This window comes from Sciurus carolinensis, chromosome 12, assembly GCF_902686445.1.
Source record: "Sciurus carolinensis chromosome 12, mSciCar1.2, whole genome shotgun sequence".
Lineage (NCBI taxonomy): Eukaryota > Metazoa > Chordata > Mammalia > Rodentia > Sciuridae > Sciurus > Sciurus carolinensis.
Genome location: NC_062224.1, coordinates 93,706,866 through 93,778,954, shown reverse-complemented (window position 1 = coordinate 93,778,954; position 72,089 = coordinate 93,706,866). Strand labels below are relative to the sequence as shown.

The following is a 72,089-nucleotide window of genomic DNA, read 5'->3' as shown; positions in this document are numbered from 1 at the left end:
ACGACTAATATTTGAGATAAGCATATATTAATTAGCTTGATTTAGCCATTGCACAATATATGCATATGTTAATATGTACACTATAAATATTTAAATTTTTATTTTTCTTCTAAAATTAATTACAAAACAATAAAAGAACATTACTTCTATCTTTAATCCCTCAAATTTAAACTCAGATGTAATTCATAATTTTGAACTTATTGTACAGAAAGTGTAAGCCATAGATCCCTCAAGGATCCCAAGTGGGTATATTACAGATGAAACATGGTTGCAATTTCCTCCATATGTTCAGAAGATCTTCAGCAAATTCCTACAATGTGCTATTGCCTTAGGTACAGAAGATTCATCAGTGATCAAGGCTGATGGAGTCCCTGATATCAGTGAGATCAAACTATAAGGAGAAAGGCAAGACAATGAAAAGGTAAGCAAAAAAATACAGGGAGGTAATTATAGACTATAATAAAGGTTTAGAAAAAAATAAAAAGACCAAGGAGATAGACAGTAGCTGTGGGAAGTCATTCCACAGGGAGGTTAGTGAAGAATCCTCTAAGGAGGTGACATTTAGGCCAAACATTAAGAATGATACTGAGAGGAAATAAACAAACAAATAAATAAATAAGTGGAAGGAATGGAACTAAGTCAGACAGGTGGAATGGAGGATGATGTGGAGAGGCATCACTGCATGAAGAAAGACCAACAAAGGCTTAGAGGTAGGAAGACCCTGTTCTTGGACTGGTGAGATGAGGGAGAACTGTGCAGAGCAAGATTGAGGAGTGGAACAAAGCGGTGATTAGGAATGTGAATTTATTCTGATAACAAGGGGCAATATTGAAGGGTTTGAGCAGAGGACACTAAAATCTAACTTATGCTTAAAAACACCTGGCTATGGAACATGGGCAGTTAGTATTGTGGGAGTGATATAAACAGAAAACCCATTTGCTGACTCTCGAGTAGTCTGGGAGAGATGGTGGTGCATGGGCACGTGGCAATACAGATACAGAGCAGTGAACTGACCTGAGATGTATTTCGGAGCTAGAAACAACAGGACTTAATGAAATATTAGAAAGTACGGGGAGAGGAAAGATTCATTGATTTTTAAGTTGAATGAGTAAAGGGTGGATCTGTTTCCCGAGTTGGGAAATACTTGGTGGGAGAGCCATGTTATTGTTTTTTGAGATTATTATTACACATTCAAGAGGAGATTTCAAGTAGGTAGTGATGAGGTCGGACTTGGATCTAGATATAAATTTGGAAGTTGTTATAGTAGATGGTTTTTAAAGTGTGAGACGAAATGTGACCATCAAAGGATTCTGTTGAACAAATACATTTAAGATCAAAAAAGAGCATGGATTTTGCAAAAAGATTTCAATTGACAAATGCATGAAGAGTGACTTGAAAATAAGAAAGTAGAGCTAGTAGATACAGACAACTCAAAGAACTTTGCTGAGGAAAAGAAGGAAAATATTTCCTGGTTGGGTGGGGTGTGCGTTTAAGAGATTTTGTTTTTAAAAGTTGGATTGTAGTAAATACATTTGCAGACTGATGGAAATGATCTAATAGAGATAGTGGATAAACAGCTGGACATGAGGAGATTATTGAAGCTGTGAAATCCTTGGGAAGGTGACAGGGTTGTAGCTGAGGCACGTGTGGAAACAATTGCTTTTGATAGGTGTAAAGACACTTTTAAAATTGCAAACAGGAAACATTTGGAGAGTTGATGGTAGAACTATGACAGAATTCTAATTTAGTAGTGTTTTTTTTCAATGACTTTGAGACAAGATCCTCATCTGGGAGGATAGAGAGGAGGTTTGAGGATAGAGGAAGGTCATCTGGAAGGTGGGAAAATAAACTTATTTGTAAACAGTTGTAGGGTTGCTGGGGAAAGTGACCAGACATTTTAGGTTTGTTCTCATGAATTTAAGGTGAACTCATTGAGCCACTGTGTGATATTTGTTAGCAATATCCAGCTGCTGAGTGACAGGCAAAGAAAAGAAAGAATAAAAAGAAAAGAGATCTATTTTTTTTCTTTCAATTAACTATAATGGAGCAAGATAGGGCAAGGAAATTGAGGATGTTTCTGAGAGTTTGATTATAGTCACAGACTCTAGAATCTAGCTTGAATTTGGTGTGAAAAAGTAGGGAGGCCATAGGTGGAGATCAGAACAAAACAGAATTAAAGAAGTGGACCTTCTAGAGTGATCTGGGAGACAGACAGTAATGAGCTATTTCAAATGAAGGTTTTGGTGGTGATGTGTGCTTTGGTTTGAATGTTCCCACCAAATCTCATGCTGAAATTTAAATCTCATTGTGAGGTATTAGGAGGTGGAACCAGGTGGAACCTTTAAGAGGTGATTAATGGATTCAGCCCTTCATGGATTAATGGGGTTACCTCTAGTGTAGGTCGGTTATAAAAGCCAATTTGATCCGTCTCTTGAATGCAGCCCTCTTGCCACTCTGCAGAATAGCCACCAGCAAAAAGGTCCTTGCCAGATGAAGCCCTTTGACCTCCCAACCTCTAGAATCATGAGCAGAATAAGCCTTTATTCTTTATAAATCACCCAGTTGTTGGCATTCAGTTATAGCAACAAACAATGAACTAAGAAAATGTATTCACTACAATAACAATGTCTTGGTGGTAACTACAGAAATGGGTGACTAAAGCGTTTAAGAAGCGTATAAAAATGAAATGAAAGGGTCTGTAGCTCAATGGCAGAGTGTTTATGTAGCATGCATGATGCAAAAGGTCCTGGGTTTCTGGGTTTGATCCTTAGAACTGCAGAGTGAGGGGGAGAGAGAGAGAGAGAGAGAGAGAGAGAGAGAGAGAGAGAGAGAGAGAGAGAGAGAGAGAGAGAGAGAGAGAAATTAGAGAATTGGAAGACCTTGGTTTCTGGTAAGTTATCTATGTGGTTGCTGAATTGCTGAGGAATGAGGAATGGTATAGGAGTGGAGGGAATGCAGGAATTAATGGAAAGTGCATAGAAATTAGGTCCATAGAGGAGAGTAACAGGAGGATGGGTGGCATAGCAAGAACTTCCGAGGAGCTGTAGATTTTGAAAGCTTTTGGAGAATCAAATGATTTAGAAGAAGCAGTATGGATCAAAAAGAACACTAGGCTCCTTTTCTGTCCCTGAGACAGCTGCAGAGAACATTTTTAGATAACTGTAGGAGCAAAGGGACATTCAAGGAAAAGGTGAGAGTATGAGTGGGTTTGTTGGTCACAGATCTGCAGTTCCAAAAGGCACCCTGAGTGGGTGAGGGAGGGAGAGGAAAGGGTTAGTTAGGAAATGGAGCATATCAGTGCCACCAGAGCTGAATCCTTGAAAATTTTCAATTTTAGGTAGTGCCTGACTGTTCTCTTCTAAGAGTTGATGTGATGGAGAACACAAATTTGGCTTCCTCAGCTATTAGATACAGACATGCCCCAAGAAACCACATAGTAAAACCGTGCTGTGCCACAGAATTGCATACGTGTTTGAAATATTGGAACTGTCACTTGTGTGTATCATACTTAAATGATCAGCTCTTAGGTTGTGGCACCTAAGGAGTGTCATGGGAGTCCTGCTTCTGTTTTGAGGCTCATCATCTCTTAGGTTGGACTAGACTTGGAAACTTCTCTCTTCACAAAGAGGATTTGGGTAAAACCTTAGTGAAAATTTCAGGTGAGAATAGAAAACAATTCTAGTAACTGGGTTTAGACATTCTTTCATATTGCAATGTAGGGGGCAAAGCTTGTCCTTGAGAAGCAGTGGAAGAGGACTCTGTTAATTTTGAATCTGCATTCTGAGGGATTGTGTACATAGAGCCTGTGTTAGTGTTCTCATTCAAACAATTGACCATAAAAAGACATAGTAGCATGGGAAGCAAACATCATGGAGCAGGAAAAACATGGACAGTAAAAGAAAGAATAGCAAGAGGCTAGGGCCTCATTAATTCTTAGCTAGGGAATTTAATATTAGAACCTCACTGTCACAATCTTTTTTGGTGTGTATAATTATGCTAATGCATATATAGTGATCTTTTGAATTTTAATTCTATAATGTTGATCAGTTGTTTTTAACCATTCTTTTTTTCTTCCTAAAGTCCCAAGACAAAGAATATCTTCAGATTCTATTAAATATAGCTATCTGGACTGAATTTAACTTAGATAACAATTGCAGTCAAGATTCTGGAACTCAGAATGGGCAAGCCAGGTAAGCCATTCCATTTTTAGAATGTTGTTTTAATAAGGTTTATTCCTGTCTGGGTCTGCTGCATTTTACATATGCAATCACCAGCCTGGGAGTAGGAAGAGTTATTACCATGACAACCAGGACTGACTGACTTGCCTTTCAGGAATGGTAAGGATTCAGCATGTTTGTAGATGATACCTGTGGTTCTCAGTGACTTTCTAGAAGGTCATATGGTTTTGGCAAATGGCTCTAGTCATGTAGGAAGATGGAAGAGAAAGAATGTGAACTAACTTCTAGCCATGCCTCTCCCTAAGACAGGCATGTATCCTCAGACAAGCCTCAATCTACTGGGACCTCAGTTTCTTCATGCATTAATAGGAAGCTGTAGCTGGACTATACAGTCTTCAAGTTTGCTTCTAGTTGTCTTTCTCTGATTTAATATTTATGGGCATATTGAGCAAGATAGTCTTATCTACTCATAACATAATCCTGTCATCGCTTTTAGGTATTTTGTGAATTTTCTGTTTGTCTTACTTTCAAAACTTCTTTGTTTAAATCACAAAGGAAACCAACTTCTTAATTTTATAATTTTTTATTCAGCTCATTCTCCACATTTTATTAAAAACAAACAGTTCAAAACTCTTGCAGATTAAAAGTTCTCTAAAGAAAGATGACTCTAGACAAGTTTTGAACAATTGTAACTTTATTGGGTCACAAGTTTAATTTTCCAAGGGAACAGATTTGAATGCCTCAATTCATTTGATACATGTGTACACTGGTTTTTCTAAAAACATCAAAGCAAACACTTCAACCAGCAGTTGATTATTTTGATTATTGTGCACAACAGAAATATAAACTAAATCTGCATCATGAAATTTGTTCTTTATTCTTCCTGTCTGTGTAGAGTAGCTGCCAATCCATTTTGGCTATCATTTAAATAATAGCTAGCTAACTCCTGGTTTTTCTGTAACATAAAGCAATGTTTCATAATGAATCATTTTGTCTGTTCGTGTTCAAGTACCCTAGCTCTCCTATCACCTGAAAAGCTAGTTATGATAGTATGGTTTCAATTGTCAAAAGCCCTCTTTATCCTTAAAAAAAAAAAAAAAAAAAAAAGATTGACCCACATTTAGATGTTTTCCTATTCAGAGGACTTTGAGAGCACTTTTATGTAACAGGGTCATTGTTCTCTTGCAGTTTCTCCTCCCCACTTCTAATTAGGGTCCTAGGGTAACTGGAATCATCATTTCCTTGATATAAAGGCACACAGGACCAACCTGTTGGTTACTTATTGGAAAGCTCAAGTATGGGTTAGCTTCTTTTGGTTCATTTTTCTATTGTGCCTTTGTCAGATGGAGTTGTCTTAGATTCATCTTTTCACTTCGTCTTTCTTGTCTTTTCATTTTTTCATCTTTATTTCCTGCTCTTCTTTCTATTCCCTGCCATTCCCTTAATCTAACCCCTTCTCTCAGGTCTTCGAACATTTCCCTTTCTTTCTCTTAAATGTATCCAGACTTTCATCTGAATTCATGTGTTTCTCTTTCCTCATTTTACTTATCAGCTCATGTACTCATGGTCATGGTACATCAGGCACAGGTGCAGGAACCTGGGTTCCTGTGTTTAAAAGGGTTCCCTGCTTGATTTAATACCTGCTGTTGCCATCTTGAAATAAATTTTGAACAAGAATTTCTGTTCTCTGTGTTTTCATTTTGCACTGCCCCGCCCCCAAATTCTGTAGATGGTCCCCAATGTAGTTATTTCTCTCCCCTTCAAGTTGGACAAGTAGTTTATATTTTAATTTCTAATTTTTTTCATTCATATTTTTTCATTTATTACCTTTTGGAGGAACATCATTCTGATTGTTATTTTAATGGAACCAGAGTTAGGTCTGTTTATTTCTCACATCCTTCAGGAACATTTAGCTTTATAGAGAAATCGTGTATGGTTGACCTTTTTGTAGCCAGTCTATGGGAAAGGGAGTGTGAGAATCAATGAAGATTAGAATTCACATAGGGAATGATCGTTTTGGAGAGCACTGTAGAGTTTTTCACCTCATGAGGTTAACTTTTTTTCCTTGTTTCTTTAGGTTAATTGGTTTGCACTTTCTGAATACACAATAATTGGTGGTTGGGGAGGCTGCTGGGTAGCCGAGGTAAGTTAACAGAGGTTAAATATCTCTGCTAATACAGGAGATGGATTGTTGTTGTATTTTCTGGTCTTAGATATAAAAATCAATTACTTTTTGATTTTCACAGTTTTACTTGAGGGAATTAGTAGGATATAAAGACTTTTCTAAAAATATTCAGATATCTTTTGGGTTTTCACAAACCAAATGGCCTATTTGGCTGGTGGCAGTCTGAGTCACTTTACCCTGTGATACTGTCTGCCAGGAAGCATTTAAATAGTAACAAAGTCAATGTGCCCCACGGTTAACCTAGGTGTAAGCAACCCTTTTTCAAAAAATTTCTTTTTTATTTAAACAAAACTTTGTATATCCCTTATTTGGAGACAGGCACTGTCCTAGGCACTTTAAAAATACAATCTCATTTAATTCTGTAAGAACCATTAATTATTTCCATCCTATAGCTGAAGCTCAAATAAATTATGTAATTTCCCCAAAGACACTGCTGTTCAGTGTTAAAACAAAGATTTGAACCCAGGCTTTCAAATGCGTGAACCAGCATCTTATAACTTGCTGCCGTTGCTGCTGACATCTGTTCAATTTTATCTGTGCAGTCCTTTACAGAGTTGGAAGCCTAGTTGGTGACTGATGGAATAAAGCATTAGGATAGTAAAGGACTTTCCAAGTCTCTAGTTCTGTAACTTTTCTTCAGTGACAATACATAAGAACAACGTAAATGAATATGGAAACAGACAAACCCAGATACGAGAACTGCATGTGACTCTAAAGCAGAAATATCTGAGATTCCATCTTGAGTCTGGCTGAGACAAATACCTGACAGTATGTTCCTGGGAACTAGCGTTCAAGAGATGCTTCACCAACTGTCACAGTCCCTTTTGGAAACTTGTGATCACTGCTGATGACATTGCTGACGTCTTTTATCTGCTGCCACGCTCTTTCTTTTGGCTAGACATTCCAGAGAGCGGAGCTAGATGGCCAATCAATGTGCTGCATCAGAATCAATAGATCTCAGTAAGCATTCCATTAGGCCCCAGAGCCTTTCCATTTCTCAGTTCTGTCTGGGCTCTGCACATTCTCTCATGAAAAAAGAGAGTTTGGGGATTATTTTCTCTACCTGTAGCTTCTCATGGACAAATGAATTCCCTATTATTGTAGAAATCTAGTCAATAAAGCTGTCAGAATTCTTAAAACATTGACAGTAAGAGTCAAGTTCAGTATACTTAACCTCTGTAGTAAGTTCTGAGTGTGAAATATAAGAGGAAGAAATAATGTTTATAAGAAAGTGCCTTAAAGTTAAAAAAAAGAAAAAAGTTTAAAATGTTAGATGATAGAAGAGAATCCTAAACTTGAGGTTGTGATAACTGAATTCTTGGCTTAGTTCTGTTACTAAGAATCCTGGGCAGTTAATTAAATGTCTGCAAGATAAATGAATTTAACCTGGTAATCGTTAGTATCCATAATAGTCAAGAATGTTAATTTTCTTTAAAGAATTTTTTTCCCCAGCTTCATTTCTATCCTGGGTGGATAGATACTCATGGAATTCACATGCTTCAAACTGGTATGAGAAGTAGTATAAGGTTCTTATTATTATAACCTCTGCCCTTTTCTTTTTCTTTTTTTTTGGAGCAGGTTGTGGGAGAACTGGGTATTGAACTCAGGGGCACTTGACCACTGAGCCACATCCCCAGCCCTATTTTGTACTTTATTTAGAGACAGGGTTGCTTAGCACCTCACTTTTGCTGAGACTGTCTTTGAACTTGCCATCCTCCTGCCTCAGCCTCCCGAGCTGAGGGATTGCAGGCATGCACCACTGTGCCTGGCTGCCCTTTTCTTTTACTGACACCTAAGTGTCTTTCTCACTTGGCTTCTGTTTCCCTCTCCCCCTATTCAATAACAAGTCAGAACCCATATGTCAGCTTTGCTCCTATTCTAGAACCTCAGATTTTTTTCTCTGATCTCCTTCTTCAGGAAACAGGCAAATAGGGCTGGAGTGGGTAGCTTTACCTCCTACATATCTTAATTTCTTTCTTAGAATCCTTGAAATGATGCCACTCAAAATAACAGTTTCATACAAGAGTTAGGGTAGTGCTAACAGTTATAATGGTAAATGTCAAACCTCAAGTGGGTTACACAAATTGGCTATTCTTGATTGGTGGCTTTCCTTCAAGTAGCACTTCAGGAACCAGGCTCCTGGTGTCCTGGGGCCCTGCTATCTTCTCTGTGTACCTTTCAGGGCCACCATGTTTGTCTGTAGCACGCAATGGAAGGGGATCATCATGAAGTGTCATACATGGAAGCTTTCTGTGAGCCAGACTTGGAAAGAGTGTACATTGGTTTGGTTTCTAGTCCATTGATTACATCCATGGTAGCAGGGAAATGTAATCTAGTTCTTAACCTATAAAGAAGAGGAAACTGGTTTGATGTGTAGCCTGGTGGTTCTCAAAATCTCTGACTGCTTCAGAATCTCTTGGAAAGACTGTGAAGCTCCAGACCGCTGGGTTCCTGTTCCAGGGTTTCTAATTCTACCTATATTTCTAATCAGTGCCCAGGAAATGCTGATGCTGCTGATCTGGGGACAACACTTGGAAAACCACAGAGCTAATCAGTCTTCACTCTGCTTCTACATCACATCACCCATGTCCTGTATTTCCTGAGGAATTCCAACCTTGAGGGAGAGAAGAGAAGAACAATTGATGGACAGGAGAGTTTTAGCTGGTGGGGAGGTGAGGACTATGGGGCAAAGGCGACTTGAATGTGGTCTTGACTCTGCTAAGCTGTGTGGTGCTGCAAGTGACTCATCTCTCTGTACCTTGTTTTTCTGTCTGTGAAATGGGAATGATAACAGTATCAGTTCCACCAAAAGCAAGGGGTTGTTGAGATCAAATGAGATACCTGTGGGCTGAAACACTTGTCTTAAAAGCAGACACCTGGATTCCTCTTTAGGCAAGAACACTCTTTTTAAAGTAAAGTTTCTTGACAATTTACTTTAGGGAAGGAAGAGAGCCTGAAAGGAGAAAAAAGGAGGTAAAACCACTCTGCAGAAGAAATGAATGGGGATTTAGAAGGAGAGAGCACACATGAGAGAAGGAAAGAAACTAAGTTGTCAGAGGGCTGCTGTTTGTTAAAGCGTTACTTATTAACAATAGCGAATGTTTTCATTTCTTTGTGCTTCTGAATGTAAAACTTCTCTGTTGCCCCAAATGGCAGTAAAATTAGTGGTTTTGCCTGTGAGAATTGGTGAACAGGAAATGAGTTCTATGTCTGGTTCAGTTCAGAGCTGAGACAGGAGGATGCCTGGGGTGGGAGAGCAAGAGTGGAAGTGAAGACCACAGGAAGCAGGTGCTCAGAGCCACCTTTACATGGAAACTTAATCCCTGAAAGTGTGGTTAATGCTCAGTCCAGAACGTTTATGAACTCTGAGTCTCAAAAGTTTACGTAGCTGGCTGGGGATGTAGAGAGATGCAGAGTGCTTGCCTAGCATATGTGAGGCCCTGAATCTGATTCCAGGACACACACACACACACACACACACACACACACACACACACAAATTGTGTGGGAAGCACCTGACATGAATGCTGCAAATATTGGATCGATAATTTCTATATATACTAAGGGCCATCTAAAATTATAAATTTCACAGTGGTATCACTTAAATTACATTTTTTTCAAGATCTTCCTTTTTCATCCATGTGTTATTTATATTCTTATACTCCTAATTACACCCTTATTGAGCTTTTAAGTTTTATTCTTTTAAGTTTAGGTGTGGCTGCATTCTTAAAGCTACAAAATTATCCAAACAGAACAGATTGAATTTCAAGGGTAGGAAGTTTTTCTAATAATAATTTATGATCCAAGTATAATGTGATGAAGTAAGTTAGTGTACACACAGGTTCCCAGTCTGAGACTACCAAATGGATCAAAAATGGGAGGAAAAATTTCTGGCCCTAATTAGAAATGTTCTAAATTATTTCTAAAGAATGCTGCATTGCATGTGTATTTTTCAATAACAGGGTTTAATGTGTAGGGATTTCACCCTGGGTAAGATTCTATTTCATATGCATCTTCTTCTGAAATTATAAAAAGACAGGCCTCTTCCTTAATTTCTAAGAAGAATATTATAACACCTTTATTATCATGGTACAGTTTCTGAAAGAGTGTAAATTTTATATTTTCACCTTTGTTATTTCCCCCCAAGCCCTTGCCTTTTTGAATATTTGCAAGGTTCTCCAAATGACAGGCGCATCCACAATGCAAAGAATAATCTTTCTTTTGGGCTGTTCCTGGGGTAGTGATTAGTAGCATCTTCACTGAATATTTAACTTCCTCAAAATTGCTTATCTGTGCTGTGGATCAGTGAAAAATCTGGGTGAGCTGTCACTACTTTACATAATTAAGTTTTTCTTGCCAGAAAAAGAAAGTAACAAAACATGGAGTCAAAGAAGTCTAAGGTTGGGCTTTTAAAATATTTTCTGTTCATTTTTTTCCTACTTAAAGTAACCTGAAACAAAATCAAAATAGATGAGATTGAGGAGGGAATTTATGCAAATCAGTCAGGTTGACAGCTCACATTTTCCTGCAAATCTTTTAGGAATTTTCTTCCTGCAGACCCCTCTGCAATCAGTGATAAACAGTAAATGCCATAAAGAAAACTATTTCCTATTGTTCAAAAGCTGACTGGTTTGGTATGTGGGTGAGGTAAAGACATTAGAAAGAGGGAAGTCCTATTGTAGAGAACAACTCAGAGGCACCAAAAGAATAGATAATCCATTATCACTCTGCATAAGTACAAAATCACAGCACAGGACTTGGGCTAACCTCTTTATTTTTTACTTAGAAAATAGATTCCCAAATTAGTGCTTAGATGGAATGGCCACTCACTTTGTAGGCATGTGTGGATAAAACACACTTTGTGAGTGGAAGTTGTGGTTCAGTGGTAGAGCACTTGCCTAGCACGTATGAGACAGTGGGTTTGATCCTCAGCACCACAAAAAGATAAATAAAATAAAATAAAGGTATTGTGTCCATCTACAACTAAAAAATATTAAAAAAAAGAAAACTCACATTGTTTGCTTAACTGCACTTAATCCTTTATTTCCCTTTCTTTTGAGTGGGCTGGTGCACCCAATGGAATCCCCTCCCCTGTATTTATTAAGCCTTTTAATGTATGCTGGTGTCTTTCTCTGGTTAGTGTAATAGGGAAAATTGTATTTGCTTATCTATTGCAAACGAAAATCACCTGGGGAATATAAAGAGCATTTTCAATTCTGCTACCATTATTTCAGAAGCAATCAAATGCAGAGGAATGAAAGTCAAACACAGAGAAAAATGCTGATAGATTGGGCAATCTGCATGGCTCTCTGGGACCATCATTATTTCAGTGTTCAAGAGGAAAATGCACATTTGAAAGATGATAAATTCCATCACGTATAATCAATCATTCATCTCTGATAGCAGCAATAATTGTGGAGGAGGTAGTGTTCAGATATTAACTATCTAGTCATCCTATTATTTGTTTGCTTATTTGTTTCAAGCATACTAACTCTTGTAAGAATATGTGACTACCACTATCCCGTTAGAATATGGCTCAGGGATGATTTTCAGATATTGGTTTTCAATATCAATCACCTGTGAATAATGAGGTCAAAGTAAGTAATGTGGTCATGAAGAGTAAGATGCTTGGCCTTGTCTTTCTTCTAGAACATTTTATCCCTTTGTTCCAGATTTTAAAAATAGACTGTCTGCATTTTATGCATGTGTTTCACCTTTATAATCTGAAGGTGATTTTATTAATACAGTAAATCTTGGTTGTCTGATACTTTAGGAAGATGCTTTTTCTGGGTAAACTAAAAGCCTGATATGGCTCTTCCTGATGTTCTTAAATATTTTATTAGCAATGTCTCTTCCCCTCCCCCTTCTTATTCATAGTCTCCTTCAGTTTAATTATATAAAGCAGTTGGTAGGGTTGTCAAAACTGGGTTCCCATTAGAAACAACCTATGAAAATGTGGTGCGTTTTCTTCCTTATTTTTCCCATTATTAGATGTCTCAGGTTCCAAAGGCTCTCATGGCAGTTTGGAGAAGTATCCTGTTTAAAGCCAATGTTCTGAGAATTTTAGAGCCATCAAGTCAGGTACTGTGGTTTTTATCCTTCTCTTAAAGTTTGCAGTTGGAGAGTCCGGGCTTCTCTTTTTCTTCCAAACTCTGGAAAGAGCTCAGGCTTCACATCACCTTCCCTCCCACTTTCTTCAGGTGCTGGAGGTTGCATTGTAGGAAGGAAGGGGTTTGTCTTGCAGGGAGATGGAGCAGACTTGATGTTTGGGAAAAGGTAACTTAGTCACTGACAACCTCTTTTATTAATTAGAAGATGGTTCAGAAAATTTATCATTCTTATATTTCTTTAGTAACCCTTTCCACCAAATATAATGAGGCTGATTATTCAAATTACTATTTAGTGCAGGAAACTAGGCTTACCCTCTTTTTATTTATTTTTGATAGGAGAGAAAGAACAAAGAGAAAGGAGAGATACTGTAGGGGTTATGACACTTGAAGATCCCCTGCTTTAGGTTGGGACAGGAGAATGTTAATAAGAATTAGAATAGAAGAGGGCCATTCCCTGCTCTATTTGAGAAGGCCTAAAAGCTCCTATTGTCTCCACTCCCCTTAAAAACCTTTTATTGAAATATGATATACACACAGAAAAGGGTGCATATCACAATTACATAGCTTGATGCAGTTCCACAAATTACCATGTAATCACCACTCAGGGCAGAAAACAAACCAAGCAGCACCCCAGAAATGCTCCATGTATTTCCTTCCATTTATCCGTTCCTCACTCCCAAGTGACACCATTCTACTTTCTAGCAGCACAGATTTGCTTTGCCTGTTTTTTTGTCATTTAATATGATATAAACACAAAAATACTATATGTATATATTACCTAGTATATATGTACTATATCATGTAAAGAGTATATAGTAATATATTAATAGGTACTGGTTTCTATCATATATCTTATATAACATAATCATGCATTTTTGTTAACTATAAATGGGATAACATAGAATGCAGTCTGATGTATAGGCTCTTTCCAGCCATGTGCCTATGGGATTCATCCAGGTTGTTGCATGTAGTTTAGATCACTCATTCATCCACCACATTTTAACTATCTTAATTGAATATTATACTTGTGAGCTGCCATTTTCTTAACAGCTGAGAGTGGTTAAGAGCACATCAGGAAGTAGGATATTCATGTGGAAAGCCCCGTACATCTATTTATTATTAGATCACCTTGGGCAAGTTACTCAAGCTTTCATTGCTTCAATATCCTAACCTATAAAGTGGGGGCAATAATATCTTCCTTCTGGGGTGAATCCTTAATGAGCTAGATATTAACTTGCATCGATGCATGAAAAGCTTTGAAAAGTGCCTGGCATATGGACAGCGTCAGGAACATGTAAATTATTACTGGGAACTCACCTAAAGTAGGGAAGAGATGACTTGCAGAACTAGAAGAGTGGTTTTTTTTTTTTTTTTTTACATCATTTGCCCTTTGTCCCCTCTTATTTAGAGCTAAGTATTTACATTTAATTTTCAATAGTTTATTTTTAATTAAAAGCCCTACTTCCTAAAAATCTAATAAATAATATCATATATAGTAAAGACAATTTAATTTGCTACAATAGCTATATTTTGTCACAAAATGAGACAGGGAAGTATTAGCTATAACAAACTACATAATTTTGCTTTAATCCACTTTCCTGGTGCCTTATATACTGTCAGTGCTGACAGCATTTTATTTATTTATGATCAGAAGCATTTTATGGGAATGGCAGTGTGGAGGATCAAAGGTGACCAAAGCCTTTTCCACCTTCCCTTTCCCTCCTCATCTCTGCTCACTTTCCCTTCGCTCTCCTCTTGCATCCCATCTCCCACTTCCTTACACCCAAATCCAGGAAGACCAGAAGCAATGGTGCAATATTGATTACCTATGAAAAATAATACACTAATAAATGCTAAATGATTTTTTCTCTTTCCTTCCCATCTCAATATTTCTCCAGCCAGCATCAGACTTAGGATAGAGAGTCTCATAGACTTGAAAAATGTTTTATGGAAAATACAATTATTTTAATAAGAAAAACATTAGAATGTCTTTATGAATGTCTAATAAAATATATAGATATTTTATTATTTAAATTGAACTTTGCATTTCCTCAGTATATAGCTTGTGTTTTGTTATTTCCAGCAATGTCAGTCTATAAAAACCTCAAGTCCTAAATACCATCAGGTGCTGTGATTTTCTGAGAAAGTGGTTTGAGAAAGTTCAACAAAAATTGCACTGCTATTGCCTATTGCCTTAGTCCAAAAAGAAAAAGAAAAAGAAAAAGAAAGAAATCCAATTTCTCATTTTCATTGGTATATAATGTGTGAAAATAGAATTTCTAGAAGATGACACAGATATTATAAAGTCTTAAGGGAAGCTATCTTATGGAGAGATTCTTGACTGGCTTCTCACATATAAAATTACAAACAACGTTTGATAGTTTATCTTGAAATACAAATGACTGTACATTTCTGTCAAAGTAAATAGCTCCTTTGGCCTCATTAGCTACCATGCTGTGAGGAAGAAAGTATGTATATAGAAGTGATGCTAGTAAACTCAGTTTGGAATGTTTATCTATAAAATACAAATTTTAAATAGTAGAATAAGTCAAGTTCCATAGATTTCGACACTGGTGGTATGCGTAGAGGAGAGAAAGTAACCTCATTGCATAGTAATCTAATTGTATAGAAGAAGAATTGTATTGTAGCCAGGGTCCTCTTGATTATTATGAAATTTTATCAGTGATATTAAAACAATTTTTGGGTTATAAACTTTTGTTTTACATACTTACATTATCATCCATCCTTTTCAGTTTCCCTCCAACCTATGTTTATGAATATGAGCCAGGACATATAAAGCAATGCATAACCTTTCTGTACTAGTATATCAATGCTGAGGGAATTATTGCTGGAACTGTTTCAGAGTGTTAGTAGGGTAAATGTCTTGGTCCATTCTGTACTACTCTAAGAGGAGTTGGATAATTTATTAAGAATAGATTTGTTTCTTACAATTATGGAGGTGGAGGAGTCTAAGATCCATGGGTGGGCAGTTTTGCCATCTGGGCAGCGTCTGGACTCTACCTTGAAGATGGTTCCATCCTACTTCTGAAAGCTCATTTCCAAAAGCATTAAACCTACCCATTTGTGAGGGTGGATCCCTCATGACTTAATTACGTTTTAAAGGCCTCACCTCTCAAGACTATTGTATTTATTAACAGTTAAATTTCAGGTTGAATTTTGGAGCGGACAAGCATTGAAACCATAGCATTGATCTTAGTCCACTTGGAATAGTCTGGTTTTAGCATTAAGAGCCCTGTGTCTTAGAAAGCTCTTTAGTCAGGCAAACTGCAATGTTGGTCACCCTGTGAAGAGCTTCTTACCCCCAGATATCTCTACCACTAGCCTGTCACAGAATCTTACATGAACCCTTTGGACTGTTTTCAGGAGTTCCATGTTAAAATGCACCAAGATAACACATTAATATCAGTCTTCACCCATTTTTTTTTTAGTGGGAGTCTGTTTATGAGACATATAACATCCATTTTAGTAAGGGACTGAGCATAACTGAAGAGCAATTACTGATGGTGGGAGAGAAAGGACAGAAGCAACCATTTGCTAAGCACCTACTATATCTAAGGAATCTGTGGGACTTTTAACAGAGACAGTTCAGACAGAAGACACCAGGCCTCCGGAGATGTGAGATTGGGTTAGGAGGTGAGAGATGGGGAGCAGTCCTAGAAGAAAGTTGTTACAGGTTGAACCCCTGATCTGAAATGTTTGGGACCAGAAGTGTTTCAGAGTTCAGAATTTAAAAAAAAGTTGCATATACATAGTAAGATATATTATGGATGAAACCCAAGTCTAAACATGAAATTTATTTATGTCTCATATCCAACTTATACATATAGCATGAAGGTAATTTAAAAAAAAATTTGAGAGGAAGATGACACAATACCTTTATTCTATTTATTTATTTTTATATGGTGCTGAAGATCAAACCCAGTTCCTCAACACATGCAAGACAAATGCTTTATCCCTGAGCTACAACCCCAGCACACATGAAGGCAATTTAACATAATATTTTAAATTAATTTTGTGCATGAAACAAAGTTGCATGGTTCCACTCTTGTTCTTAGATCAGTGCTCAGAAAGTTTCAGATTTGGGGCATTTTGGATTTTGGAGTTTGGGATTAGTGATGTTCAATCTGTGTCTACTTGGGTGGTGAAAACAGACTTGAGGACAAACCATAGATTGGCTCTTGAATCCTGATTTTGCATTTTTCTAACAATGTTATACAAAACTTTCCTCATAGGGGTTGTGTGTTTGTGAAAATTACATGAAATAGCATGTGAAAAATACTTAGGATACTGCCTACTCCTTGGTAAGCCCTACATAAATTTTATGCTACTACTCTTGTCATTGTTGTTATTGTACTTTTTTTAAAGGGACACCCTACTTGGAAAGTGACTTTCTCTTATTTATCCTCACTTTAAAGGGTTTATTATTCCTTTCTTTCTGGATCTGTAGGTAGGCTATTTGATGCATTTCCTGGAAATTATGGGTTTCTTGTTGCATCTGTGCATATGGATGCACAAATAGGAAAAAAAAAAAAACACAAAGCAAAAAGATGGTTGTAGTGGTCAGTTCTTCATTGTTGTGATGGAGATACCTGACAAGCACAAGTCAGAGGAGGAAAAGTTGAATTTGGCCAAGATTTCAGAGGTCTCAGTCTGTGGTCACCTAACTCTACCACTCTGAGCCCCAGGTGAGGCAGAACATCATGGTGGATGGGTGTGGTGGAGGAAAGCTTCTCAGCCCATGACAGCCAGGAAAGAGAGAGGAAGGGAGGGAGGGAGGGAGGGAGGGAGAGAGAGAGAAAGAGAGAGAGAGAGAGAGAGAGAGAGAGAGAGAGAGAGAGAGAGAGAGAGAGAGAGAATATATAAACCCCAAAAGAATGATCCCTGTGACCTACCTCCTCTAGTCACACTCTACCTGGCTACAGTTACTACACAGAATAGTAGTACTTTGAAATTATCAATCCACCAACTGGATTAATCCACTGATTAGGTTACAATGTTGTCAATGTTGTCATTTCACCTCTGAACATTCCTGCATTGTCTCACATGAACTTTCAGGAGACACCTCATATCCAAACCCGAACAATGGTCTGGACTTTGCTCATAAAATCAGAGTCACAGAAGCTTTGTTTTTCTTCTGTGCCTCTTCTTAGTTCTGTTCTATTAGGGTTCTTCCAATTATCAATTCACTGTCTCCAATTTTTATGAGATTTAAGTTACACTTAAGGGACTATATAAATGCAAAATAATGAATAAAGGAGAACGATTTTGGGATTTCCAGATCTGTGCTATCAAAAGAACTGCAGATAAGTCTTCATTTTCATCCACATAACTCTGCCTGAACATTATTTATGATAGTAGCAAAATAGTAGACACAGAATGAGAATTCATTCTGCTAAGGCATCTCAGTTATTCATCGGTGAACTGATGGCCTGAGTTATCATCAAATTTCACTAGCAACATTCCAATGATATAGTCATATAAAATTGGAATTGGAAAGAAATGTAACTTCACATGTATTCGTGAATTTAAAAGGAAAAAAATACCATTTCCTCCTATTGGTGTCAATTTAAAGTATACTTTTCTCTTTTTCTATATAGGTGCCTACTACAGATAGGGACAGTATTTTTGGCAATAGTAGCATTTTTTAATCTACTTTTTTCCTTAAATCAGTATTACATGTTATATATAAACACTTGAAAGGACCGTTAAATGCTTGACATAAATGTAAAGAACAGAAAATCACAGATTGTCCAACTTGTAAGGTATAGGAAAGAAGGTTAGCATAATCACTCATGTTATAGGTAAGAATTTTGCCTTGAGATTGCATGCACATTTTGAATGAGCCACATCTGTCTTTTAATTTCAGTTTTCTTTCTGTTACATTGTATTATTTTCTTTTTTTAAATTTTAGATTAACAAATTTTTACCTATTTTTAGTATGCAGCTAATGATCAGGGTGTTTAAGAAAAATTTCAGCAAATTATATTGAAATAGGCTTCTAAGAACAGAGGAAAGAAATGGAAGAATGCCTTTCTGGATGCCAAATGAGATTCAATAGTTTTAATATTTTTAAAATGCTGATAAAATAAACATATAATCAATATTGTCAGGAAGAGCATGGGGGGAGGTAGAGCAAAGACAGTTTCTTAGAATATATCCACAATGCCCAACCATCAACCATGTTTTGTTTTGTTTTTTTAAATTAAACCCTAGAGAATTCTAAGGAAACAATGCCTTAGCAATTGTTCACCTGTAGAGAACACTGTACTTTTATTTTCCTCCAGAAAGTAAAGGAGTAAAAACAATGGTTAAACTCCATTTGTTTCTGATTTCTAACCCCATTTAGTTAAGAGTTTCTCAGAGTAAGATTGCATATGGGTTCAATATGTACCCACCAATTTCACAATTAATAGATTACCAACACCAAAATTAATGTATTACTTGTTAAAAATTCAGTTTTTTGACCATCCTTCAAACTTTCTGAATTACAGTCCCTTAGGAATGTGTCCTAAGGTTATTTCTTTAGTAATCTCCTCAGATGATTCTGAAGCACCAGTATGTTTGAGAACCATATCTAAGCTTAATTCTTCCACATTGATTAATGGTCTTGATATTGCAGATAAATTAAAAGAGGTCTATGTATTTCCTAGGTTTTAGTGCTATTTGTACTTTGTTCTTTGAAGGTGTTTTTTAGTACTATTGTTATATGGAGATGCAGAATCTGAAAAACCTACCAAGGAAATTTCTTAGAATATAAAATGTTGAATTTTTAAGGTATGGCTCTGTTGAGGCAATTCTTTTGCATAAACCTATGGGATTTAAGTAAAGGACAGTATTTCTGTTAGAATTCTGTAGAACAAACTGCTGCTTCAGAAATAGAATAATGATGCCATTAAGTGGAAGTTTCAGGGTTTTTTTTTTTTTTTTGAAAGGGTCAAATAGTACATATTTTAGGCTTTGCAAACCATCTGTTGCAGCTACTTCACTCCAAAGGTGTGAGACACAAACAATGCATAAATGAATGAGGATGGCTGTCTTCCAATAAAACTTTATTTACAAAACTTTATTTACCGACTGTATTTCCACTGTGTTCTATAATATACTGACCCCTTTCTATCGTGTTCCCTCTGCCCGCAGAGAGAGACACGACAAACGTCTGAAGCTTTGGAAGTTTATTGTGCACAGTCTTCCTTTCTTTCCCTCTTTTCTATCCCCTTCTCTCTTTTCTTTCTCTCGCTCTCTTTCCCTCTGCTTAACTCTCGCCTGCTCCGGTCGCTCCGCTTCTCCTGCTCGGCTCTCACCCTCGCTCGCACTCTTCTTCCTCGCTTCTCCTACCCCTCCCAGGAAGTTACCAAGCTTATATACACTTCAACCAATCAAGGGAGAGTACACGAGGTAAACAGCGAACAGCTGTAGGTATAGAATAGGCACACGAGAGAGGCATGCACTAATCACATTGTTAACTAGCTAATACTGTATAGCCAACCGCTTTTGGCTCAGCGCCAGGCGCCAGCTTGACCGTGCCCAAGGCTGGGAGTCCCGGGTACCCCGACACCTTTCCATAGAAAACATTCAGTATGTGAGTCAATTAATATTTAAAATGAAAACCCACAAATATTGAAAATTGATAAAATAGATAAAGTAAAAATATGGAGATAGTTTTTCCTTTGCTCCTTGGTCTGTTTTCTTTGCTTTCTATTTGTGATACGGTGGTCCTCTTGGGACTAAACAAACGGTGGGGTAGTTTATAAATATGGCCACAAATTGTCCTCTCAATAGGAAGTTAAGTTTATTTTCATGGCCCCCTGGGATTTTCTCCATCCAGTAGAATGCAGCAGAAGGGGTGTTGTGTGGTTAACCCCAAGAGGGCTGTGACTTCCAATCTCATTCCAATCCACGTAGAGAGAGGTCCCAGCTGCCTCACCCAGCCCGTCTGTCTTAGTTGAGCCCTGGCATATGAGTGAACCCAGCTGAGAAAAATTAAGCACAATTATCAAGTCACAGAATTTTATTTTAAATCACTATATTTTAGCATTTTTATCATGTAACAATAGATAACTGACATAAATAGTTGCAGGGTCATGAGCTGAGAGTGCAAAGGGGAGGGTGTGTTTTGAGTTTCATTAGAAGTATGAAATGGACAGTATGGGATGGCACATCTTGGAGTGTTCTAGAAAGGACAAGGGAAATAGACTAGGATCCCTGGAGAATACCAGGAGTTCACTTAAGGTGGACAAATTCAATGTGGTTTATGAACTCAGCCTGGCATGTGTGTGGGCTTGTTTTGTTCCCGCTCTCAGGTATATACAGGTAAGGAGTAAGTGTGCTGGATTGAACTGTGGGTGGTGGTATTTTAGCAGGTGAGCATGAAGAAGGGAGAGAAAGGAAAGTGAAGCATGGTTTTATTAGAGTCAGCAGGAGCAATTAGAATAGCAAACTGGATAGAGAGGAAACTGAGGACGTGGTGACTGTGAGAGACCTTGACAGATCAATGGATTGTTGGTCCTGGTGACCCGTTAGGACAGGGTTCTCAAGGAAGTGAAGTGGAAGGATGGGAGCTGGTTGCCAAAGAGTGCGGGACTTAAAATTAAGATCATGGAGAGGACCACAGTTTCCTAATTTTGCTAATTTCCTTTCCTAGAATTCCCTCCTTCCCCATGTTTCTATTGAGGGAGGATAGACCGGAAGCAGGGGCCCCTTTGTTTTTAGGCTCAAGAGGTGCAGCGTGATGGTTTTGGAGCTCTTGTTACCTCTTGTCTGCTGGCTTATTTCATCGGGCCTGCCACTGCACCACCCCTGGATCCTCCTTCAGCCTCTCCCACCCTGCATCCAGGTGTGTATGTTCTTTGCTGCCCGATAAAGGGCACCAGCTCCTGCAGGTCTCCGGCTTCCTTCAATTTGGAGGCAGTGAGAAGCTCATATGGGCTCCCAACTGTCCTCGGGGATTCTGACTTGTCCCCTGTTTTTCTCTGCTTACATCCCGCTTCCCTTTTTAACCAGCTGCCCTGGGGATTCCATGCTATCGCATCTGACATGAAGACAACGACCTGACCGTGAGTAATGACCTCCCTCAAGTCTGCACGGGCCATTCCCTGGTTTGTTGTCTTGTGGTTTTGTTTTTCTCACTAAACCCCCACAGAGAGGGAATGTGGTCTCAGTGGCACTGGACACGCAAATGGGTGGACAGGGAAGAGTAAATAACAAGTTCAATGGAAGAGAGAAGGTCAAGGAACTGGAAGGACACAGGGAGTTGCTAGGATAATCTTTGTGTATCCTGAACTGGCCAAGAATTTTGACCAAAATAGTATTGAAGAGAATGATCTTGAACCCAGAAACTGAACTCAAGGACTGAGGGGGTTTCGTTAAGAGGTTATATAATACTGAAAGGAGCTGCAGTAGTACTGTCAATTGATAATGTAGTTCTGTCTGACAGCATAAACTCTCAAGGGGTGGTTGAAGGGGGTGGTGGAAGGAAGGGGTACAATATGGCAATGGTGTCAACTAGGCACAAATGAAAATAGAGGAAACCTAGGCCCAGGGGCACTGTGTGACTGGAACTCTACACGTTGCTAAGTCCCACAGCTCCTTTGTGTGAAGTTCCTTTTCTCTTCCAACAGACAGCACTTTTCTGACCAGACTGTTGTGACCTGAGACCTTAGATATTGATCGGGTGACCAGGAGGAACATTTGGATCAACTGTGCGGAAGTGAGTCTAGTTAATTAGAGGAAGGTGTGTGTTGACCAGTATTTGTTGCAGCCTCAAGACCAGTTGCATCCGGTGATGGGCAGATGGCCCTCCTGCTTCAAGAAAGGGCCTAGTGTGGAATGTGACTGGAGGTGGGATCGGGTCTCTCAGCTCTCTTCTGGGTTGGCTGAGGACCCTGTGGCAGTTGTATCTGATTTCCCTTGACACTACCCTGTTTCCCAGTTTCTTGTAGACACAATCCTGAGAGTACTCCCCAGTAAACCTGCATGTACACTTCAGCCTTAAAGTCTGCTTACTAGTAAAGTTTCCATAATTCCCTTTTCTTGGAAACACCCCTTCCTGTTTCTAGGGTGCCACATTTCTTAGGTCCTGCCCTGCCTCATAACTTTTCTTCATCAGTTATTTCATGGGTTTTTCTTTTCTCCCAGGCTAATAAATGTTCACATTTCCCCCCTCTACATGCATTTTGAGATGATATCCCTATTTGAGATTTGAAGTACTATGTATTTTTTTAAAAACTAGACTGAAAGAACTTGGATTATGCTATGTCAAGGATAGGAGTCTATTTCTGAGGTTAGTTGCCATGAATTTAAGATGAGACCAATTAACTTGATTATGTAACTTCTCCCCCTCGCCATCTTCAGTTGATCGTAAATAGGCATTTATTCATTTAATATTCAATTTCTTCCTTGTCGGTCATTTCTCTAAGCAAAGAAAAGAACAATATAGACCCAAACCCTCACCCTTCTGGCACCAAATTATCAACCATTTCTAATAGGTCCTCATTGACCACTGGGTAACACTGAAATTCTCTGAGTTTTAGTTTCTTAAGCTATTAATTGGAAAGAATAACAACCATCTGGCAGGTATGTTGTGAAGATTACATGAGACAATAAAGTGTTTAGAATCTTATCTTAAACATGGTAGGGATTCAGTAAATATTTCTAATTTATTTCAGAGATAGCATAATATATATGTATGTATGTGTGTGTGTATATATGTATGTATGTGTGTGTGTGTGTATATATAGAACTATATATATATAATACATATATATATATATAATACATATATATATATATATATAGTTTTAGATGTAGTTGCAGCTACAATGATGGGATTTCAAATGTCCTTTAACCCAAGATACCGATTTCACAGCATTAATAATATGAGATGAGTTCATTCTATCAATATATATTTAATGAGACTATTTTGTGTCGGGCACTGAGAAACACACAATGCAAATTTTTCATTTTTCTTCGGCTGCAGGTGGAATGATTAGTAAATAGACTTTGTACCTTACAGCATGCTAAAAACAAAAACACAGATTTCAACACATGCTTGCTTCTCCATCCGTCCTTGATCAGCCAGTTAGGTTGAAAGAGGTCTTTCTTCCTTACCCTCCAGAGTTCCCACAACTTGTACCTCCACTTTCAGCTGACCCTAACCCTCCCCTCCCACCAGAGGCTAGATTCTTAAAAGTTAATGTATTGCTTTCCTTTTTTAAGTTTTGAATACCATACAGGCAGTTTCATGTTTCTTGTGTCTTTGACACTGTCTAGCGTTCTGCAGTGCTCAGCCTTGGCATTGATCTTTCAGCTTTGCCCGTGCCCCCAGACCTGGCTTCCTCTGGTGATGAATTCGTCATAGGTTCTTCAGAGTCTAGTTCTCTTGTTTGCTGTTATCCCTCCACGTGTTCCTTGGTTTGGTCCTTCTCCTTCATGCCTCACCGACCTTGCCTCTCCCTTCTCTAGCACCTGCCTTCCAGCCTGCATCCTGTCTTTCACTTGAGTGTTTCCCTCAGTGTTGGTGATATTTTTCCTCCTCCTGCTCTCTCTCCATTCTGCCTCACTTCCTCTCTGGTCCTGTTTTAATTTCTACCTTTTGTTAGGGCTACTGTATTTTTAGAGGGATGAGAAAGAACAATGAGAGATGGATGAGGAGGAGCCTTGGGTCTCTATACTTGAGAGTTTTATTTATCTTTGTCCTTTGGATCTAAAGATTCTATTTTTGTTATATTTCCCATGGGTGTGCATACCCAACTTCTCCCTTACTATGTTAAAAGAAACTCATCTAAGGTCCCCAAAGACTCCCTTGTTGCTACAGGCAGAGGTCCTTTCTCCTGAAAATCTTGCTGCACTTTGAGTAGTTCATCTAAAACACTATGTCTTATACCCCTTTTACCTGTTTTCTTCCTGCCCTGACCCAAACTGTAATCCAAATACTGACAACCTTGAGCTTTAGTTCAGAATTTACATATTAACATTCCAGTCTGAAAACAGTATGATTCCTTTGGGTTGCAACCTAATTGTTCCTGGGTTAGTCTTCAGTACTTGTATTAGTGAGACTACATAAAGCAGTGGCTGAAGTCTCTACTAGATTTTGCAGCTTCGTGTGATGTTACTTTATGCTGAATGTATCATTTATCCCACAGCGAAATGCCATGTCAGCATTTGAGATAGGGTGGAAGCAGAGAAGAAACGAAACCAAGGCTTTTCTTTGTCCTTTGCTTTCTTTCCTGTCTTGTAGCTGGTTCTACTGCCTTCTTCCAGAATATAAAGAGAAAATGAGGAAGACAGAGAAGCAGAAAGATGGGTGGGCAGGCAGCTGGAAGAGTTTCTCAACTCAGCTATGGTAACATGGAAAAATGATAAACAACTATTCCAAATTTCCTTTCTCAATGTGCTATCTCAGTCCTTAGAGGTTTCTTTCTGTGTTCTACTGTTGGCCACTTGTTTTCTAAGGGCTTGCTGACCCAGAATTCTCCTCCCATGGGAAAAATGTGAATTGGTCTAATCTGTACTTCCAGTGAAATTAGTGACTAATTTGGAAGCTGTATTTGCTAGCCATGTGGATGAAAAAGAGACTTCAAAATGCTGATTGTCTAATTTAAATAAGTAATTAGAAATACCTGGGATAGCCCCCATGGCTATCTACTTTCCTTAAAAAAGTCAGGAGAGATCTACATAGGGTACCTAAAAGGTAGGGTTACCTACAGAAGAGGAAAGGACCGTGTGCAAATTGTGTGTGTGTGTGTGCGTGAGAGAGAGAGAGAGAGAGAGAGAGAGAGAGAGAGAGAGAGAGAGAGAGAGAGAGAGCGCAAGTGAGCAAGCAAGCACAATGTATAAATTTGAGAGCTTATAGGAGCTTGTTGATTCTTAGAAATAAATTTCGGTTGCTGAATTTAAATGCTGAAACTTTCAAATACCTAGTAACACGATAAGCCAACATTTAACATAACCATGAAGCAGAGAGAGGATGCTTAAAAGTCTTCTACTTTAGGACTGGGGTTGTGGCTCGGTGGTAGATCACTTGCCTAGCATGTGTGAGGCACCGGGTTCAATTCTTTGCACCACTTGTAAATAAGTAAAGGTCCATCAGCAACTAAAAAAATATTAAAAAAAAATCTTCCACTTTAATTTGGCACAGGAATTGGCCAACTTTCTCTAAAGGACCACATAATATTTTAGGTTTTGTAGGTCACGTGGTCTGTGCTACATCTGTTTACATACAATGCATATTACCAGAGTTCTTGGACCACAGTGAATAAATTTCAGATTTCATTTATATTCTGGTGGCAGCAAACAGAGGTAAAGGCTAAGTACTTGATGTTAAAACTTTAAAAGCCTTCTTAGGATATTTCCTTACGCGTCAACTTCTCAAAGGTGTTAGAAACCACTTAAGTGGCTTCTCTAAATTTAGGACTCCTGGGAAAAGCCATATGGAATAGAATGTGCTTCAAATAAATTTCAAATCTATGAATTGGTTCCTTTTTCCTTTTGCCTATCAGAATGCTGTGCTGTAATAAGCTGTATTCCTTTAATATTAAGGAATAAATCCGGAGAAGACTATTTCATTTTTACACGGAACAGTATTGAAGAGTAGAATTGATCATGGTTTTCCATGGTATTTAGCTGTTCACTAGAAGCATTTGCTGATGTTTTAAAAGTGGACTTCAGTGTTTAACTCACTTATACTGACTTGTTTAGGGGAAACAAGAATATGATTCATAGGTTTTGACCTTTAGAATTATTATTTTTTCTCTTTGGTGTTGGGGATTGAACCCAGGGTCTTATGCATGCGAGGCAAGCACTCTACCAGCTGAGCTACATCCCCAGCCCTGCCCCTTAGAATTCTAATCAAACTTATTTAAACACCATAAGTAGTCATGGGTTGGGGACTAATATAATCAGGGGAAAATAAGATTCTTAATAACCCAATTGCATTTGTCAACTGCTTAACTTATTGGTGCAGAACAATGCACTGCACTATAATAAGGGAAACAATTTGGTAAAGGAAAGAAAATGGAGAAGCTAAATGTAAAAATGTTTCCTGGGACATACCAGAAAGTATTTTTAAATATTTATCCCTACTTACCTATATAAATAGTATCTTATTGGAAAGAAATGAAAAATGTCTAGTAAAGTTTAATATTATGGTACTGCCATTTTGCATGTGGTATCTGAGTGATACTTTACTTTATTGACTGCTACTCCCAATTCTTGTGCTCTGGCTATTCGTGAATTCTTTTTATGGATATAAATAAAGCGGCAGAGTAGGAGGTATGAAGTACATCATTCTTATAAGCTCTCTTTGTTCCTCCCTTAAACTGATGCCAGGAGGTTCTCTTTGCCTTCCCCACATCCAAAGCCTTGAATCAAGGACTAACTTATGGAAAGGTTTCAAAACGGAACAGAGGCAGCTCTGGGGCAGATCTCTCCCGTTCATGTGCTCCAAATGGGTGTTGCTACTGAGGCCCATGTTAATATTGCTATCAACATTCCAGGTAGCTATGGTGTCTTATTGGAAGATTGGCACGAGAAATCCAACCTGTTTTAGGAGTATAGACTCACAGGCATTTTGATTTCCTTGCTATTATGGTTTTCTGATTTGGGGAAAAATGTATTAGTGATATATTTGATCACTCAAAGTAGCCTCAATTTCTACAAATGTTTTAGAATTAGACATACTTATTTATATAAATTTGTTCTCCTGAAGGCAGAATGTTAGACCTCACATGATAAATTCAAAAGAGGAAATGGTAACAATTAGTTTTAGAAAAGCATAATGAAGCATCTGAAAGAGAATACAAAGAATTTGCTAAATTATAAAACTGTGTCTTTCAGTGTTAGGTACATATTTTCAAGGAGTTTGACTAAAATGAAAGACAAAATGTTTTATAGTGGTGCTATCTTAATGGAAGCTACTTACAGCAAATAACTACAATTTGCTTTTTGATCTGAATGCTATAAAGTCACTTATCAACAAAAGAAAGCAAGGATGATTTGTCTTCAAAATTCAATTTTTGTATTTGTATTGTAAGCAATCACCAAACTTCTATGCAACAAATGGGTGAATTGAAGAGGAAGAAATCATTTTAGTTTTCTGGATAAAATCTAAGTAATTCTTAAAAATGTGGGTATGACTACAGAGATGAAGCCTGCTCTTTTCCCCAGGTGGTTTCTCTTATCTGTGTACTTAATGACGAGAACCCAAAAGGAAAAAAATAATTCTGTTGGAATATTAAAGAACAAGACACATCAATAAATATTCATTAAATAGTAAGTAGCTCCAAGATACTGTACTAAATAGCATTACATGAAGAAAAAAATTATGGGTCAAGCACAGTGCCTGTCTTAAAACAGGTACAAAGGTAAGTAACAACAGAGGTTAAATAATGTTAACTTACAGTTAAAGGCGCCAGGAAAAAAAGATCTTTGGGCTATTGTAATTTATAATTGATAGCCAATTCAATTCTGTAGTTCATTTCGTCAGACTGAATTCTTGTAGGCAGGCCATTCAGTTCACCTCCCTAAATCTGTGCCTTTGGATGGTGTATGAGCAGGTGAGGTTTGTATTTACCACTTACCAGAGGTACCTAAAATAATCAAACTTACGAATGCAGAGAGTAGAAAGGTGTTTATCACGGACTGGGGTTGGAGAAGTGAGGCACTGTTCAATGGTGATAAAGCTTCAGGTTTGACATATGAGTAAGTTCTAGAGATCTATGCATGAGGTTGACAATACTGTATTGTGCACTTAAGATTTTTCTTAGGATGACAGAGTTCATGTGAACTATATTTACTAAATATCCTCCCCCGCAAAAAGCAAAAAAATTAAGCACAAAGACTTTTTTTTTTTAAGAAGTGATGAATATGTGTATTACCTTGATTACAGTGATAGTTTCATGGGTGTATGTGTGTCTCCAGACTGATGAAGTTGTGTACATGATGTGTGTGCCGTTTTTTTGCATATCGGCAACAATAAAAACAGATTAGTGGTGGCCAGCAACTCTGGAAAGTGGGGGAATGGGGAACGATTTCTAATGGGAACGGGATTTCTTCTTGAGATGGTTTAAATGGCCTAACATTGATTGTGGTGGCTGTACAATTCTATAAATACACTAAAACCTGTTGAATCGTTCATGTTAAGTGGATGAATTGTGTGGTACATAAATGACATCTCAAGGTTGTTAACAAAAAACAAAAAACTCCAAAATCCAAAAGACTTATCTATATCCTACTATTCTGTGGCTGGATGAAGGTTTCGCTTTGTCTTGACAGATGTAGGAGATTGGTTTCAGTCATCTGACACTTCTCATCTTATTGTTTGATATCCAGGAATTGTAGGAGTAGTCAGATATTTTTGCTTGTTTGATGGTAGCAAAGTCGGCTCCTGGCTTCTCTGTGAAAGATCATACCTTGTCCACTTTTTTCATGACTGTGACCAAAAGACCTGACAAGAACAATGGAGGGGAGGAAAAGTTGATTTTGGCTCAGTTTCCAAGGTTCAGTTCACGGTTGGCCGACTCTATAGCTCTGGGACTAGTGAGGCAGCGCATCAAGGCTGAAAGGAAGTGAATCAGGATGTGGCAACCAGGAAGAGAGCTCTGCTCATCAGGGAAAAATATAAACCCCAAAGGCATGTCCCCTGTGATCTGGTTACTCCTGCCACCCTGCCCCTCCGATAGTTACCATCCTGTTAATCCATATTGGTGGATGAACTCACTGATGGGGTTTAGACTCTCATAAGGCAAGCATTTCACATCTGAATATTCTCTGCTTGCATTGTTTCACACATGAGCTTTTGGGGGACACCTTGTATCTAAACCATGACACCTTGCTTGCCCTTGGTTCATGTGGTTTAAATGGAACTGGACCACCTCTGACTCCTGGCTGGCTAAACCAGAACTGTGGATTCTCACTGGACAAGCTGCTCACTCTCTGCTGGGGCTACTCAACTGGTCATCCATGGGGTTTGGAGTTCTGTTGGGAAAGCCCACTTGAAAGTATAACCAGCACACAGAGGAAAGAGAAGGTATCTCCATGGTGCATGGACCCTCGATCCATCCATTGCTGGGCTTGCTAAGCATAGTCACGCCTGCCATGTTCACCAAAATTTTGCTAAATAACAGCATATGCAACAACTGTCCCATAAGATTGTATCACTGTGATGTCACAATTGTCTTAGTTTGTAAGCACACTATGATGTCACCTAATGATACAACTCTCAGAAGGTCCCCTGTCCTCAAGCGACACAAGGGTCATTCATAAATTCTATTTTTAAAAATCCTGGTCTTTAGGAATAGGATTTTCATTACTGCTTCTTCATTTTAGAGCTCTTTAAAAGTTTAAGGTAGAAATTTTCTTGTTCTATGAATTTTTTTTGGTTTGTTATAGAAGATAGTTGTGATCTTAAATCCTATGTATCACATCTGAGTTTAGTATCAAACTTTAGTTAACAATACACAATGGAATATTATTCAGCCATAAAGAAGAATCATACTAAGGCATTTGCAGATAAATGGATGGAACTGGAGAATATCATGCTAAGTGAAATAAGCCAGTCCCCCCAAAACAAAGGCTGAATCTGTTCCCTGATAAGTGGATGATGATATATAATGAGGGTGAGGAGGTGGGGGGTGAGAGAAGAATGGAGGAACTTTAGATTACGTAGAAGGGAATGAGAGGGAGGAGGGGTATGAAAAATGGTGGAATGAGACAGACATCATTACCCTATGTACATGTATGATTACATGAATGGTATGAATCTAAAAAAAGAACTTTAGTTAACATTCTAATATAGTGTTTAACTTTTTAAGCTTATATGTGGTATAATTGTGGATGTATTTTGCATTCCTACTCAGAATTGGCATTTTTGTTCAAAACATCACCTATTACAATTGAATCCTACTTGTGCGTTCTATTGGTTCAGGAAAGAAGACAAATAAGTGCACTTATTTTTTCAAGAGTTCACGCATTCAGCTGTTAGTATATTAGTGCAACACCAGTCCAAAAGCAGCTAAACTTCCTCCAGGAGCAGGTGGAGGGAAACTTCATAGGGTGATTACAGAATCAAGATAAAACAGTTTGGGTTGGTTAGAATTGAAGCTGCCTAGTTAGAGGTTTGTTAGTGGTTTCTGACTGGTACAGTTTCTAGTTTCAATTTACTGTTTATATTGGGCTTTGGTTTGTTCATGGTTCAAATAGTAAAAGCCATCCCTGTTGAGTGGTCAAATTTTTTCTACCATGATGAAAGGCTTAAGAGACCTATTTTAATAAACTTATAATTTCCCTTTAAACCTTTTAAATCATTTCTTTCTTAGACACGTCATTATATACAAAGTGCTGTAGAAAAAAATTTCAAGCTCTTTGTATGTATTTTCCTAGGATTCCTATATGGTATAATACTGCTACTAACACAGGCTTGCTCTTTCTTTGAAATGATATTTAAGCACTCTAATACAATTTTGTTTGAAAGAGAAGTTTTTAGAAAATTTGAATGTCAAACGTAAGTATCTTACTATGTATCAGCAATTTAACATTTTTAATAATACAAAGGAAAATTAGAATGACTTTAAAACCTTTGTCCTTTGAATATTTAACATGAGTTTGTTGGTGATGTTACCAGAGTCCTAGGACAAAGGCCCTGGCTCTGAGGGTTGTATGATACCAGGTTATTCAGATAATCCAGTCAAAGAGCTGAGCAATGGTAAAGGGCAGGAAAGGAGCTTTAAATCAGTGTGGCCATGCTGAGGAGAACAGATGTAAGAGTACAGTGGCCAGTGATCTGTCTTCAAAGGGGCTGAGAGAAACTTTAAGAATTTATAGTTGGGAGCATGCATGCATGGCTGGGGGTTCGTACAGCTGGTCAGGTCACAGTCTGGTTGGTCATTATCCCCAGAAGCTCTGGGAAGGTCATCATGGCTTGAGGGGTAATTTGGTTCCCATCCTGAGATGACTGTACCTGTTCAGAGGGGCAGCCTTGGTTCCAGTATGGGGTAGTTGATCCTGCTTAGTGGGGCCGTCTCATCATGGGGCAATCTGTTTTGTGAGGCCCACTGTTCTCTGGGGTAGTTTCAGTTCCTTGTCATGAAGGTGCTCATCAATCAGACTTATGGTTCCTGGAATCAAAGGTAACTGCAGAAGAAAGTGACTCAGAAGGAAAAGAGTTAAGAGGCAAACTGAGTCAGGGGGGCAAAATGTTGGTTGGTGCAGTGATGGGCCTTTGTTCAAGTGTTTCACGTCTGTATCATTGATTTACCTTTGAATTTTTTCATTTTGGAAGTCTGACTTCAGAACTGTGGGTCAAGTCATCCTGGTGGGTGGTAAGAGGGTCTAAGAAATCATTATGGTAATGGGGACAGAGGAGAGGTTTTTAGGGTCAGGTATTTCATTGTAAGTATAAATACCTCGATCCACTCTAAGGAGATGAGAGGAGATGGAGTAAAAAGAGAAAACAAAGGGTAGAAGTGACAGAACATGAATTAAACACTTAGTGTAAGAACAGAAACTAAAACATCTGGAAGTAAATGGGAAAAAGCTCTATGACCTTGGTCTTGGGAAAGACTTTCTGGATATGATACTACAGGAACAAGCAACCAAGGTAGAAATAAGACAGTGGGATTACATCTATCCACAACATTGCAGCACAGCAAAGCAAATAGTGAACAAAATGAAAAGGTAGTCTGTAGAAGAAAATAGCTACAAACCAGTAAGAGGTAAATATTCAAAATATATAAGGAACTCGTGCAACTCAATAGCAAAAAAAAAAAATTAAAAATGGATGAGGGAACTGAACAGATACTTTCACCCCCCAAAATTCCTTCCTCTTGACTGGCATACATTATTTTCAGAAAAAAAAAATTGACTTTTTAGAGATTTAAGATGTGGATCCATGTTTGTCAATATTTAAGATCCAATGGTATAATGACTCCTTTTATGTGGACATTTAAATTTCCACACCTTACATATCATAACTGAGTTATGTCCTACTGGCAAAAATATTACCGGATGAGTTGTCTTGGATAGCTTAAGATAGAGGGAACAATCCACCGCATGCCATAAAAATTAAATGGAGACAGCCAGTGTACTCAAGAACTTAGTTTTAATAGCTCAAGGCCAGCTGTGCACACATAAAGACAAAAGATGTTTGTCTCTGACACATGCTCACAGGCACAGCAGGGTGTACTCCCCTCCCTCATTTAAACCTAAGAAATGATAGTTACATAGCAAAATTGCAAACTCACATTCTCTGTAAATTGGCAACACTAATTATTGTTAGAGAGCTGTGGGATGCAGTGTTCAATATTTACTGTGTGGTACAATTAAGGTGTTATTGCCAATTTGTTTATTTTAATGTCCGCTTTATTTATGATGAAGCATATTTGACTTAGTATTTGGAAAGTGAAATACCCGATTTACCCGACACACAGCACATTTCAAGTGCTTGGCTGCAGTCGATAGCTCTGTCATGAGGTTGGGATGTGCTTATCTGTAGGTACTGTGGAAAGTGTGTAGCTATCAGGGTCCTGGCATTTGTCTTGGAAAACAGATTCCTGGACCATTTTAGTCCATGTTGTGTGCTGAGTCATTTCTGCTTTCTCCCTGACTGATTGTAGGGGAGCTCAGTAGGGCAGCCAAATGACCTGCTTTCTAATGGACAGGGCTGCATCTGCACCACAGGAAAGCTTTTTTAGTGTTGCATTAATGAAAATATGCCATGAGGTCAGTACCTGTCCTAACAGGAAAGATTTCCTGGAGTGTTTATGTAAATTCAAACACCCCAAGCATGTCCTGAATTAGGAACCACATACTGATTTCAGGCTTGAGCCATAACAAAGGATATTTGAGCAGGGAGTGTGGGTACTGAGCATCTCAGAGGAATGGTTTTGAAACAGAAGCCAATTTCACTAGTAGCTCAAGGGGGTCTTTCTGAGAAGATGATCTTTTCTCTGATTCAAGCTGAATTAAACAAGCCAGAACTTGTACATATTTTCCTAGAAACTGTACATAATTTTACTAAAAAAAAAGGAAATAGGATGTCCTTGTACATGGTCATGTTCATGATAGTGGGTTGGGCAGGATCCATTACAAAGAATGTTTCCTATGCTAATATAACCTGAGACTTTTGAGGGGCTTTTATGTATTTTAGAGAGGCTCTAAGGCACATCAAGTATTCAGGGAAAATTTGCTTCCATCTAGCCTAGGGAATTATGTCTGCCTGACATTGGGTCTTAGAGGTCTCATGGGAACTCTTAGATAGTGCTCGCACATCCTGCTGATTTCAGAACAGGAATTTAGAGTGAGTCATCTCTTCTGACTTCCAAATTTGTCTTAACTTTGAGTTCTACATTGCTTTTATATTGGTAGACTGATGGATAGTAGACTCAGAATTTTCAGGATTGAAAACAAAAGATAATTGGAGATGCAGAAATGGCAGGGTTGAGGATCGCAGGTGACCGAGCAGTTGTGAGGGGGGAGGCAAAGCTTTGAAATTAGACACAGAATGGAGGGAATGGGGATTCAGAGAAAACCGAAAGGTAATCAGTTGGAGTCTACACAGTAGGTTGGAGTTGGGTAGAATTTAAGGCAGTGGAGTTAGGATAGGAATAAAGAAAAAAGAAAAAAGGGGACTGCAGAATCGGTGGCAGAAGAGGCAGCAGTTGGCACCATGGAGGCTGGCAAGGTTAGGACTGTGGTTGATGACTCAAATTGTTGTTATGGTTTGGATACAAATTATCCTCCAAAAACTCATGTGAGACAATGCAAAAAAATTTTTAGAGGTGAAATGATGGGGTTATGAGAGCCTAAATCTAATCAGTGCACTAATCCACTGATAAGGATCAACTGGGCAGTAACTATGGGCAGATAGGGTGTGACTGGAGAAGGCAGGTCACTGGGGGTGTGTCTTTGGGTTTATTTGTCCCTGGTAAGTAGAGCTCTGTTTCTCTGTTGCCATGTGCCGAGCTGCTTTCCACTGCCACCCCTTTCCATCGTGATGTCTGCCTCACCTAAGGCCCAGAGCGATGGAGTCTCCCATCTATGAACTGAGACCTCTGAAACATTGAGCCCCAAATAGACTTTTCCTCCTCTATTGTTCTTGTCAAGTCTTTTCATCACAGCCATACAAAAGCTGACTAAAACAATTAGACTGCAAGTTTTTGGGCAGGAAGAATAAAGTAGGGGTTGGTGATCCCCATTTTGCCCCATTACTGTTTAGGCTGACAGTCTATTCAGTACAAAGTTATTTTATTCCTTTTCATTCACAACCCTTAGTTGTCTATCTATTCTTCTGTCTATTCAGGGACATCTTGGGCAAGTCTGCTTGTTTCCCATGCATTTTTTTAAGTTAATAAAAGTCTAATCCTGCTTGTTTAGAACTTGATTTTTCCTTTAACATATAGGATAGTGTTTAAGAACAAGGACTCCTGAGCCAGAGCTAGAAAATGTGGGGGTTTTTTTGTTTTGTTTTCTTTTTTGTTTTTTGGTCACTAGATGGGTAAACTTGGGCAAGTGACCTGAACTGTCTTTTTATTTATTAAAATCTTTTTTATTTTTACGGACTGCATGTTGCTTCATTGTACACAAATGGGGTACAACTTTTCATTTCTATGGTTGTACACAATGTAGATTCACACCATTCATGCAATCTTACATATACCGAGGGTAATACTGTCTGTTTCATTCTACTATCTTTGTCTTCCACCCCCTTCCACCCCATTTTCCTCTACACCTTCCAAAGTTCCTTCATTCTTCTCTTCCTCCCATCACCCCCCTCATTATATATGACTCAGCCATAAAGAAGAATAAAATTACGGCATTTGCAGGTAAATGGATGAATTTGGAAAATATCATGCTAAGTGAAATAAGCCAAGCCCAAAAAACCAAAGGCCAATTGTTTTCTCTGCTAAGGGCATGAACTCTGTGTTCAGTTTCTTGTCCTTTACGTAAGAACACGACTAGTAGTACAATACCTCATTGTGGTGTTGTGAGGATAAAATTATTTAATACCCAGTGCAGTGCCTGGCATATGCTGTCATGGGTGTTGGATGTATATCACCTACATCGCTGTCCTCATGCGCTTGGGGTGCAAGACTGCAGAGGAAGCTGCTTTGTCCTCTCTCTTCCAACCTTAGTGTGTGGGAGTTGGGAGGTGGGAATTGCCTGGTTAGGAACATAACTTGCTCCCCTCACTGCTGATTTCTCTTGTGTATATGAAAGTAGTGTATGTGGATTGGGTATGGAGAGGGAAAATTGGGGGACAGGAGCATCTTGCATAACTGGATCCTGACACTGCTTTTCTGGATAATTTGCTGTCTCCCAAGGGCCTTTTGGAAGCTGGTGTCTGTCTGTGGAGCACATGTATAAATTCTGTCCAGGGTCCTGAAGGCCTCCCTTGAAGTTCTACATTGGTAAGGGAGGCCTCCTCCATTCCTCAGCTTCTGCCCCAAAGACCCTACTGCCTCCTGCCCCTGGTGACCAGTGGACAACCTTCATTAGCATCTTGCCTCATTTCCACCTAACTAAATGCCTTAGAGCATATCTGGGAATCTTAAAAGTAAACCTTCAGCAAACCTGTCTCAACAAAATCTGACATTCTGTTTTAGAATATAAAGGTATTTATATAGTAAACAGGTCTACATAGCACCATTCTGTCATGGCAAAGTTACTGGCCTAGGGTCATTTTTAAAATGGATGCTGTCTAAGAGGGCAAGGTGACATCACAAACACCAGAGGGGCAATACTTACATAATGGAAAAGCAGGTGAGATGCTAGTAATGAGAGAAAGTCTCCAAATAAGTTGTGCTGTGCTCCATGGGAGAATGTCAGCTAAACCCCATTTAAGCCCAGAGGTAGCTATGCCAGTGTGATTAAAAATAAATATATATTAGGTCTCTGTCCCCTAGTTCCTGAAACAGCTTCTAACACCTTTGTAATTTTTTTGAGTAATAGGGGTGATAGCAACTTTTGTTAGAGTATTTGGTCTTAGCCCTGGGTGCTGGTGCAAGAGCTTCTAAGACCCTTGGAATTTCCAGTGGGAAAATAGTACCTTTTTGTAAGTTAGTGAAATGACGGGTGGCTAAGTTCCCTGGAAAGCTTAGGATAGAGCATAGTTGTTATAATACAGCATGATTTAAATTGCCCCACCTGTGGAAACTTTGTAAAAATGCTAAGAATTGAGGCAAGCTTCCTGATAGACTCAGCTATGTACGTGGTGGATGCCCCAAACTTTGTGAGGGGCAGGAAGAGCTCCTGGATTTGAGGTCCTTCTGGACCTTGCTCTATGTTCCTCATTATCTGGTTCTTTATATGTAATTTTTTGGTAATATCTTCAAAACCATAATAGTAAAATGTCCCATGAGTTTTTTTTTTTTTGAGGAAATAGCAAACAAGAAGGAGGTTTATTTTATTTATTTTATTGTAAACAAATGGGATACATGTTGTTTCTCTGTTTGTACATGGCGTAAAGGCATACCATTTGTGTAATCATAAATTTACATAGGGTAATACTGTTTGATTCATTCTGTTATTTCCCCCCCACCCCTCCCACCCCTCTTTTCCCTCTATATAGTCCTTCCTTCCTCCATTCTTGCCCCCCTCCCTAACCCTAACTCTAACCCTAATACTAACCCCTCCCACCCCCCATTATGTCCCGTGAGTTTTGTGAACTATAACAGCAAATTATCAAACTTGAGGAGGGGGCTGTGGGAAGCCCTGATTTATAAGCAAGTCAGATAAAAGTGGGGGTAACTTGGGACCGTCTACTTGAAATTGGCATATAAAATGAAGGAACACTCTTGTGGGACTGAGTCCTTCTGCTCCAGTGATAACCCTGGAGAACACCACTAGTTCTGAGGAGAGGAATAAGCCCAAGCTTTGCAAAAGACAGATGTTGCTGCTCCCTTTGCCATGGTTTTCTCAAACTAGTCAGAACTAAGCAGGTTTAGAAAGAAGCTTACCTTTCAATGAAGTTTTCAGTTTTGACTCTGTGAGACTGGGTAATGTGAATTCTGAACTGAGAACGTTTTCTGGTTCAAATGTAACTTTTTGTTAGTCAGGATTAACCAGAGTAGTTTTGGTTTTTGCATGTGGTTTTGCTCTGGTTCAGGGAGACAGGAGGGCCATGGTGAGTTTTCAGGTGTAGTTGGAGGTGGATATAGTTGGTCTTTGATAGCACCCTTCTGTATTCCACTTGTTCACTGTAATGGTCACATGCTGCAAGTTTTAGAACAATTAACAATTTTATTGCTATTGCTGGTACTTCTAATGAATCTTACACATGGATTTATGAGTTAGATATCAAAGGCATATAATTTTGAGATGTAACCTTTTAAATTTATCTTGACCTGATAATGCTACTTTGGCTAATGATAAGGAAGCAGTAAGAAGAAGAAAGTCTCATGGGGTCTGTGCTGTGTCATGGGGAGCTGACTAATTCTGTGCTCATCTCAGGTGAGTCTGTACCACTTTTGCTCCTTTCTGCGGGGGCCCCGGTGGACTGTTTGCCAGGCTCCTTTACCAGCAGGGCTCTCACAAGATGGTTGGAAGTCAGAAGACAGCCCTTCTGCTGGTAGCGGGCATATGCAACAGGTTTGGGAATGGGAGATTGAGGGTAGTTTGTGTTGCTGGAAACTGATCCAGGTTTTGAGAAGCTAGTGCTATTTTGAAGATGATCATTAAGAACACAAAAACACCTATTGAAATAATCTATAAAATGGATCTTTTGGGGCTGGGGAGATAACTCAGTCGGTAGAGTGCTTGCCTCCTAAGCACAAGGCCCTGGGTTCGATCCCCGGCGCCCCCCCCAAAAAATAAATAAATAAAATAAATAAAAAATGGATCATTTAAGTAAAATTGGCAAATTTACCCAAAATTCTGGATTGATGCTTTTGATGCGCCAAGAATTGGTAAGAATTTTGTCTTCTACAGTTGATTATCCTGGGGAGACTGATTTTAATTATCCTCATTCCTAACTTGACCACTTTTTGCATGACTGCTCAAGTAATTCTTATCTTTGAAATACACAAACCTTGCTAGAGTATTATTGTTCTTTACAATTCTAATTTTTCTTAGGACATGATGTCCCTTTTATGTATAGCTTCAAGTTTTTTTTTTTTTTTCTTTTAATTTCAGGATTGTTATTTCCTTTTCTCTAAATCAGTGTTCTGCCCTATTTTATTTTCACCTTTTGGATAGCAAGTTATGCATACACCTTTTCTCAGTAATTATCACTTTCTAATTTTTTAAAAAAATTTACATTCATTTAATTTTTCTTTGTCTTTCCTACTGTGTTTCCCTTTCTGTACTTTAAACTCTGTCAAATCTCACTGCAAATCCTTAATTTTCATTTCCCACTATTACTAATGCCCCCATTCTCTGCTTCTGTTGGTCATGTTTCATCTCTTCCTAAGTTTTCCTTCATCTTTACAGTGAGCTCTTTGATCTGCAGTGTGATATTACTTAATAGAGGTAATTGCCTTCCTCTGTTTAAAACTTCATGGTATTAGTTTAGATGATAATTTTTGTTTGCCTTCATGGCCAAAGGTTTTGGGTGAAAGGTTTTTCTTTGTCTTGTTTATTCTTGTGATACTTAAAAAAATTTTTTTTTGTTTTTACAGACTGCATTATGATTCATTGTATACAAATGGGATACAACTTTTCATTTCTATGGTTGTGCACTCTTGTGATACTTTTTAATAACCCCTATTTGCTTTCTTTTTGATTTCTCTGAAAAAGTTTCTCAGTTGGTGAACTTTCGACTGCGACTGAAAGTTTTTCCCCCACAGCAGTCACTACTTATTAGAAAAGGGGCTTATGTACCATCTACCATCTCTGCTTCTCAGAGCCACATCTAGTCAGCTAAACTCCCAGTACTTACCTGTATAACCTGATCCTCCTTTGCAAAAAGGGACTTCAGATTTTTGTACCTCAGTGTCTGTCCTCCAGTTTCAAGCTCTGGACTATGACAGCTAATTCTGAGTTCTGCCCTTGCTCCTCATCCCACTTCTTCAAACCTATTGCTTAATCACTATTGGTTTTGGTAACTCTTCCATGTATACTTGAAATTCAGAGTTTTATCTGTATTTTAGTTTCACAGAGAATTGTTTGTGTTTCTTTCTTTTTCTCCTGTTTTGAAAATAGAATTCTCAGATCATGTTCATTATAATTACTTGAAATACCTATTAAAAATTCAGATTCCCAGGGTCCTTTTCAAGGTCTGCTAAAGCAGGATCTGTTAGGCTGGCTTCCAAGATTCAAATTCTGTAATATGAATCCACTGTGAATTTTACATACATAGATGTTGACAGCCAGTATTTCAGGGAATGAATAAATCATGACAGTTTTTTCAAGTTCCCTTTCTTCATCAAATATGGTTTGCAAAAAATTTGCCCCAGATATACTTAATGGTTCTGGCACTGTAGTCTTGTCTTGATATTGCTTGCTACTGTGCAGAACTTGAGTCCTACATGTGATTGGCTCTTATTTTCTCAGTCTGTGAAAGTCCACAGGAACTTCAACTCTCTCTGGGGTATTAGTCTATATGCCATAAACACTTTTTATTCCATATTGTCTGAAATTCAGGAAGTTTTCCCATCTTCTTGAGTTGTCTCAATCCCTGGTGAGTAATGACTTCAGATATAAATATTGGCAGCTGTTGGAGCTATATAATATATCCAAGTCTCTCGAGTACCCTTTAAAGAACTCCTAAGATCTACTCGGTGCATATAGCAGGTCTTAATTTTCCTATACTAAACCTCTGGTGGCCAGCTTACTAGAGTTGTGAAAATGGAGAAGCTTTATGAAGAGTGGAAGGGGAATTTGTAATTGTCTTTGATCTGTCAGCCATTCCACAAAGGACGGCAAGGACTGGGAATTTCAAAAGTGCAAAAGGTGGCATTTTGTGTTTCAAAAGTCTTGATTTTTGTCACACTTGGTTTCCTGTGAGTTGATCCCTTTTATGCTGTTTAGAGGTTGACTTCAAAATGGCAATTAATTAAAAGTAGAAAATTTAGTATCTTTTGAACATGAGTACTACTTTAGAGATGAGAGAAGTAACTGTCCTAGATTTATTTTAAAGTGATTTACTTTGAACTCTTTGACCAAATTGAGCATCATAGTAGGTTACTACTAAATACAGCTCAGATATTTTTTCTATGAAGATACATCTTAATTTTCTTTCTGGATCTAACAATCGAAATGGTGTATCGCTCTGTCCTCAAGAGTGAATGTTAACTGGAAAACATTTAGAGTGCTTGAGATACCAGAACTCAACCCTACCAAGGTGGTAGCATATTTAATAGTAGTTAATTTTTTAAGTCTTCCTCCAAATGGTATCAGATTTTAGTTTCTTAGACTATGTTGTCTCTCGTTGGATGTAACCAATGTGTAGAAGTTTGACTTAGCCAAGTCTTTGCTGGTGGGTTAGGGCACAAGGTAATTCCCAACAAGGCATATGTCACAGTACTTCCTAACACACCTGCCTAAGTGACATTTGTGGAAGGTATGTTTCTGTCCATAGTCAGCAACTCTTGAGAGTAGCAGTCCAACCCAGATGCTTAGGTTAAAACAGAATTTTATATGGAGACGTTTAGGGCCACCATGCCTCAGGCCAAAAGCAATCAATATATTGTGCAATATATGTTAGCTTTGGTTAACAGTGATAAGGGTCCGCATTGGAATTGTTCTTTCATGTACAAATCATAAATTTGGATTTAAATTCTAATATTTAGAATTCGAGCTATGTCCTGGATATTACAAGCTTCTATTTCATTTTATTTCATCCTTGCAATAAACATTTGTTAATGTTTACTTGACAGTACTGTCAAATGGAGACCGAGATGAGTTGACTTGCCAAAGGTCCTAGGTTGGAGTTTGAATCCTGGAAGGACAGGCTAAAAAGACACCTCACAAATACTACATGTCCTTTCCAGACTTTTTTGCTGCTGTACAGGAATACTGTGGACAAATTTTAAAATGTATTGAAATGAATTGAAGGTTTTACAGTGGTGTCTGCATTTTGATCATGGTTATTTGGAAAGAATCATAATCTGCATAGTCAACATGTGCACATTAAAGTTTGTCAGAATCCTTACTCTGGAACATTCTGGTCTTTGTACCAGAGACACCTGAAAACCGTGCCCTTGAGCAAGTTGTTTTTTCCTGAGCCTCACTTTTCACTGCTGTAGCATGGTGATAATAGCAATTTTTAAGATTGTAGAATGAATTGGAAATAATACTTGTAATGGGCCTAGAACAGTGTGTGGCATCTAGTAGGAACTTGGAAACTGGGAGCAGATGTTACTATTGACAAATAGGAAGTTCCTTTTTTTATCATTACCAATTTATTAAATTAAAAAAAATTAGTTATACATGACAGTTGAATATATTTTGATATACCAAACATAAGTGGAATATAACTTCCCATTTTTGTGGTTGTACATGATGTGGAGTTAAACTGGTTGTGTATTCACATATGAACATAGGAAGGTTATGTCTGATTCATTCTACTGTCTTTCTATTCCTATTCCCACTTCCTTTGTTCCCCTTTGTCTAATCCAGTGAACTTCTATTCTTCTCTCCTCCCTCCCCAATTTACTTCACTTAGCATGCTAGTGTCCTGTTGAAGTTTATTTAAAAAAAATGAACTTTTTTGTAGTTGTAGGTGGACAACATGCCTTGATTTTTGTTTATTTTTATGTGGTGCTAAGTATCAAACCAGTACCTCATACATGCTAGGCAAGTAGCTCTACCTCTGAGCTACCGCCCCTGAAGTTTTTTTTGTTTTTTTGAGGTACTATGCTTTTTGCTCATTATGGACAGCGATTATTGAGCTTCTAAAAAATCCACATTCTGTGCTCACACTATAAATGTGTTGAGATAGGCATACCAATTGGATATGGTAATGACAATATAAGTATTCTTATATAGTAAGTTGGTCAAAATTTCAACACAGTAATTTAGTTGGCTATATGATTATATATTTCTGTAAGCTTTCAGAAACTGAATAATGGTGAATTATTCAGTTCACATAATGGTGAATTATTTACATAATGGTGAATTCTCAGTTTCATGAAGAAATCAATTTCAATACAACTGGCATTGCAAACATGCACAAAAGTAATATTAAGAATTCAGATCCATCAGGCAACCTTAGTTGATCAATCAAGATCATTAATACTGCCACATTCATTTATCAATTTGTTTTGATTTTCCTTTTTTTTTTTTTTTTTAAATACACTTTGGAAGAATGTTAAGGGAAATCCCAGATATCATGTTATTTCTGTCTTTCTAAATGCATCTCAATGAGGACAGTTTATTATCACAACATTATATATAGCACACTTAACAGAATGAGCAATAGTTTCAGCTGTCCTGAAGACTGGGCAAGCAGGGCCTTACCAAAACTTATTAGCTTCACAGAAATTCCACTGGTTGTACTTAAAGTTCCTTAGCATTTGTGTTGAATCTAGAGCAGACTCTTACGGCCTCTTCTTTTCATGTCTTTGATCTGTGCAGAAACTGGGTCACATTGTGTAGAATGTGCCACATTCTGGATTTGTCTCTGTCCTTCTGGCATTTAACTTGTTTTTCTATTTCACAAATGAAAGAGCTCTAGTGTAGAGGCTTGATTATATTTAGATTCTTTTTTTTTTTTTTTTTATTTTCTCAAGAATAGTCAGATGATTCTAGGTGTTTCCTAAAGAGGCCACAGTGTTTGATTGTCCCAGTTTTTGTGATGCTGAAGTTGAGTAGTTTCAGGTACTGAAGGTACTGAAGTCTTCCATTAATGGTTATTGTTTGGTATTATTTCACTAGGAAATAAAAAGCATTTTTTCAATTCTATTATTTTTTTAAAGCGGCTTTATGGTGGTATAATTGACATGCAATAAACTGTACAAAAGCCACGTATAACATTGGAAGTTTGGACATAGGAGTACTAGTGAAACCATTGCCAAAATCTAGTTCCTGTTCCCCCTCTGCTGCTCCTCATTGCCTCTCTGCCCCCATTCCACTAATCTGCTGTCGTTACAGATGAATTTGTACCTTTCTTGTTTTTTTCCTAATACTCATCCTCTAAAAGTGAAACAAGGGTTGTTTCCAAAAGAAGCTTTAGAATAGTTGTTTCATTCAGCATGATCATTCAAAAAGTTAGAAAATTGGACTTTGCTACACGTGAGAAATGAATTGAGTTTTTGTTTGGCATGTAATATATGATTGATATAGAAAACAGGAATAAGATGATTCTAGAGCTTCCCAACATTGCTTGAACATTAGTGTTTCCTCAGAGAAGTCATTTGACTGATGTTCTTCCCCCATACAAGGTTTGCAGATCTCTAGGATCTGAAAGATAATAACAGGACAGGGATTTATTCTTTTTCCTTTATTATGTTAACTACCCAGGCTTGGCTGCTTGCATTACAATAAAACTTACAGCATTATTTCTGGCATCTACACAAACATTTTTCCTCTTTATTGAAACTGTAAGCAGGGTAAATTGTTCTTTGCTTTTCAGTTCTTAGATTTCAATTTATCTTTAGCTAATTATTTAGAGCAGGATACAATGTGTTGTTCTTCATTTGGCAGACATATGAATTGTGGAGCAAAGATACCTGATTCAATAGGACCAATAACTTTCAGACTGTCTGCCCCAAATCCTACCACTAGGAACACATTCTGATCAAAGTAATAACTCACGAAACTTGGCAGGATACCACAGAAAGGCAGAAACCCGGTGAGGGGCAAATGAAATGCTGCAGCTATGGGAAAAGTTGACCTGACAGTGAAGTAGGTAACAAGGAATTTAAAGATGAATGTAACATGAACATGATGGCAGCTTAATTTTAAAAATTTTCTGAATTCCTCTTATAAACAAAATAGACTAACAAGGATAATAAGTGACAATACCCATGGGTGTATCAACAAATCATTTTATTTTTCTCCTAAGCCCCCATATGTTTTTGGCTAAACTACCAACAGCAGTAGGACCTGTCTAGGATGAATGACTTTGCTGCAGCAAAGAGCAAGAACTGAAATGCAAACATCAAAAATCTCAATCCTGTAACTTTGATTACACAGTGACTCTATAGCTATGGGAATGATTTTTTTTTTTTTTTTTGGTCTCAACACTTACCAATTTTCTTCTATGCTATATCTTCTTCCACTTTTTTTATTACTAACATTTATGTGTCTGTGTGTTTTAGATGTGACTTAAGAGCATATGGGTAGAAGCAGGGCTGATGGTATAATTCCACACAATTATGAGTAGTGTAGATTTATTCGTTGACAGATCCATTCTGATTGTTCAGTGCCTGTACTATACCAACTGAGTTTTGTTAATGCAATATGGCAGTCTTGGTAGCTCAACCAGAGAGCTAAGGTTTTTTTCATGTGTGTGTGATTAATGATTTTAATTTCCACCATCTTACATAGTTTTTGTCACAACCAGCTAATTTCTTCTTTGATACTTTGTGGTAAGCTAAATAAAACCCCCAAGCCCCAAATGTCCACATCCTAGTCCCCAGAACATATTAATGTTGCCATGTTTGGCAAAGGAATGTTGCAGATGTGATCTCGTTAAGGTCTTGATCTTATCCGAGGTTATCTGGATGGGCCCAGGAAAATCACGAGAACTTATAAAAGAGGGATGGTCCCCAAGTTAAGAAATACAATAGGTCTTTAGAAGTTGAGAAAAGCAATGTCTTAGATTACTTGGGCTGCCATAATAAAATTCCACCAGGTTTAATCAAAGAAATTTGTTTCCTTACAGTTTTGAAGACTAGAAGTCCCAAGATTGAGGTGCCAGCATGGTCCATTTCAGGTAGAGGTCCTCTTCCTGGCTTGCACATGGCCACCTTCCTGGATAAGTCCTCAGATGGTGCTTCCTTACACATGGTTCTTTCCTTTGTCCCTTCCTCCTCTTGTAAAGCCATATGCCCTAGCAGGTAAGGAAAGACTCACCATTACGACTTCACTTAACCTACTTGCAGACTAAAGATGTTATCTCTAAATACAGTCACCATTCTGTGGGGGGACACATTTCAGTCCATAACAAGCAAGGACACAAATTGTCCCCTAGAGCTTCCAGGTGGAATTCAGCCTTGCCAAGATCTTGACTTTACATGTCTGGCTTCTGAACTATAGGAGAATGAATTTCTGTTATAAGCAGTTAAGTATATGGTTATACTGGCAAGAGGAATACATTCCTTTTCATAGTTTTTGGTGACTTTTCAGAGGGGACAAATGACCTTTGGAATTCCAACTTTTCCTGGAAACTTGATACTCCTCTGTGAAACTGCCCACCACAGTGAGCCTCAAGTTTGAATCTGCTCTCGGGGACTCTGAGAGGTCATCAGGAGGGAAGTTAGAGGTCTGGCACTCTGCAGAACCCTTTGTAGTAGAGTCCCTGTGGCATTCACCTACCTCACATTTACTCTTAATTTTTGGCATCTACAGATGATTTCTCTGCCAGCTTGGCAAACCTTTTTACCAAAGGTGTTTCAAATATTTTATCCAGCATTTTAGCTGTTGCAATCTGGAGGGGGTCTTTGGGGTGTGGGGTCTGTCATAATGGTGGAAATGGAAGTCTGGGGAGTCTTTCACAACCATTTTTCAGAATTATTCCTCCTCCTCTAGGCAGGGTACACAGGCCTCATTATTTGAAATCTTCCTTATTGGTTCTCTGGAGCTTGGGAGTTCTCAAGCCAGGATTTCTCAGTCAGCCTCTTATCTGGGAAGAGGGAGAAGTTAAACACTAATGACTTCTATCATGGGCTTGTTAGAGACTCTTTTTCTAAGCAATTCATTATCTGCAATTCATAAAGTATTTCCTGGGAGGGAAGAATTTGGCAGCCAAGTTTTTGCACTTCAGTATGTGGCTCTGGAAACTGACCCTGTTTATATGTTGTATCCCAATTATCTGGTGGGTTGTTCTTAAAGATTTTAGTGGTTTTCTTCTTTGTATCTTCTAAAGGCAAAATCTGGAGTAGAGACATGGATTTCACATGTAACTGTACCTATCCCAGAACTTTTCTTCCTCTTTGACTATGTGTACGTTCTTAGCTAATTCACTCGGGGCTTCTCTAGTTCTATCAGGGAAAAACCCTGGAAATGATACAAGGAAATGAAGCAGGAGGAGGGGCAGCCAATAAATCATCTAGGTAATTTTTTCATTCCAGTTTGACTCATCTGAATTAATAAGGAGAACTTTATCTTTTCATATTCAACATCCTTTAAAACTCAGTTGTAGTACTGCTAAGAACTGCATTTAAACATTCTTTTTTTTTTCCATAATAGTATTGGTTTGGTAATGGCTTTAATAGAGAGGCATTGTGGTTGAGTCACCGATAATACATTTTTTTAAAGTGCATTTTCTCTAAGAATGTCACGACAAGCTATTAAAATGCTTGAGAAATAGAGGATGAAACCTATTAATACTTGAGTGGAGTCGGAATGTTCCCATTTTTAATATAAGTGGCAAAAGCCAAATAAATGTTTGGTGTTGTTAGATTACAGAATGAGTTTAGTGACAAGCTGGGGACATGGGAACAATGTTAATGAATACACTTTTTTTTCTTGTGAAATAGAATATTATCTGGAGAGTGAGGTAATTTGAATTAGAAGAAATGCCGTAGTTAAAATATACATGTGCCAAAGAAATTTGGGGTAGAAATACAAATTGGGGGTTTTTGTCTATTTTTACCATGAACATCAGAAAAGTGACTACATTATCCGTTTATTATACATAGATAAACCCTTTTGAAAAATTGTTGCTGTAGCAACTATATTTAACTCTTAAAAACACTATACAATTATTGACTTTTAATCTTCTATAGTACATAATGGATAATTTATATAAAACCTGATTTTTAAAGGTACTGTTATATGATTTAATTCCACTTATAATCCTTATTATCTAGAAAACTAGTTTTCTGTATTTTTCTTAAACTACAAATTATTTACTATGAATCCACTTTGTCTCTTTAGAAGGCTTTTCTTAACACCATTTCTAGTATTATGTAATGCTGAACACTACTGTACTCAAATATATTTTACTCTCTGCTTGGAAAATATTTTGTTAGGTCCTTTATGAGTTGAGGTAATCAAAACTGAAGGCAGTAGTCAGGAAAAGACTTTCAATAATTTGAGTGTAATGTTCTCACTACTTTTTATATCCCATCCTCAGTATAGTTTAAATTTTATTTATCTATCCTTGAACTGCTCTGCTCACTGAACAAATGTTTTTTGCCTGGAGCTGGTGCAGCTAATTCAGAACAACGAGTTGAATTACAGTTAAATTGTTGCTTGCATTGTGCATTATTATGTACTTTGGCAAATTTCAGGTCCTGATATCAACTTCCTGAAGACATTGCTGATTCCCACTCTCAGAACTAGGTGTATTAAAATAGGATAGCTTATGCAAAGTCTGCTCTCCCATGTGCCAGCTCCCCCTGCTAGACCTGGTCTGATGGTGGTAGATGGTGGACCCTGTAGCTAGAGCACTGCATATCAGTATGTCCACTTCCACCTCATCTGTCACTTTATACTCGCCAAGAGTCAGTATGGCTATTCTAAGTGAAATTCCTACCTTCCAAAGCCGAAGAGAAAAGGAGTATAATCTTTACAGAAACATTACATAACAGAAGTAAATATAATCAAACATTGGGTTTTGCTTTATCCATAATGTGAAAAGTTGGAAGACAGTGAAGAAACATCTATACACTGGTTTCTTGGACCTTTCTATTGTGGGTCTAGTCCACTGGAAAAAGTCACTGGAAAAGTGAGTCCTGTAGCCCAAGAATCTTATGTGCATGAATCTTAAAGTTCATTCATTAGGAAAAATATATAACATTTTTGGATATATAAGGATTTATCATGTACCACGAATTCTATCTAAAGGAAGTACTTTGGGATATAATTGAATCAAATGACAGAACAGATTTCAAGATGGCGAAAGTAAGGAAGAGAGAAGCCCTGTGAGCAGGGACTCTTGCTAAGAGGGTGTGGTCAAATCTAAAAGGGTGTTTGAAATAGAGATATGATTCTTGACAAATCTGAGAAAATGTAATGATACAGGTTTTATTTAACTGTATTTCATAAATATTGAGGTTTTTAGGGCCAAGTGGTAGAAATCATGAGAGAGAGAACTTAATCTTAGTAAAAAAATTTTGTACCAGGGATTGAATGCAGTGTTGCTTAACCACTGAGCCACATTCCTAGCCCTTTTTATGTTGTGGTTTGAGACAGTCTTGCTAAGTTGCTAGGGACCTTGTTAAGTTACTGAGGATGGTTTGGAACTTACAATCCTTCTACCTCATATCCCTGGGATTACAGATGTGTTGTACCTTGCCCGCCAATAAATATTTTTAAAGCCTGTGCAATGTGCTTTGATTTAGGAACTGAATTCACCCTTGTATATATGTTCAAGTAGGAAACAATGATGTACAGAGGTAAACAAGATAATTCAAAAGTGGGTAATTTAGAAGATCCTCGGAGGGATCTAAAAGAGGATAATTCTATATTGTATGTCCTAAAATAAGATAGTTAGAGGTAGGGAGTTGTACCTTAGAATAAATGATTGGGGAGGGTTTCTGTAAAGTCTTTTGATCTTAGGCTTGAGAAGGAGCAAAGTTGAGGGTACCTAGTTTGGGGTGACCCTCATTTGGCTCAGAACTCCTCTTTGAACAGCGACCTTTGGATCTCTCTTAAACCAGATGGCTCTAAAAGTCCATGTGCAGAGTTTTTTTTTTTTTTTTTTTCTGATGATGAGCCATGCATTTGGAGTTGCAAAGCCATTGTTGAGAACTCTGGAGTCCCTTGGTTTCCCTGGTTCTAATAACTTTTTAATTTCGTCAAGGAGGCTATATGTCAAAAAACCCAGGTCAACCAATTAGACTCTGGATAGAGAGAATCACTTAAATATTCATAGATAATGACTTCTAATTACGTTCAACCATAAAAGGAGAAAATACCATCAGGAATTATGGTTTGTCATTCTTCATAGTAGTAATTTAATAAAGCTATTCTTATTAAAGTTACTATTTACTTCCTTGATTTTTAAGAGGCCAAGGATGATGACAGATGAGACAAGTCTTTCCAGCATCAGACATTTCAGAGTATAGAGACCAAAGTGCATGAAGGATTTTTCTAGATTCTTTGGCAGAGGGCTGACATCTGCCTGCATCTAAGGCCTAAGGGAATAGGCTCTTCCATCTTCTTCTGCTTACACGTTTCCTGCTTTTTAGGAGACTTAAAAACCAGATCTGAATTTTTAGTGAGTCATTGACGAAATATAATGCATCTCAGGAAAGCTCAGAAGTCAGGGAAATAAAGTAGAACAGAGTGTGCATATATGGTTCTGTTTTTAAATGAAAAAACTGGATAGTATAAATGCTGATCAATACTACTAAAATTGGGGAGATACAGAACTATACAAAGGTCTTTGATCTAGGAAGTATAATTCCTGGATGATGATTCCCCATCCTTTTAAAGTATTGTCTCTGGTATGACCTTCAGCTATGTCTTCAGTAGACTTCTTCTTCACCCTGTCTACACTGCAAATTCTAGATGTTCTAACATATAATAAAACCAATGTATTTAGTTCTTTAGTGCATTTTTTTAAAATCGGAGTTTTTTTGGTTATTGTTTTTGATCAGTTTTTTAATTCCTCACATAGTCTGAATATTAATTCCTTTTTGGATGAATAATTCACACATATTTTCCATTTTTATAGATTCTCTTAAAATTTTTTTGATTATTTCCTTTGTTGGACAGAAGCTTTTTAGTTCAGCATAATCTCCTTTGTGTATTTTTACTTTAGTTGTCTGTTCCTTTGGGGTCCAAAGAAAAATCTTTGCCTGTACCAGTGCCTTGAAGGTTTTCCTTTGTTTTCTGTAATCTGTAATTTCAGCTTTAACAAGTGGGTCTTTCATTCCATTATGAGTTGATTTTTGTGTACAGTAAGAGGAAGCATACTAGTTTCATTCTTTTGCATATATATATATATATATATATATATATATATATATCCAGATCAGCACAATTAATTGAAGGGCCTGTCTTCTTCACAGTGGGTTCCTGGTGGCTTTGTCAAAAATTAGTTGGTTAGATGAAGGGGATTAATTTCTGGGTTTGCTGTTCTCTTTCCATGGTCTATGTGTCTGTTTTCATGCTTGTACCATGAGTTTTTTGGTCACTATAACTTTATAATAAGTTTGAAGTCAAGTATTGTGATGCTTCCAACTTTATTTTTTGTTATTTTGTTCAGGATTACTCTGACTTTTCTGGGTCATTGGTGGTTCCATATAATTTTAGGATTTTCTATTTCTGTGAAGGAATTCTTGGTATTTTAAAAGGAATTATATTGAATCTATAGATTGCTTTGGGGAGTATAGTCATTTTAACAATAGTAATTCTTATCCAATTCTTCTGTCCCCTGTAACTTTCATCAGTGTTTGAGAATTTTCCTTATAGAGATCTTTTACTTCCTTGGTTTATTCCCAATATGCAAATTTTTTGTAGCTATTGTGAATGAGATTGCTTTATTACTTAATCTTTGAGCAAGTTCATTAGTGTATAAAATTCTTTTTTTATATATTCATTTTCATAACTTTCAACTTTGAATTTGTTATAACAGCTTTTTGATGGAGTATTTAGATTTTTCTATGAGTAAAATATCATGCAAATGTGGATACTGTAACTCTTTTCTTCCCCATTTGGATGCCCTTTCTTTTTCTTGCCTAATCACTCTTGTTAAAACTTCCAGTAATATATTAAATAAGTGATGAAAATGGATATTCTTGGTTTGTTTCTGTTTTAGAGGAAATACTTTCACTTTTTCCCCACTTAGTTTGATATTGATTATAGGTTTTTCATATACCATAACCTTGAGTATTTTGAGGTGTTCATTCTATACCTACTATGTTTTGAGTTTTGATCATGAAGAAATGTTGTATTTTAGTGATTTTTTTTCTTTATTGAAATGGTAATACAATTTTTCATTCTGTTGCTGTTGTATTATAATTGATTTTTGCATATATTGAACCATTTTTGCATCCCTGAGATGAATCCCTCTTGATCATAGTATATGATCTTTTTCATATACTGTCAAATTCCATTTATTATTGAGAAAAATCTATGTTTATTAGGGATATCATAGGTCTCCAGTTTCCTTTTTGTTGTATGTATGTCTGGTTTTGGTAGCAGGGTAATTCTGGCCTTATGAAAAGTTTGACGGTTACTTCATTTCAATTCTTTTGGAATAGTGTAGAAGAATTGGAATTGGTTTCTTTTGAAATGTTTTGTAGAATGTAGCAGTAAAACCATCAGGTCCTGGGCTCTTTAGATGGGAGACTTCTAATCATGTTAGCTTGCCACAAGTTTCTAGACATAAATCTAACAGGTAACAGGAGGATTCTTGGTTAAAGAACAGACTATAGGTTAACAACCTTCAGCACTGGTTCCCCAAACCACAATCTCCTCAGTTGCAAGGTGGTGGTAACTCAGTGTTCCCTCGAAGTACAGTTGTGTCAGAGAAAAGGAGCCCACAGAATGAGAATCAGAGCTATAGAATGGCTGTTGTATAGGCCCATCCTACCCTACGGGAGGCAGAGGGAGGGAGAGAGAATACTTTGAAATGTGAGCTAATGGCTATGGGTATAAATATCTAACTCTTGTTGGAGAAATGTACTATCTGTAAGTCCCAAGGCATGTTCACTCTTTTTTCTTTAATAAGTCATATATCAGCTCAGAATGTGCATAAATGTGGGAATATTCTTGGAGAATTATCTTGAAACAAGTTGGTTATTGTCTCAAATGCCTAAGGAAAGCTACAAAAAAATATTTCTTGAGGAATGTATTTTAAAACTAGACCTCAAGTAGTTCTCTACCTGTTTGCCATCGTGGCACAGGATTGAGGTGAAAGGGAGAACCTCTCATGAGAACTTCGTGTCTGCAAGCTCGTTCTCAACATCTGTGTGGGGGAGAGTGGAGACAGACTGACTTAGTCAGCCCAGGTGCTGGAACAGCTCACAGGCCAGACTTGTGTTTTCCAAAGCTACCTAGCTAGATAATATTGTCAGATCCTTTGGTATCAGGAGAAATGAAAGGATTGTTGTCCACTGAAGAGTTTGTGGGGCGAAGGCAGAAGAAATACTGGAGAAGGGCCTACAGATATGGGAATATGAATAAAAAATAAATGACATTTCAGATACTGGCAACTTTTGTTTTGGGATCCAGGAACACTTCATCTGGGCCTCAAATTCTTTCCAAACATTAGTATCTATAACCTGGACTTGTATGTGGTGCTGGGTAGGCCAGGTTTCAGCATCATAGAGGAGTAGCTCAGGACAGGATTCATAAACAGAATCGGTGAAGAGAAGATCATGCACTGTTTCCAGCAGAAGTATGATGGGTCTAATGGATTCTATTATAGAAAATAAATTCCTGAATTATCAGGTGGAATAACAACCCATGAATGGAAACTGTAGTTTGCAGATGTGAGAATACTTATGTACATATGATGCTTATTGATACATGCACACAGAATTCATGCACATTTTGAATGTTGACTGTGTATAAAGAAATGAGAAGAGGTAAGCTTAAGATATGATTAAATAAGACTAAAAAAAAGATGAATTGTGATAAAATAGTTATATAGGCCTTAAAGATAAAAATTTAATAATAGAAATACAAATTGGGTGGTTTGAGTAGAAATTGAGGTACAACAAAAGAAAATGAACAAAAATGGTTTAAAAATAGAAAGAAGTGAGGAAATTCTGGTGAGAATTGTATTCAGATCATTTCTCCATGTGTTAATTGGATGATTTGTAACTTTTTGTGTTCCTTACATGTTCTGGAAATTAGTCCTCTGTAAGATGGATAGTTAGTGTTTTAGTCAGTTTTTTCGCTGCTGTGACTAAAAGTCCTAACCAGAACGATTGTAGAGGAGGAAAAGTTTATTTGAGGGTTCATGGTTTCAGAGGTCTCAGTCCAAAGATATCTGGCTCTATTCCTCAGGGCTTGAGGTAAGCTGAACATCATGGTGGAAAAGTGTGATGATTTGGAAGCAGAGGGAGAGACTCCACTCACCGGATATAATGTGTACCCCAAAGGCATGTGTCTAGTGACCAATCTCCTCCACCTACAGTCTACCCACCCTTAGTTACTACTCCGTTAATCCCCATCTGAGGATTACTTCACTGATTGGGTTAAGGCTCTTGTAACCCAATCATTCTCCTTTACACCTTCTTGGATTTTCTCACATAGGAGGTTTGGGGGACGCCTCACATCCAAACCATAACAGTTGGCAAATAATTTTCCTATCTGGTAGGTTCTGTGTACTCTGTTGGCTTTGCTGTGCTGACACCTTGTAGTGGGATGTAATCTCATTTGTCTATTTTTGCTTATGTTTCCTGTGCTTTTGGCATCCTAATTAAAAAAAAAAAAAATCCCTGCCCATTCCAATGTCCTGAAGCATTTTTTGTTTTCTTCTAGTAGTTTTCTACTTTGGAGAGATTGAAGAGAGGAAAGGGACAGAAAATGTTAAAGTTAAGGATTGAGAATTTTCTAAAATTACTGCAAGATAAATGATTTGCAAAACAGCAGAGCAACCAAAGGAAAAGAAACTTCAAAAGGGAAGTTAGAGTGGGTGCAGACTCTTCAATAGCAGTACAAATCTCAGCATGCCACAAAACATTTTTGAAGGCCTGAGTGGGGAAAATGTATACCCAGTAAGTGTCACTTTGTTTTTGGGCAAATAAAATTAAAAATTCATGCCAAATTTTAATCATCTAAAATGTACTCGAAGAAATACAGTGATTCTAGAAATGAGCAAATAAATGATGCTAGGGTGTATATTAGAATTAGAAGTGCAAAAAAGAGAATGGGTAGAAAATTAATAAACACAATAAAATGTCTAATTTGTGATTTGAAAATTTAAGACTCAAATATGAGCAGAAGTAGCATTTGGGAAAGATTCCAGCATTAAAACTGTTAAAGGTGGTCAATTAATATAGGAGAAGGGACAAAAATATACGTTTCTAAATTCTTAAAAGGCATGTATGGTCACTGAATTAGGGTGCCTCTAAAAGAGTAGAAATGATTGAAACAAGGAAGAGCAGAACTCAAACCAAAAGACAGAAAGAAAGGTGAAAAAAATATATAGCAAAAGCAAATAACGAGCACCATATAAGGTATTCAGAAACGAGTGCATGTATTAGTAATTCCCTCAGAAGTAAATAGAGTAACTCATTTAAAGTTTTAATTAGCAGTCTGGATTAAACACAAAATATAGCTCTTTTGATTACAGAAGGCACAATTAAAACGTCAGCATACAGAAAAGTTGGTACAGAAAGATACATTAATGAAAAGAAAGCTGGTGTAGACTCTGCATGTATCACAAAATTCAGTCTTTAAAATTGTTGATGGAGGACCACATTTCATGTTAAGAACCCTGGGAAGCTCTAACTTGTGTATATACACCGAGTAACTTCAAAAACAAGGAAAGCAAACATGGACAAGAGCACAAAGAAATAATTTCACTCTCATAGTGGGAGGTTAATGCACACTGTCTCTGTAATTGTTTAAGCAGACAACACATCAGAATATAAAAAATTTGAACACAATTAGCAGTATTGATCTAGTAGATACCTATAGAACTCTGTATAAAACAAGTGGAGAATACACATTCTTTTCAAGCACACAGGAAACACTGACATCAATTGACCATTTAGGAGACCATTTGCCATGAATACGTTTCAAAAGACTCGGATTATGCCTACCACATTTTCTTACCACAGCATAATTGAGTTAAAATGTCTAACATAAAGATAACAAAAAGCTCCCATGGCATAAATGATGCTTATTGTCCTCCAGTAGCTATTGCCCTTTCTTCCTTTTAGGACTAGAACTTGAGTGGAAACATAATGGTTCTGTCAGCCTTGCAACTAGGTCTGGGGAAGACATTTTGGAGTTCAAGTACTTGGTGCAACTTCCTGGTGAAACGTTGAAAAGAAGAAATGTTTCTTAATTTGTTTTTGCTCTTGACCCCCCACCCAGGATACAGATAGCCTATGGAGCATCAGCTCCAGGGAAAGGGAGGGGCAGCATCCTAGGTGCTGAAGAGGCAGCAAAATAGAAAATTGATAGAGTGGAGCAGGCTCTCAGTATTGTCTGCCCACCCACCTCGGAGGGAACTACACTGTACCCCTTTCAGAGCCTCTTTAGTTTTGATCCTTATTAATAATAGCATAGCCATAGTCCTCACTAACTCAGACTCCCACATACATAGAAATTACCAAAAAAAAAAAAAAAAAAGAAAAAAATTCTAATTCAGAATCCAAGAAATCTTGATAGAAACTAGATTATATTATTTTGTGTGTGTATACATACCATGTAGGGTACTGCTAAAGTAGTACTTAGAAATTTTATAGTCTTAAGTGTTTGGATGAAAAAAGACTAAAATTTAATACATTAAAGATTTTGTTGAGAAAAGTGTGAAAACAACTTTTTGTACATATCTATTTTTCATGGAGATATACACACATTTCTATTTCCTCATCTCTATTTACAGAATCATAATTTCACACTGAAATGGATAGATCTAATCCAGTCTAGCTCCCTTTTCGTATTTGTAATTTCTCAGATAATGAAAATTTTGAGACTATTAGCTTCAATGTGTTTTTAATTAAATCCCATTTCTGCCACCATACTGTCCTACACTTGGATGCCTTCCTTATTCCCTTGGAACGAGAGCACGTTGTACGATGAGGTGGCTCCCATATACACATGCTACCCAACATGGCAGGCACCCCTTCACCTATGCGTCCTCATGCTGCTTGGCTGCCAGCACACATCAGGCCACTGCGCATGGCTGTTTGTCTGCCTGAGCTCTGCCTCCCTGTCAATAACTTGTTTATAATCCTCACTCTGCTGGGTCTGCAACCTGTGTGGACCCCTCCCATGTGTGGATCCTCTCATCAATCAAAACTCTGTCGCTCTCCATGGTAGGCTAGTCTCATTCCCTCTCCTGTCCCCCACTTAGTGTGGGTGTCCTCCTCAGCCTGTGGCTCTCAGGTTGACATGTCTCTCCACAGGCATCACTTCACGATCACATTAGAGCTTGGACACCCTGCTGGGCGACCCTCCTACCCAGACCACTGCCTCACTTTATACTTGGTCTGATACCTCCTGCTGGACCTCTGTTCTGGCTGCCTTTTCAACCTGCTGAAACTCTAGCAACCTCATTTAGCCACCAGGGATATTTTCCTTGCTTCACTTTAGTGACTTTTTAGTGCTGAATGTTCAAGATAGTTCAAGAGGAGAAAGAAAAGAAAGGAATGGAAAAACGAGATGTTAAGCCCAATCCTCCCTGCCCCCACTTTCAGGCCTGAATAAACTCTTAGCAAACGCTGACAAATGTATTGGAAAACAGGAATACTGCAGGTCAATTCATCATAAAAATAGATGCAAAAATCCTAAATGAAATATTAGAACTCAAATAGAGATTTTTAGTAGGACATAAATAGATTAGGACCATGTTGGATTTATTTCAGGAATTTAATGTGATGTGATACTAGAGATAGAATCAGTGTTATACATTATGTTCAAAGAAAAAAATGATAAAATATCATGGAATCCTAATATGTATAGTAATAATATTTGAAAGAATTCAGTATCTTTTCTGATAGTAAAAAGTTCAGAAAACTAGGAATAGAAGTAAAGTTTCTTCACCTAATAAGAATACTTAAGAGAATCTTAAACCAAGCATGATACTTGAAGTATAATGTTGAACATTTTGCTTCTGAAATCAAGAAAAAGACCAGAATGCTCACATCTGTTCACTATTCCATCATTGTATGGCTGGCATTAATCAGTGACATACACAAGAAAAGTCAAAAAGGTAGGCAAGGGCCAGAACATATTTCCTCAAGTTCTGATTTCTAAAACATACCTTTACATATCTTTACCATTTAAAGTAAATAAGCTGCCTCAAATACTGAAAAGAACAGGGAGGTGTGAGAAGGTAAAGACAGTTACAATCCTTTGCTGCTACTGTGAGTATTCTTAGTCTGGGCTGGCTTCAGTGTCCTCTTTGTCCAGAATATGGCCTAAGTGATGGATTAAGCCTTTTGAGAACAGGTCAGATGAAATTTTAAGTTCACCTTACCCTCTTGGAAGACAATCTCTGAGAGCCCCACGGACAAAAAAAAAAAAATTTTTGTGTGCTACTGCTGCTATGGGAGACCTGGTCACCTATCCAGGAGCCCCGGATGTGAGCCCCACCTTATACTTAAGGTCCCTGAGATCTTCAGTACTGTAGAGGACACATGTAGGTGGTCAGGTCAACAATTGAAACTGAGCCAAGTCTTCTGACTACACACCTAAAAGTGTCACCTTAGACCTAAGGCCACCTTAGACCTCCTGATCGTCCCATCTCCCCGCTGGAACTGAGTCGTTGGTTTCAATTCTGCATAGAATAGAAAATTGCTGATCTGAATGCTGCCTGAATTGTTAACCCACAGAAGAGAGATTTATATAAAAGGTTGTTCTAAACCACTTTGTTTTAAAATTTGCTGTACAACAAAAGATATCCAGAATATAAGTGTAACAAAATAAGTACAAAAACTAGAGCTTTAAAACTAGAGCATATGTAGATATCTCCTCTTTAAATTTATTCATTGCCTTGAAAAATTTGTTTTTCCCCTTGTCTATCTCTCTGTGGATTACTATATATTTTTAAAAATTGATTCTTAGTCAGCTGGACTAAAATTTTGGGTCAGAATAGTAGACTTAAAATAATTATTGGAGAAAAATGAAGTGTGTGCTTCTATTGAAAAAGTCTCCTCCCCCAAAAAAAACCTCTTCAATGATAGAGTTTAATAATAATCATAATATTTATTTAAAAATATTTTTAGTTGTAGATGGACAAAATGCTTTATTTTGTTTTAGTTTTATGTGGTACTGAGGATCGAACCCAGGGACTCACATATGCTAGGCAAATGCTCTACTACTGAGCCCCAGCCCCAATAATTATTTTAATAAACTCACTCAGTATTCATTTTCTGAAATGCAAGGTTAGACTGAGCAGAAGTAAGACATGAGTCTGATAATGATTTCTTAGGTTAGAAATGATTTAAATTAGTTCATCTATAGGATTCACTAAAGCTGGGCTTGTGGAGAGAAATGTATTTCTAACTATGTGCACCATGGGATAACTATGGGATTCTTCCCAGACAGATGTTTGGACCTCTTGTCAGATGACTTATCTGAGCACCTTATTCAAACATTTTCCTTAAAATATGGGGTTTCCAAAGCAAGAAGTAATGCATGATAAGTTTGGGGAAGAAAACAATTTTTCCAAAACCCTTTAGAATAGTTAGATGAAACAAAAAATGACTTCCTTTGACAATTCTGAGACTTGTGATTAGATGGAAGTATTGAGTTACTGGAGCCAAGTTTGGTTTTAACTCTGAGTGAGTTTGGATGGACAGATGGTTAAAAATTTCATATATACAATTGGGTACAGAATAGAGTGTCCTTGTTTGAAAGTGCAGGCACTTGGGCCCCAGGGCCCTCCTTCTTGTAGTTTGACATTAGGAAAATTCTTTTGACCTTTTGGGCCTCAGTTTCCTCATCTACCAAGTGAGGAGGTTAATTGAGCATCAATAAAATGTGAGACCTGGAAGGAAGCTGAGAAGTCATCTAGTTTTGACTTATTTTGTAGGTAAGCAAATACACATGCCATCATTCATATGTAACATTTACTGAGAAACAGACATTTTGAGAGTTAAATGGAACTCTAAAGTAAATAAAAAAATGTAATTTGACAAAAATAAAATTGTTACTTGAAACTCTTTTGTAGTTCAATTTAAAACCATTTCAAACCCAAGAATTTTCAAAACTGAAATACATATTTGGGTATATAAATCAAACTTCATATTGATAATCTGAATATTAAAAGTTACATGAGAAGTTGATTCTTGGTGTACAGTTTGTTTCTTAGCTAAATCTGTCAATGGTATAATTTCTGAAAAATTGGCTTTTTCCTCAAAATTGACTTGAAAAAGTTTTCTCATAAAATTGCAATACCATATAAAGTTACGCTTCATGGTTAATAAGTCTTATAACATTGACACCTTTAATCGACTCTTCTCTGTAGATCTTACTCTTATACAAATTTTCCTTATAGGTGTAGAGTAATCTCAGTATCAATTCTGCTAATGAGGATCTTCTGAACTATATTTTATATTAATACAGCTATTTTAGTCAAAATATTTTCTTTTTTTGCAGATATTTTATAAGGCCAATCTCATTTAAAAAGTCCTTATTAATTTTTTTCCATATTAAATGTTGTAAAGTTGTAAATCTAATTTCATTCCACAGTTGCATAAGTGAAAAATTTAAAAGATGGAATTATAGTTTGGATGTGAGATGTCCCCCCAAAACTGGTGTGTGAGACAATGGAAGAAGGATCAGAGAAGAAATGTTTGGGTTCTAAGAACTTCAATCCAATCAGTGAATTAATCCCCTCCTGGGGATTAACTGAGTGGTAACTGAGGCAGGTAGGATATGGTTGGAGGACGTGGATCCCTGATGGCATGGTCTTGGGGTACAAACTTTGTATTGGGCAGTGGAAGCTCTGCTTCCTAATCAAGTGAGCTGCTTCCCTCTGCCACACTTTTCTGCCATGATGTTCAGCTTTACCTTGAGCTCTGAGGAATGGAGCCTACCGTCTATGGATTGAGAACTCTGGAACTATGAGCCCCCAAATAAAATACTCCTCCACTAAAATTTTTCTTGTTGGGATTTTAGTCACTGTAGCGAAAAAGCTGACTAAACAGAAGTCCATCAAAAGACTCCTCTAATGCACAACTTATAAATTTTCCTAGTTATGTACACTATTTGAGCTTTCATTTAACTTTTTCAGTTCTTTATTACACTGGGCCAATTTAAATTCTCCATAACATTTTAAAAAAATAATTGCAGTTAACAAAAACTTCAAAAGCTGAAGTTTCTTAACATGAATGCTTTGATGAATGATTTCCAACTAATTTTAAAGAAAACCAAAATTTAGATCACTGATTCATTTAAAAATGGAATACCATTGTCGGACACTTGACATACAAAGCAGTTCTCCAGTGATGCAGTAATTACAAATTGACTTGATGATAGTCAGCAAAGGTTTGCAAGTACATTCCTGCTAAGGTATTTTTGTATTAATTATCAGTCTCACTAAAAACATCTTGTGATTCATATATTCTACCTGAGGAGTTAGCAAACTTTTTGTGCAAAGAGCCAAATAGGAAAATAGTAAATATTTTATATTTTCTATGCCACGTGGGCTCTATTTTCAGGTTGTCAGCTCCGACCCTGTATAGCATGAAAGTAACCACAGAGAGTGGTAGCCAAATTTATGTGACTGTTTCCTAGGCCACAAAACAAAGAGCACCAATAGTTGGCTGGCTTAGGGCGACAGAAGCTGATAATCACTTCGGAAAACCAGAAGTCCTAAATAGGGTCTTGGCAAGGTGGAATTCCTTTGGAGTTTCCGAGGGAAGATCTGATCCATGTCTCTCTCAGTTTTTGGTGATTGCTGGCCATCTCTGGCTTTCCAATCTCATGGCAGCCCAACTCCAACCTTGACTCTGTTGTCATGTTGTTCTTCCTGTGTGCCTGTGCCTGCATCTTTAAAAACAATTAAAAAAAATTTGTTCTAATTAGTTATGCATAACAGTAAAAAGCATTTTGACACATCTTACATAAATGGAGTATATCTTCTTGTTGTACATGATGTAGAGTTACAGGTTGTGTAATCATATATCTACATCATTTTCTGTGTCCAAATTTCTCTTCTCTTATAAGGATACCAGTTATTAGGCTAGGGCCCATCCTGATCCAATATGACTTTCCTTAAACTTGATTCCATCTGCAAAGACCTTTGATGATACTGTTATTAACAGGCATGATTGAATCATTTGCAAAGATATGCTTCTATTGGAACTAACACATTAAAAATTATTGCTTCCTTTTTGATCTTGCACAAGAATACTTGGGAATAAAAATAAGCCAGTTACCCAATCAACAAATTTAAAATTACCCAATTACCAAATCAACAAATCTTCTTCACAGAAGATCTACAAGCAATCAACAAACATATGAAAAAATGTTCACCATCTTTAGTAATAAGATAAATGCAAATCAAAACTATACTAAGATTCCATCTCACCCCAATTAGAATGGCAATTATCAGGAATACAAGCAACAATAGGTGTTGGAGAGGATGTGGGGAAAAAGGTACACTCATACATTGCTGGTGGGGCTGCAAATTAGTGCAGCCACTCTGGAAAGCAGTGTGGAGATTCCTTAGAAAACTTGGAATGGACCTACCATTTGACCCAGCTATCCAACTCCTCGGCCTATACCCAAAGGACTTAAAATCAGCATATTACAGAGATACAGCCACATCAATGTTCATTGCTGCTCAATTCACAATAGCCAGACTGTGGAACCAACCTAGATGCCCTTCAATTGATGAATGGATAAAGAAACTGTGGTATATATACACAATGGAATATTACTCAGCTATAAAGAAGAATAAAATTATGGCATTTGCAGGCAAATGGATGAAATTGGAGAATATCATGCTAAGTGAGATAAGCCAATCTCAAAAATCCAAAAGATGAATGATCTCACTGATAAGTGGATGATGACACGTAATGGGGGGTGGGAGGGGGGCAAAAATGGAGGAAGAAGGGATTGTATAGAGGGAAAAGAGGGGTGGGAGGAGTGGGGGGGAAGGAAAAAAATAATGGAATGAATTAAACATCATTATTCTATGTAAATGTATGAATATGCAAATGGTATGCTGTTACTCCATGTACAAACAGAAACAACATGTATCCCATTTGTTTACAATAAAAATAAATTTTAAAAAAAGAGGGAAAAAAAAATAAGCCAGTTAACCTACTGGGTAGATTTCGATCTAAACGAAAAGTCAAGCTGCACAGAGTGCTATGTAAATCCCTCTGTTGCTAAAGGCATCAAGTCGTCTTTGGGGCATAACTTTATTAAAATACTATTTCTACTGATTTAAGTCTTCTGATTGTCTTTTGGTTGGTGATATTACTGTGACCCTTGGGAGATGGTAACTGCTGATATTTTGTGAAATTTATAACTTTTTAATGTTCTTGTGAAATGGATATTTAATACAAATTTTCACTAGCCATGTACTGGAGTGCTTTAATTTTTTGATCCTAAAAAGGTTTATTGAAAAAAGAAACATGTTACTGAACCAAAAGTGTTAACCTCACCCAATAAGTGATAAAGCTACCTTAGCAGGAGCTTTGAGACTACATTTTCTACATGTTAGAGTATACTTACCTTATATTTCTCTCATGTTCTTAAGGCATTTCTGGTCTGTAATATCTCTACTGTCCCCACCAGTTGGCATCCTCACTTCCTGTATCACACACCCGGACTGTGGCACAAGCTGCAAGTCACCTGGACAGCGCAGGTGGTTGTCAGGGGCAACTATGTTAAATACTCTCTGCTTTTATTATGATAACCAGACAAGGTTAGCTGTTACTACCTCTGGTAATCATTTTCTGTTTCATTAGCAAGTGTCCTGTATGCAGTCTTAGAAACAGAGGGACGAGTAACAATGCCTCTAAAAATGACCAAGGAAAGAGATGGATTACCTCAGTTTACCTCTCAGGGTTTATAAAGTTCATGTTAAAGTGAGAACACTGTTCATTGCATGTGCTTCTCTCTCACTCTCAGTTGTGACTATCACCAAAAGGACACATACACAGTAGAACTGTCTCAAACATTGAGGCTTAGTTAATGCAACTCTTCAAAAATTTTACTTAAAAAGTCCTGAAACAAATGCTAAACTCCCAGGAGTAGGAAAACGGATCTCAGTTGCAGTTGTCATGGACCTGAGACTTATAGCTATCCTTATTATGCTGTCATATAGGAGAATTTTAAATTCTTGAGCATATCAGAGGTCATTTATTTTTATAAAAATGTGCTCTGGGTTTCACTTCTGTGTACAGTTTTCTCCTGTGTGTGTTATTGAATTTTCCCTAAATTAATTTGCCTAAATAAATTTCCCTAATTTTTCCCTCCCTTGGAATATATTTGGTTTAAAGTGGGTTAAAGAAAAGTTTTATTTTGGAGAATAGAGCTTACTTAGTCTCTAGAGAAATGTGAAGGGTCTGTTCCTGAGCTACGGCGTCTCAAATATTTATTTGAATAAGAACCACCGGAGGATGCTTATTAAAATTATAAATTCTGGTCTTCACTGATGTCAAAATTAAATCTTCAGTTACACTTTGGGCATTTTAAAGGCTATTGACTCACTTGCTGCTCCTCTTATTTTCAAAATGCTTTTCTTCCATGTAACAAATAATTGCTGAGCTTCTATTTCTTATCAAGCAAATAGGTTTATAAATAGGTTAAACCATTAAATCCCAAGTTTTCACTTTGGTGAATATTTCAGTGAAATTGACATAGGTGCATTAAAATAGTTTGGAAAGCATTGCCTAAAGCTTATAGTTAATTTTTAATAACATTATGTTCTGATTAAATATCATATAAAATAACTTATTATATATTATCATGTGTAATAATTATGTTCTTATTTTATATACCATATTTAAATTTTTCTAGGTTTTCCACATCTGAGACAATGGAACAAAATGTTGTAAGTTCCTGACTCAATGAGGCAGGTACCTCACATTAACAGTAAGCAATAAGTGTTGCATGTGTGACCAAGAAAAAATAGATATTTAGAAGGGCACAAACCTAGGTAAACAACCTTACTTTAAAGTCTAGTAATCTTGGGCAGGGTGAAGTACTGAGTTTGTTTTTGTTTTTTTTTTTTTTTTTTTTTTTTTTTTTTTTTTTAGAGTGGAAAATGCAGCTTTATTAAAGAAAAGGAAAAGCAGACTTCTCCCGGGTGGAAGAAGGGGACCCAAAGGCGGAATCCGTGGGATGAGCAAATCTCGTTCTTTTTATGGGTTTCATTCTCCCATTCTTTCCCCCTTGTCTCCTCCCTTCCTGCCTACCGGATTAGGCCTGGTTTTGAAATGTAAAAAGCGAAAAGCGGATGGGGCAGAGGGAGGGTCAAGGTGACCCAGATGGGCAAGGGCCCAGGGGGCATTAATTAGCATCTTCCTGCCTGTTGTCTCTGACAAGGGCAGGTAAATTTGGTAATCAATGGGCTCCGGAGATCTTTGACATTCCATTCTTCCAGGGGCAGATGACTTTATGGCCTCCATTTTCTTGATCTGACCCGATTTCCTATTTCTACACTAACTACCTGTCCCCAATTCTGGCTTCATTCCCCCCTCTAATTTTAGGAACTCCATGCTGCTGGGGAAGGGGGTCGATGACCGCTCTGACTTCTTCGAGCTGAAAGTGGACGGTGAGGGGCAAGCAGCTTGGAGTTCCTTTTTAGAAATCGGGTCGATCAAGGGGTCCACGGTAAAAGTCTGGTTGAAGAGTAATAGGCTGGAGGGTCATTTGAGAGATGGGCGGTCTATAAGAGAAACAAGAAGTTATGAGTACCGGGATAAGATTAATGCAACAGTAAATGCCACAGCATAGGAACACACCAATGAGTATGATGATGATAATGTCTCAAAGGCTTTAATATGTTCTGGTTCCCATATTAGGTTGGTTGTTCCTTGTTGCAAAGTTTCTTTTATAAGACTGTAAAGAGGCTTAGCTAATTCTCCATACCCAGGAATCCAAAGTCTGCAGTATCCAGTTATTCCTAGGAAGCCTCTGAGTTGCCTTAGGGTCTGAGGCAGAGGATATTGTCCTATGGGAGCTATTCTTTCCTGTCCTAATTTGCGGACTCCTTGGGATAGTTGTAATCCTAAATATTGGACCTGTTGCTGACATAATTGAGCTTTCTTTTTTGAGACTTTATAACCCTGATTGGCTAAGAAGTTTAAGAGTTCTGTAGTAGCTTTTTGACATTCCTCCTGGGTGGAGGCGCATAACAGGATGTCATCCACATATTGGAGAACAATTGCAGTTGTCTTATCTTTGAATTCTGCTAAGTCCTTAGCTAGAGTTTGTCCAAATAGGTGGGGGCTATCTCTAAATCCTTGGGGGAGTACTGACCAGGTTAGTTGAGATCCACTATCTGGTTCCTCAAAGGCAAACAGATACTGAGACTGAGAATCCAGAGGTATGCAAAAGAAGGCATCTTTTAAATCTAACACAGTAAACCAAGCGGCAGTTGCTGGAATCTCAGATAGCAGAGTATATGGATTAGGAACTACTGGGTGGAGGGGAACAACTGCTTCATTAATTATTCTGAGGTCTTGGACTAAACGCCATTCCCCATTTGATTTTTGAACTCCCAAAATTGGTGTATTGCATGGGCTGTTACAAGGTACTAAAAGTTTCTGCTGTTTAAGGTTCTGGATGATTTTTAATAAGCCCTTTTTTGCTTCTGGGCGTAGCGGGTATTGTCTCTGATGTGGAAAGACACAGGGATCCTTTAAGACTATTTTAACTGGGATTGCTCTTTTTGCCCGTCCAATCTTGCCTTCAGTGGCCCATACCTCAGGGTTTATATCACATTCTAGTAGAGGTAAACATAATGATCCTTGTGGTCCCAAATTCATTGTAATGGAAGTCTGAAGTTTTGAAAGTAAATCCCTTCCCAATAGAGGGGTAGGGCATTCTGGCACTATCAGGAATGCATGAGAAAACATCATCCCATCCCACTCACAACTCAGTGAGGGAGTAAACTTTCTGGTAATAGGCCGTCCAGACACCCCTTGCACCGTTATAGTATTAGAGGAAAGAGGTCCAGGATAAGAGGTGAGCACTGAAAAACTAGCGCCAGTATCTAAGAGGAAGTTGACCTCTTGGCTCCCTACGGAGAAGCATACCCGGGGCTCATGCGTAGTGATAGGAGTTACGGGAGCCATTAGAATTGGCCCCGGGCCCCGTCAGGCCTGTGTGGAAGAGTCTGGTCTCAAGGACCTACGCCCCTGAGGACAGTCACTTTTCCAATGGTTGCCTTGACACTTGGGGCAGGGCTTTGGTGGTGGCCGTTTGGCTTGGGGACATTCCTGTCTGAAATGTCCCTCCTTTCCACAACGGAAACAAATCCCTCTTGTGGCCTGAGGTACATTCCGTTTTCTTTCTTCATCACCCGGGAAGCTAACTCCTCTTAGGGCTAAGACCAGCGCTTCAGTTTTTCTTCTGTCTCTACACTCTCTTTCCTTCTTTTCCTCTACATCTCGATTATAAAAAACCGAAGTTGCAAGTCGGAGGATATCATCTAAGGATTGATCAGGGCCATATGCCAATTTTTGTAATTTCCTCCGAATGTCTGGGGCCGACTGAATGATAAATTTGTCCTTTAAAAGTAAATGGCCCTCTGTGGATTCAGGATCCACGGTGGTGTGTTTTCTCATTGCCTCCCTGAGTTTCTCCATGAAAATAGCCGGGCTTTCTTCGGGACCTTGTGTAATTTCAGAAATCTTAGAATAGTTAATAGGCTTCTGTTTGATTCTCCTAAGGGTCTCAAGGACTAACATCTGGAAGTGTCTGATCTTCCAAGCATCCTGTTCATCGTTTGGGTCCCAGTCGGGGTCATTTCTTGGAACTGCCTGTGCTCCCGATGGATAGTTGGGTTTAGATCTAGTTTGGGCTCCTGGGGCATAAGCAAGGTGTAGGTCATCCCCAAATTGTTCAGCTGCTTTCAGGGTGGCTTCCTTCTCATTGGAGGTTAAAGTCTGGTTAAGTAACAGGATAATATCTTTCCAGGTGAGGTCAAACACCTGGCATAGGTTTTGAAACACCTCAATATATTTATCTGGATCTTCTGAAAATTTCCCTAGGTCTGTTTTTATCTGTCTTAGGTCTTGGAGGGAGAAGGGGTTGTATACTTTAATTGGTCCAAATTCTCCTCCCGGCATCTCCTGGAGAGGTAGTACATTTGATCTGTCCATTGGGGCAGATGGAGAAGGACCAGGGTATGGAGGACAGGAGGCCTGCTGATGGACTTTAGCAGAAAATTCCTTTCCCTCAGTAGGTGACTCTTTAAGGCTTTCTTCCTTTAGAGTAGTGGTTCTGGCTGAATCTATTTTACATTGTTGGCATAATTTGGGGTTTTCCCTTAGAATAATATCCTGTTCTCTGAGGGATTCAAGGGAGGGGTTGAATTAAAGTATACATCCTCCTTGCAGCTTAGAACACACTGAGCACCTTTAAGCACAGGAAAACTTTAAACAAACTAACAAAGGCTAAATATGCAAACAAAGATAACCTGAGTACTTTCCTATTGATTTTCCTATGATCCTACTATCTGAATGTTTTAATGTCTGATCGGCGAGCGAAGGGAAAACATCCAGGAGGGAATGGATGTGTGTGGTGTGCTGCACGGCCCATACGGAGGCAAATGTAATTGGCGCTTTCCCTCAGTGCCCTTTGTCTACTGATCACCTTGGATACCCCTTAGGGCGGTCGGGAGGGGGAGTCCAGAGAAGGAACCTTTGGGATCCACCCGAGAGTAGCCCGGGCCGAGAACCCCGCAGTTGCTCCAACCTTTCCTCCGCCTCCACGCATCCTGGGCAGATCAGGACTAGGGACACTGTGTACTCACGGCAATTGCGCTCCGGGCCTGGACAGAAAAGTAGGAAACGGCTTCAGCAGAGCCCCAACGTGCCTGCAGAGCAGGGGATTGGAAACTTGCCTGAGCCGAGAAACCTCTCACCCGAGTCTTAAGAATGGCGGCTGCACTAGTTGCATTTAAGTAGCCGACGGGTGCCCATTTTGCCCTCCAGAAAGAAAGAGACAGAAAGATGCACCTCGGACAGATTGGGGTGCGTGAAGAGAAAAGCTCACTTACCTCGGCGTAGGTCTCGGTGGGACCTCCAAATCTGATACCGCTTTTTACCCGGTGACGAGTCCTGCTTCCTCAGGTGTTGAAGTATAACGCCGGAGAAGCACGCCGAGGCAAATGTAGAGTGGAAAATGCAGCTTTATTAAAGAAAAGGAAAAGCAGACTTCTCCCGGGTGGAAGAAGGGGACCCAAAGGCGGAATCCCCTGAGTTTGTTTTTAAAATATGTTTTAAGTGTTAGAACGTGATCAAGGGACGGCTTCATGAATGCCATCATGAAGATAGTCATAGAGATAATGTTAAAATATTTATAATACAATCTTTTATATTTTTATTTTAAATGAATATTTCCAGATATCAGAAAAAATTTTCATAATAGTTTTTTTTTCTTAAATGTAATATGTTGAATTTTTAGTTTCTTAAAATGTTTAATTTGGTAGTCCTTTAGAAAAAACTTCATGATCTTTTATAGCCTAATGATAAAAGGCCTAGCTAGTAACATGAATAATTCAGTAAAATTGAAAAGCAAACTTTTTAAAATTATTTTTTTATTTTTACAGACTGCATTTTGATTTTTTGTACACAAATGGGTATATCTTTTAGTTTCTATGGTTGTGCATGACATAGATTCATACCATTTGTGTACATACATACATACACGAACATAGGTTAATGATGTCTGTCTCATTCCACCATTTTTCATACCCCGCCCCCTCCTCCCTCTCATTTCCCTCTACGTAACCCAGAGTTCCTACATTCTTCTCCTATTCCCACTCCCAACCTCATTATATATCATCATCCACTTATCAGGGAAAACATTCTGCCTTTGGCTCTTTGGGATTGGCTTATTTCACTTAGCATGATATTCTCCAATTCCATCCATTTATCTGCAGATGCCATAATATTATTCTTCTTTATGAATGAATAATATTTCATTGTATATATATATATATATATATACACTACAGTTTCTTTATCCATTCATCTGTTGAAGGGCATCTAGGTTGGTTCCACAATCTAGCTATTGTGATTTGAGTAGCTATGAACATTGATGTGGCTGCATCACTGTAATATGCTGATTTTAAGTCCTTTGGGTATGGGCCAAGGAGAGGGATTACTGGGTCAAAAGGTGGGTCCATTCCAAGTTTTCTGATGAATCTCCATACTGATTTCCAGAGTGGCTGCACCAATTTGCAGCTCCACCAGCAATGTACAAGTGTGCCTTTTCCCCTACATCTACACCAACATCTATTATTGTTTGTGTTCTTGATAATAGCCATTCTAATTGGAGTAAGATGAAACCTTAGAGTTGTTTTAATTTGCATTTCTCTAATTACTAGAGATGTTGAACCCTTTTACATATATTTATTAATCATCTGTATATCTTCCTCTGTAAAGTGTCTGTTCAGTTCCTTGGCCCATTTGTTGATTGGGTTCTTTGTGTTTTTGGTGTAAACTTTTTAAGTTCTTTATAAATTTTGGAGATTAGTGCTCTATTTGAAGTGCTTGTGGAAAAGATTTTCTCCCACTCTGTAGACTCTTTGTGTTATTGTCTCCTTTGCTGAGAAAAACCTTTTTAGTTTGATTCCATTCCATTTATTGATTCTGCTTTGATTTCTTGTGCTTTGGGAGTCTTGTTAAGGAAGTCTAATCCTAAAGCCAACATGATGAAGATTTGGGCCTACTTTGTCTTCTATTTGGTGCAGGGTCTCTGGTCTAATTCCTAAGTCCTTGATCCATTTTGTGTTGAGTTTTGTGCAGGGTGAGAGAGAGAGGTTTAATTTCATTTTACTGCATATGGATTTCCAGTTTTCCCAGCATCATTTGTTGAATAGGCTGTCTTTTCTTCATTGTATGTTTTTAGCTCCTTTATCTAGTATGGGGTAACTGTATTTTTGTAGGTTTGTCTCTGTGTCTTCTATTCTTTACCATTGGTCTGCCTGTGTATTTTGATGTCAATACCATGCCAATACCATTTTTGTTACTATTGCTCTGTAGTATAGTTGTATCCTGTTTTACTTTTTCTATTCAGGATTGTTTTGGGTATTTGAGGGAAAAGCAAACTTTTTATGGAATTGAGAGTGTTAAATTGATTAAAAAGACCTATGAAAATGAATTTTATGTCAATGGGGATTTGATTAAAATGGATACTAGTTTACTTCCAGTAAACTATAAATTGGAAATGTGCTATGCCTTGGTTTAAATATTGAATTATTCCTTATAAAATGAATACACCTTAGATCACTTGTTGTCTTGAAATATCCATAACATTTGTTTTAAGTCTATTTTCCCTAAAAATAACTGATATAGCTCATGAAGACATCAAAAATTAGTAAACCATAAATGTTAATGAAAGAAAGACCAGTTCCTTGTAATCTTTTTGTTATTGCCAATTTAGAGAATGACATGCCACTTTATCAGAAGAAAAATCATTAGTTTGAAATATGGATGGAACAGTTCAAATTCATGCTCAATCCTGAAAAGACCGAATTTTATGTCTTCTCATAAATTAGCATAATTTTTGATAAAGGTAGTATGATTTTATACTAGAAATTGGATTTGTTTTTTTTTAATTTTTAAAAATTAGTAGGATTGGAGAAATACTTAGACATCAGATTGAAAACTGCAGACAATAAGGATGAGAGCAGGAAATTCTTAGAGATAAGAGATCTTAGATAAGGGATGTGTTTTTGATAGAGCAAGGACTTGGTGATATATTGAATATCTATGTATCTCCATATTTGGTCGTCCAGTCAAGCCCAGGTTAGAGGTCAGTTTTAGAAGAGTGAATCAGTCGCCTTTGAGACTTCCTATGTTATTTGAGGTAGTCAGTACAAACAGATCTCCAGGGGAAGCAGAAAATTCTTTCTAGTAGGCAGAGGTCTGCTTTAGTTTGCCTGGGCTACTATAATTGAAAATCATAGAGTGGGTGGCTCAAGACAAATGCATATTTCTTAGTTCTAGAGTCTGGGGAGTCTAAGATCAGGTGCTGGCAGATAACATGCCTGGTGAGGGCTTGATTCATAGATGAATGTTGAGATGCATTCAGTTCATAGCATAGTATTTTTTGACTGTCCTCATGTGATGGAAAGGGCTAGAGAGCTCTCTGGTGTCCCATTCATAAGGATGTTACTCTCTTTCATGAGAGTTCCACCTTCATGTCATAACTGTGATCTTGTGTCATTTAATTGTGGGGATTACATTCTGAGAAATGGATAGTTAATTTTATGTGAACATTATAGAATACATAAACACAAACCTAGGAGTCAATCTTTGACTTTGCCTCAATGTTATCAAGACATTTGGTTAACATGAGATGTATGAGGCTGATACCAACATAGTTTTACAGAAAACATTTTCTATAAGTAAGAGTATAATCTAAAATTTAAAAAGTATAGTAAATGCATAAACCAGTAACAGTTATTACCATTATCAAATATTACATGTGGTACATATGTGTATGTGCCATGTTTTTTAATTACTTTTTTAATTTTACAGACTGCATTTTATGGCATTTGCAGATAAATGGATGGAATTGGAGAACATCATGCTAAGTGAAATAAGCCAATCGCAAAAAACCAAAGGCCGAATATTTTCCCTGATAAGTGGATAATGTGCTGTACTCTTGTACAGATGGCAGCACAGTAGGTCTGCAGCAGCATCACAAATAATAATGTGTTGCACTAGGAATGATGTCACTAGTCAGCAGGAATTTTTTGGCTCCATTATAAACATAATG

General features: G+C 37.8%; 1 non-coding gene and 1 pseudogene across 1 annotated transcript; both read left to right on the top strand.

The window, feature by feature from the left end:
* Positions 1 to 38,213: 38,213 nt before the first annotated feature.
* Positions 38,214 to 38,289, top strand: Trnar-ccu (transfer RNA arginine (anticodon CCU)). The gene has a single exon. It is a non-coding gene; the product is annotated as a tRNA-Arg (tRNA).
* Positions 38,290 to 52,330: 14,041 nt separating this feature from the next.
* LOC124961433 (60S ribosomal protein L11-like) lies at positions 52,331 to 52,918 on the top strand (annotated as a pseudogene).
* The last annotated feature ends 19,171 nt before the right edge of the window (positions 52,919 to 72,089 follow it).